The 69,240-nt window shown below is 42.5% G+C and overlaps 2 protein-coding genes across 6 annotated transcripts; both read left to right on the top strand.

The window, feature by feature from the left end:
* The first annotated feature begins 12,998 nt into the window (after nt 1-12,998).
* malt1 (MALT paracaspase 1) lies at nt 12,999-43,555 on the top strand. 3 transcript variants are annotated; one of them, XR_008415572.1, is made up of 18 exons: nt 12,999-13,265; nt 17,256-17,422; nt 17,575-17,696; nt 17,968-18,115; nt 24,968-25,146; nt 25,270-25,366; nt 25,443-25,490; nt 29,966-29,989; nt 30,054-30,098; nt 30,961-31,164; nt 32,177-32,354; nt 32,411-32,482; nt 32,543-32,670; nt 36,107-36,247; nt 36,372-36,529; nt 36,886-37,011; nt 40,493-41,628; nt 42,960-43,555. XR_008415572.1 is itself a non-coding variant. In XM_053871137.1 (17 exons), exons 1-17 carry the CDS (start codon nt 13,117-13,119, stop codon nt 40,955-40,957), a joined length of 2,451 nt encoding a protein of 816 aa, XP_053727112.1. In that variant the 5' UTR covers nt 12,999-13,116; the 3' UTR covers nt 40,958-42,932. The 3 variants fall into 3 exon arrangements, 2 of the variants coding, with proteins under 2 accessions (XP_053727112.1, XP_053727113.1); XM_053871137.1 differs by lacking the exon at nt 42,960-43,555 and having other exon boundaries at nt 40,493-42,932; XM_053871138.1 differs by lacking the exons at nt 30,961-31,164; nt 42,960-43,555 and having other exon boundaries at nt 40,493-42,932.
* A 1,925-nt stretch (nt 43,556-45,480) lies between these two features.
* Nucleotides 45,481-56,208, top strand: LOC128763059 (selenocysteine insertion sequence-binding protein 2-like). 3 transcript variants are annotated; one of them, XM_053871799.1, is made up of 17 exons: nt 45,481-45,670; nt 45,993-46,105; nt 46,183-46,339; nt 46,419-46,494; nt 46,747-47,016; nt 47,098-47,189; nt 49,686-49,820; nt 50,468-50,551; nt 50,610-50,708; nt 50,790-50,919; nt 52,694-52,860; nt 52,936-53,053; nt 53,122-53,284; nt 53,356-53,576; nt 54,006-54,160; nt 55,235-55,430; nt 55,499-56,208. In XM_053871799.1, the coding sequence occupies exons 1-17, from the start codon at nt 45,662-45,664 to the stop codon at nt 55,609-55,611; spliced, it is 2,298 nt and encodes a 765-aa protein (XP_053727774.1). In that variant the 5' UTR covers nt 45,481-45,661; the 3' UTR covers nt 55,612-56,208. The 3 variants fall into 3 exon arrangements, 2 of the variants coding, with proteins under 2 accessions (XP_053727774.1, XP_053727775.1); XM_053871800.1 differs by lacking the exon at nt 46,747-47,016; XR_008415604.1 differs by lacking the exons at nt 55,235-55,430; nt 55,499-56,208 and having other exon boundaries at nt 53,432-53,576; nt 54,006-54,150.
* The last annotated feature ends 13,032 nt before the right edge of the window (nt 56,209-69,240 follow it).

Below are 69,240 nucleotides of genomic sequence, written 5' to 3' on the forward strand. Positions count from 1 at the left end.
ACACGTTTCTAAAACTAGTTGCAACTCCCAAGCGCATTTCAATTTACAGCGCTTTCACTGAACACACAAGCGCTTCTCGGTATGCAAGTGCTTCTCAGTATCAAATAGTCTTTTTTTGTTGGTGTTTTTTGTGTGCACATAGGTTTGGCACTACTTCTGTGCATTTCCATCTCCCCACTGTCTGGTTCTTTCACCGTGAGGTCAGTTCTGCATCCAGCTCTCACCCAGCAGCACATTGAGGAAGAAAACGGTATCTTACCTCAGGGCGCCTTGTGCTGCGGGGATCGAGTCAGACGTTCCTCAATCCTCGGTGCGAACGTTAGGGCGCCAATTATGTAATCCGGCCAGCGGGGTATACACTTCTCAGGGCGTCGAGTCGGGAGCAGAAGAAACCACAGGAGCAGTGGGATACAAGCTTTGTTTTATTCCACATCAGCGTAACATCATCTCATCGCTCAGTATCAAATTGTTCAAAGTACAAACACATTAAGTAGGGGCTGGATCAAGGACGTTCCTTGTACCAGATACATCGTCACAAACTTGCATATCCACCTTTGGCCACCTGACTGAATCACTAAAACAAGAGCTTCTGGCAGCTCCAGACAAAACAGACGTTCCTGTTTTCACTACAAGGGTACCATCTCTGGCGTATTTGGAATACAGAGTGGGTGGATATCTGTTCAACATTCCAATGGTACTGAAAAACAAGTTATCATTGTAACCCTAATGATACAGGTCAAATTATTCGACAGCACGTTCAAAGCCAAAGATATCAGCTGTGTGATGGGGAGAATGCTGGCCGGTGGAAGGCGGGCCTGACCCGAGACTGAGTCCAGCATAACCCCCCGGAAGTTCGTGCTCTGACTGGGACTTTTCAGGTTTACTCTGAACCTCAATAGCACGATGTGCTCCAACACCAAGCTGGTGTGCGCTCATGAGTCCTTTGGACCTGGCTAGAATCAAACAGTAGTCAAAGAATCCAAGAGACCGTCAGAATCCACAGACCCTGTCTCCTTAGTGGTTTGAGCCCCGCCTCCACGCACTTGGCGAAGGTGCGAGGCACTAGAGAGCTGTGTGTACTGATACACCTGACCCTCTAGCCCAAACCGGAGAAACTTCCTGTGACTTGGCCAAACCGTGTTGTGGAAGTAGGCATTGGCAAAATACGGAGGTCATCCACTCTCACACTCTGACGCCCTCCAGGAGTCTAGTGGTAGTCCGGAACCGCTGTCATGAACTGGTTGAGGAGACTGAACAGAACAGGTCTCCACTCTCCTGTCTTCTTGGGTTCCAGAAAGGACCTGGAGTAAAACCCGGTGTAGGAAGATTGCTTTATTATTATTAATTAGTTATTTAACGCCTGTGCTTCTTATTGTGGCGAAGCTGAGGAAAAACAAAACTTCTTGGCTCCAGAAACTTTCCCAGGGACAGTTCTGGTGTCAGGGATAGAGGAGGCAGAGAGACTGTTACTATACTGCTCGGTCCCATGAGACGATGTCAAAGAAAAACAAATTTTGAAACCGGAGAGTTCGCACTGAATGGAACCAGAAGAGAACTTGCCGGGTGATAAACCCTAATTTTGGGCAGAGAAGAAACAGACCAGATACCAAAGTAATGCATGTTATTTTTTATTCAAGTTAGACTTTGGATTAGATGCATAGTTTTAGATACAAAGTTTTCTTCCTACGCTTTTGGAGGGAGCAGAGCTGAGAGCAGCCGACTGGTCTCTCCAAGAGGAGCAGCGATGATCAGAGCGGCTATGATGATGGACGGCTGGGCTCACCCCGCCCCTTCGACCAGCGAAGGTGGTTGTGTGTGGAGGAGGCGCCGCGAGCGGAGTACCACGCCGACGGACTGTTGAATTTCCAACATCTCAGGTGGAGTGAGAGAGGTTCTGCGATGGATGAGCCTGTCAACGGAGCACATAAAGAGCATGATGATGTTCTCAAGCACTATGAGCTGGTTGCCAACGGCGTAGACACCATTCCACTGCACTATGGTGGCTCTGTTAAACCCGGGTGGGATGGTCACTCCTCAAGGGGGAGGTTGACGCTGACTGAGCGGGAACGCCGCGCCGCCAATTCAAACCCTCCACCAGGCAGTAAGCTCTGTACCTGACCAAGTGTGGTGCTAGTGCCAGTGGAGTGTCAGAACCGCGCCGGGAATAGTCCGGATTACTTCCACTTGTGGGCAGACAACATGCGGTTGTGACCTTTGTGTGGTCTCGCCATACAATGCCAGCAGGCCGTTAGTGAAGTGGGATGATTCTTGAGCTGGCGGTGGAGAGAGAGCTCAACTTTGATATGACGGGCGACGGATGACATGAGGCGCGGGAGAAGATCAAGCGGGAACCTGCTTGACTCCACCACCCGGAACTCAGCCAACTCTGGGAACAGAGTCTCCGGATCCACCTCATAGCAGCGCCTGGCTCTCGTCAAACTCATCCCATGGCTTGGAAGCAGGAAATGTGGAATGGTTCAGCTGCTTGAATGCCAGTCGCAGCGCCCTCATGTTTTAAGGCATCCCTCAGCAGTGAGTGAAAAGCACATAAAACACGTTTTCATCCAAAGAAATGGTGGTTTACGTTGTAATGGTGGTTTAGCCTGGGAGTTTTTCCATCGTTCCTCATTTCTATCTCTCCTTGACCGTAGTCCGAGTGTAGCAGAGGTGGGAGGAATATTGAGATCCGGAGGCAAAGCCCTCGCTTCGCCTGCTGGACTGCCGTCAGCCAGCCCGCGTGACCCAGCTAGATGGCTCCATCGCCTCTTCCATCCCTCAGTGACCGAAGTCCGGGTGTCGCAGAGATGGGAGAGCCGAAGGCTCACGTGGAGTTGCGCTAACGTGGGCACCGCCTGGAACTCCAGATTCGCCTCGCAGGTCAATTTGACTAGGTTGAGAGAGACCTCTCCCCACGTAGTGTGACCTGAAAAAACCATGTGATATGAACCATGGCCGCCCTGACGGACGTCGGACGGACTCGCTGCTCGAAAGCTATAGCAGTCGTCCAAAGGAGAGTGCGCGTTTCGCCGCACTTAACCGCTTGCAAACAGGTGATGCAGTACCAGCGGAGTGCGAACAGGACAGCACTGCAACGTCCAGACCTCATGCCTGAAAGATTGCAGCCGGACCTTGTGTGGTGGGCACCACTGCGCACAAGAAGAGAGAAGGGTCACCAAACTAGGTGAAGAATCACCGGTGGCCCGTCTCTGATCACAGAAGGGGCGCGCCCAGAGACCTTCCGCTATCTCCAAACGACAGGTCTCACGCCAGTCCGGCCTACTACACGACTTGCGCCAATGACCTTACCCCTAAGGTCGCGCCATAGGTTGTTAGCCCGAATAAAGTGAAGTGGCATCAACAACCCTCCATACACTGGGTCTGGACGTCCCCCTGGGGCCCTCTTGTCACCAAATCCGGTGCTTTCCTGCAACGGCGACTACACAGGGGAACCTCACGCCATCCTATAGCAACAGCACTAGTTTGAGCCCAATGTGGAGGAATTCAATTGGCACCAATAACCCTCCATACTTGGAGGGAGAACTCGCCTGCGGAGACACGTTTGGCCCATGACAAAGCGCTGCAGAAGAGAAACATTTTATTACACCAAAATACAAAAGTATCAGCGCTCCTGAAGTTCGCTTGGCTCTGGAAGGAGGGCGCCTGATCACCACCTGACCGGGGGAGAGTGTCCCCTCGATCCGCGAGCGATTCACTCATCTATTGGCTAGAGCTGCTGGACGCACCTGCAGACAGGACAACATGAGGCAAAGAAGAAGCAGCTACGGCAGATCCATAGAAATCTGCAAAAGTCGAGACGGATGCCCAGGAGGCTGCTTGCCAGATTTCTGGCAAAGAAACTCCTCTGAAGGCTGCTACAGATGTCGCCAGGCCTATTGTGGTTTGCGCCTTGAGGGTCTCGGGCGCTTATCTGCTGCTTCGTAGGCTCTAGTGATGGCTAACCTGAGCCACCACGATAAGCTCTGAGCTTACAGTGCCTGCCCCCTTTTTCCACCTGCCAGTGCCACCCACAGCTTATCTGTTTTTCTGAAGGTCTGGACTCCATTCAGATAGGCTCTCAATGCCCTAACGGGACAAACCTTGTGTAAGCACTCGTGGTTCTTGTCCAGGTGGGGGGAGGACAAAAAGCCTTTACTGAGAAATTGCTGACCTGAGAAGAGGCAGACAGAAATTTGGGAAAAAAAGGTAGGGTTCAGTCAGAGATCATACTCCATGCGTCAAAAAGTTTCATTTAGCATTATATGCTTTGAGTGTTGCGGGTGCTTTAGCATTTAGAATAGTGAACTGCACCTCGGGGGCAGAGGACTGCCAGTTAGCCTTGAAGTAGCCATGCTTTGAGGGGACGCCCCAGGATTGGCAGGGCCCTCATAATTCTTGCCGCAGGGCTGTTTGGGAGGGAGGCAGGCTCCTGGGATCCGCAACTCGCATCTGCGACATCTCGGGTGCCAGTTCGAGCTTGGACTGTCCGGTGCCACCAGACTCACTCACCTTCTGACTGCGAATCCTCCTCATCGATGGAAGCAGGAGATGAGGTGGAGGGAAGGCGTACAGGAGGCCCTCCGGCCATATTGGATGAGCACACGCATCTACTCCCAAAGGAGGGTTGTCCGATCTGCGGAGAGAAAACCAGAGTGGACACTTGAAGTTCTTTTTGCTGCCAAAGTGATCCGCCTCTGGAAGTCCAAACTTGGTCCAAATCATTGGTCCACCATGTCCTGTGACAGACCTCACTCGTCTGAAAGGGGTTTCCAGGACAGTCTGTCTGCAGCCACAATGACTAGGCCGGGGACATGCAGCGCCGTCAAAGATGCAACATGCTTGTCTGCCCAACACCAGACCTTCCTGGCCAGCTTGTCTAGAGCTGGGGACCGCACTCCCCCTGGCGGTTGATATAAGCTACGACGGTGGCGCTGTCTGAGCTCACCTTTAGTGTGTCTACTTCAAAAGAGGGGAGAGAGCTACTAGCACCTTCAAGATTGCCGCTGGCTCCAGCAAGTTGGTGTGGCGACACTTGGAGCTGCTCCACACTCCGCTGACGCAGGTCTGACCAAGGTGACCTCCCCAGCCCTGTTGGGAGGCATCTGAAAACACCTGAACAAAGTTGCTTGGAAAACCCACCGGCATGGTGTGAAGCAGGTTGGTCTTTGAGCCCCAAAATCTCCCATTTGTCAATGCTTGAGCAGGCCGGTACAAACAGCTGAAGATTTTGGTCTTTTACAAGTTTGAGACGGTTGAACCATCTCTGCAGCTCCCTCATGTTCAGGAGACCCAGACGGACCACAGTGTGGGCTGCCGCCATCAATCCCAAGAGCCTCATTATCCACAGGGCTGGAAGTACACATTGAGAGAGCAACGGAATCTGTGCAGACAAGTGCAGCACCGGATGGATATCTCTGTCCGTTATTCGGGCATGCCCTTCTTTTGAATTTAGAAGCACCCCTAAATAAGGCATCAACTGGGTTGGTGTTAGTGAGCTCTTTTGTAGGTTTACAGCGAACCCGAGCTGACTTACGTGCTCCAACACGAGTCTGTTGTGAGCGAGTGACTCCTCTTGATTTCTGGCTAAAACTAGCCAGTCGTCCAGGTAAAACAATATCCTGAGACACCGGACTCTCAGGGGTTCCAACGTTGCTTCCACAATTTTTGTGAAAGTTCTCAGAGCCAGCGAGTAGCTTAATGGGAGTCTCTGAAACTGAAAAGCTTGAGAAAAGCTAGAGCAAAGCAGAGAAATCTCCTGTGGCTGGGCCAGATTGGCACATGAAAATAAGCATCTGTCAGGTCGATGGGCGTCATCCAGTCTCCTGGGTGCACACACTTCAGAAGATTCCTGATTGTTAACATTCTCAACGGGCGGCGAACGAAGAAGCCGTTCAGAGTGCTGAGATCCAGGATTGGTCTCCATCCACCAGTCTTCGTGGGAACCAGGAAATAGTGGGAATAAAACCCTGACATTTGATCCTGTAGGGCTACAGGTTCAGTCACACCTTTTTGCAGAAGCACTCGGACCTTCTCCTGGAGACAGGTTTTCTTCACCGCACACTCCAGCTGCAGTGTCACAATTCCGGAGAACTGTGGGGGTCGACATTTGAATTGAAGAGCATAACCTACCTTCAGCGTTCGTTTCATCCACTTCAATAAAGCTGGGCATTGCTCCTCCCAAATGTGTGCGAAGGACGTCAGCGGGAGAGCACTGGAAGGAATCTTCGTCATCTACCCCTCCACACGATCCCACTGTGGGAGGTTCGGCTCGAAAGGGCTCCAGCCTCTCCACTTCACTGGCAGTGCCAGGTCACTCTGTAAAATGTGGTTGTGAAATTACAGAGGAGTCACTCACCGATTGCCGAGCATCATGAGGCGTTGGACTGTAATAGCGCAGCATAACTGATGCCGACGTCCTCTTGGTCACGGGAGCCATGCCACTGAGCTTCAGCCAAGCACCGAGGCATGTCGGACTTCATCCGGTAAGCTGCAGGGTCGCCGTCTGCCTGTAAATTCTTACCGGTCACATGCGCCAGCTCTGGTGGCGCATCGATTGCCGCGCGCCCTGATGCGCCGGTCTTTCATGGCGCAGCAGCGCATCGTTAGTGATGCCGACATCCTCCTGGTCACGGGAGCCATGCCGATGAGCTTCAGCCGGGCACCGAGGCATGTCAAACTTGATCCGGTAAACTGCAGGGTTGCCGTCTGCCTGTAAATTGTTACCGGTCACATGCGCCGGAGCCAGTGCATCTGGCACATCAAGCGAAGAAGCTTGAGACCTGAAGACGAGCGGAGCGCCTCGTCTGGACCACGGAAACTTCAGGCAGGGCTCAAGTGTCGTCGCAGTCAGGGGAGAAACTTGTCTCATCCGCGCAGGAGCAGATTTAACCGGAGGAGATTCAGCGCTGGCCATATATATATATATATATATATATATATATATATATATATATATATATATATATATATATATATATATATATATATATATATATATGCCGTTCCCTCTTCGTGTGAGGATGCAGAAGTTGACGGTGATCACGGTGGCCCCCAACAGTCCCGACACCACGTGGTTTCTGGACCTGGTCAGCTTGGCGACGGGTCCACCCTGGACGATTCGAGACTCTCACGGGGCTATGGTGCAGGATCAGGGCTGGCTTCGGTCCCGTCCTGTCCTGGGTCGACCTCTCAAGGTCTGGTTGCTGAAAGGGTGAGACTGCTGGACATGGGGCTGTCGGACGCAGTCATCCAGACGGTGCAGACCGCCCGTGCACCAGCTACTAACAAACTTTACACTTCTAAGTGACGGGTGTTTGCTGGCTGGTGCGCAGCGAGACAGCTTTCGCCGTCTGCTTGCTCTGTGGCAGAGATCTTGTCCTTCATGCAGGAGCTGTTGGACAAGGGCCGGGCGGCGTCTACACTCAATGTGTTTGCGGCCGCCATTTCGGCTGGGCACCAAGGTTTTGGCCGGGTCTCTGTGAGGAGTCACCCGATCATTAAGAGATCTCTGCTTGGCGCTTGGCGCATTAGGCCTTCTGTGAGGAGCCTAATTCCGCCCTGGGGTTTGCAGGTGGTTCTAGAAGGGCTAGAGTGCCATATCTACGTCCACGACGTACTGTAGACATGATCACATTCTCTGTCTCTCCTCCACGCAGTTGAAGCACGCATCCTTAAGGTACGTTCACACCGAACGCGACTTTTTAGTTGCCGTAGGGCCAGTCGTCAGAAAACATGGAAAAAAGAGACGTCTCTTGTTTCATAGCATACGGCAGAGCCGCTCACACTGGTGAATTTAATGACCTCCTCCAGCAGCGTCGCCGGGATATGGCTGCTTCAAGCGGTACTTCAGGCGGAACTGCCGCTAGTTGGACGACCTGTTGGTCCGGATCAGTGGCCGAATACAGGACACCAAGAACCCACGGTCTGTTCTCTGGCGAACGTCTGTCTTTGGTAAGCAACTTGATTTGTAGTTAAGTAGGCCGAATTGTGTACAAGTCTGTCATTATTTATTTTATTAGTATTTGAAACAATATTTATATTTTCTCTTGTCAGTTAGCGCCACTTTGTGGTAAAAATTGAATACAACAGTTAAATGCATTGTGATCGAACTATTTATCCTGTGAGGTAAATATACTGTTGTATGGTTGATATATATTTTGTTAAATAATCACCAACATATATATGTTTACATATCCATCTATGTTTTATATTTTGCAGAAATTATGTAACAGAAGACTCATCACCAAGTGCTTCTGTGTAGGTGTGCACTTCCAGGAGCTGACCAGAGGACCACAGCCACCGACCACATGTTATTTGTGCAGATGAGGCTTCTTCTTGGTGGAGAAACATTTATCAGTGCACCATAACTGCTCGTTCAAGAGTCACCCACCTACTGTAACAGAGCAAAGGTCCTTGTGTATTACAATTCATCTCTGCAATAAAATGTGTGTTCAACTCAATTTGTTGACATTTTGTGTTGTGCTTTTGTTTTTGGTTGTTTTCTGTGAAGCCATTTCCACAATAACAAATGCTCAACGTCAAACCTTGTATTAGCAAAAATAAAATCATTATCTCATTCATTTATACTCATTCAGTACACCCAGAATCATAATCAGACCTGAAGTGAACTACATCGGTATGTTTTGAAGGATCTTCCCTGCCGGAACAAGGGTCAAGGGAGGGGGAAGAAAGGGGGCGACGTCTGTTTCCTTTAATGAGATTGAGGCTACAAAGAAAATAAATTAAGGGTGTAAATGATCCAAATCTCAGTGGTTGGTGTTGGTTGGTTTGCTTGATAAAATAACCTGTAAATGATGTGCTCTTTTATTTGTGTTGACATTTTCTGCATTGAAGTAACCAGGACCTTGAAAACAACTTCTGAGCTGGGTTTGTGGAGGGAGTTCATTAGTAGATGCTTGAACTCAGCATCAGCATCAGCGACCCCTCCCTCCGATGCTCTCTTCCTTCGGTGTCCTGCACATAATGAAAGTTGACTTCAATTACATCCCGTAGTGATTAGTGTGAATACAAAAATCTGTATAGGACAGCAATAGAGTTAACATAAAGCAAGTCATGTCACCATGACAGTGCTTGAATTATGTAGGACAATAACATTCAATAAAAAAAATGGAATAATGCTAGAAAATGGTAATTCCACGTGCATCAGCAGTGGATGAGGAGGCGCCAGTGGCAGGTGGGGGAGATGCAGCAGCACCAGGTGAGGCAATAATGGAACACCTAACACCTTAAAGCTAAAAAAGCTTTAAGGTGTTTCCATTATTTTGTCCAACCCCTGTAGCTCTTCTGTGTTCCTGCATGTATCAACCCCACCTCCCATTTGGCTCGATGTATACGCATATTTTGAACAACCACAGGTGACTTTTTGAGAAATTGGCTCTTAAACATCAGCCAGCTCCAATAGTTCACTTCATATAGCCTTCATATACTTCATATATAACTCTCCTAGTTTGTTCCATTGTGTATGTAGCGGTGATCTTAAGCATTAGAATTTCTGTATTACATGTGCGCGTGTGCAACATGCTTCCACAACCAGTCTTGTTACTGCTGTACCGAGTTGTGGAAAGCACACGGTCGAACAGCACAATGAGCACAAAACTTTATTGGTCTGATGTGACGAGGCTTAATATCTTGACAGCAATAAGGCTTCTAAAAATCCATATATCAGCCACACCGTTGTTTGACCCACGAGCTTCAGCTCATGAGAGAAAGGGAAGTGGCTTTTAGTCCGCCAATTTCGGTATTTTATTTTTAAAGATGGAATTTTTTTGTGCACAGCAGAGATTTTTTTGTGCACGGAGAACACATCAAAGGTGCACAATTGCACAGACATGTAGTTTAGGGTGGTTTCACCCTAAACTACATTACTCAGAAGTCTGAGATGTGAACGCCAGTGAGTTGGGTTTTGGCCACTGACTTGATCCCAGCTGGAGAGCAGCACCTTGTCTTGGGAAACTTTCCATGGGAGGTGGGCTTCTCACTCCAAGCGACTCTGCGCTAGATGTCAGATACTACGTGTACAGCGCAACTGCACAAAAACATGATAAATGCCGGGCTGTAAAGGGTCTGCTCGTTGTCTGGGTGGCATTATATTTCAAAAACAACTTCCCTGAACACTGAGGAGTGCAGCTGGGAGCTGCAGAAAACTGGTGCTGATAGATTTGCTTAAATGAATAATGCTGTGCTCTACAGTAACTGTTTTCACTACCACTGTGATGGCTGCAGCGCAGCTGTCTGCATGAGGACAGCTAAGAGGAAAGACGTTGTTTTTTTCTCCACGTTACTGAAGATTACCAGACTCTGGATCTGAACTACAGATCCGGATGTCATAAATTATCAATGAATAGTCTGATTAAATGATTAAAATCTTTTTGATCGTCAGTAATTTCTATCACTTTGTTCAACGGGTTGTGAGAGCGCAGATCAATCAAGATACTCCGTATTCCGCAGCTTGTTTCCACTATTTCCTTGTAAAATAACACGCTTTCATGTTTAGTTTTGGCTGTGAAATGCCACATTCATTATAGCCGTGGTGGAGGTCACTTAATATCTTAATATAATCACTTAATATCTAAGGTGACGACGACTCGTGCAAAGAATAGACATAGAAATAAGGTTGTGAAGCCAATGGTGGTAAATATGTTGATTGCTTTGCCGTGCGTAACAAAAAAAGCTGAGGAGACATAAACGGACGTTGCCAGAGGCGCAGAGGAGTGAATCAGACTCAGGCCACCCGAAACAGAACCTGCAGTGTGAAATTGCCCTTAGAGGGAACAGTGGTACAGATGAAGCAGCTCATAAGTTCCCAGCTTTCCATGGTGCCTCCATGGAAGGTCCGTGACTGGTTCATGACCGCTCCTTTCATGGAGGCCCCCCTGAATCACCAGGCAACCATTTGCAACATTCATTCATTAATATCTGAGAATTATTGATGGTCACCAGACGTTAGTTTCTCAAAGTGCAGAGATACCAAACGATCTGAGCACATATGAGGCTATTCTATTGATCTGGAGTCACTGTCCAGAACTTGAGCACGCTGTGGTCAGATCACTGTGACAATCTAAGCCAGGGGTGGCCAACCAGTCAGAGGCTAAGAGTGGCTCTTACTGTGTTGCTGAAAAGAGCCACATCCTATAAATATGTAAGGCTATAAGGCTTACTTGAATAGGTGGTCACGTGACTTAGCGGCACTATAGCTGTTAAAAATTCATGCATTTTACCGTGATCTCCTCCAAATATTAAGTAGCGTAGATAGAAATGTGTGCGTTATATTTTATATATTATATTTTCAGAGCAGACAGATTATCAAACTTTTGGGTGAACTTTCTGGTCTTTCTTGAGGCTCAGGTGTGAAGTGGGGGATGGGGAGGTGTTTTGTTCTGGGCCTTTCACTGCTGTTTGTCCCAACAAGCCCACTATTCACATGCTGATTGTTGGATGATGTTGATGAGATTTCAGGATTCTGACTAACAGTTTTTCTGTGCAGGGTGAATGGAGAAATATTTATTTTGTAATTGTAACTTACTACTTTTTACTTACTACTAAGATGACCAACACTGGTTGGTTCTTGGTATGGGTGAACCAGGCAAACACCAATGTCAGCATGCTAAACTGCGGCAAATGGCCATCTTTGTGCAGTGTAAGTAAATGCCCATCCAGGTCAGTTGACTTGATGGACAGGTGTGTTCATGCGCTAATTTGTCTGGATGGGTGTGTGTATTGCGTGATATTAGCCTCAGACTCGTTAGCCACCCCTGCTGTATATCCTGAAGACATTTTGGATCAGACCATCCCATTGTTCTGGATAATGATCCAAAACACACTTCTGCTGGAGCGGGGATGGCATCCGAAGGGATCAACTGTGTCAAAACTCCACCAGAGTCACCGAACTTGAATGAGTGGATTTATTAAAGTAAAATAAAATAAAAATAACGGCGCATTGAGCTTTTGTATTAAAATTTACAAGCTTCTGATACAATGACACGCCACCATTTACAAAATTTAAGAATGGACTTAGCATGAAGAAGTCGTCTCATGAACCCAAGCCACAGACGGGCTCCTCAAGTAACCTATTCCTGAGACATGGAACTCTTTTCATGATCTTGATGCTACTGAGCTAAGATTAAATGTAAATTATTCATGATAAATATGAAAAATGAGATTTGAGTAACTGTGTGAGATATGCCTTCTGTCTCTTTTAATTTCTAAATCGTCTGTATTATTAATGAATTCCATGTATATATGATGCGCCAAGAGCTTGTGACCTATTGATCCCATTGACTCCATATCAATGTGGGATTCTAGCACTTGATTAACTGCACTGCGTGAGATATGTTTCCCGTTTTTACTTCTTCTTTTTTGTAATAATATTTAAGTCGTTATTTGAAGAAATTAATCTGCTTTCAAGGTCGCGCGTTTTATTCTGATAATCTGCCGCTGACTTTGTCTTCCACATGTGTCGCCCTTAAAATCAACATTATGGGCGCGCTCGAAATGTCGACAGGTAGTGGACTTCCCCCGCAGGGAAGCAGACGCTTTCCCGTGGCGATCCGGGTTGGAATATCTACTACGTAAAAGCAACTTCACCGTAGTCAAACATGTCTAAAAGTCTTCCTGGATCGGCCATATGTGTATTTGAACTCAGTAACTGGAAAGTTTCAGGATGCTTGGAATCTCAATACTGCCGGACTCACCTCGTTAGTTTTATATCGTTACCACTTCCGATTTTCCCTTCAAAATAAAATATAAAACATACCTTGTGACAGGAACGCGATCAAATAACGTGTCATACACTAGGACGTACACCCGAAAGAAAACTGGAAATGATCTGACCTACAAATATTTTTGTTAAAATAACATGTTTCGCGCGTGGTGTGTCACCACATCCGTCATTTGATGCTTAACTTTGTCAGCTATTTTTTTTCGTAACTGCAGGATGTGACGGCAGCAGCCCGGACACGTTCCACAGGCGGATGCATCTGGTCATACCAGACCAAACACGCACGTTTACAGATTTTCATTCAGGAAGTGCCGAGTCTCTCATGAGGTTGACGTCTGTTAAGAGTGAAACGCATTCATAAGTAACATTTGTTTTGGACTGTCATGTCGGATTTTGTGTTGCGGACTACAAAAGTACACCTGCTCAAGGAGCCAGTAGTGAAAAGGTTGTCCGAAATATTGGACGCGTCCTGCGGAAGAGGATGGCGAACACTCGGAGAGATAGTTGGCAGTGATGGACGGTTTAAAGTCAGGTAAACAAAAACGTATTTTCTGGTGCGTTAGTTATGTGACGCCAGAGTGGGCGGAAGAGTGTGACTACACTGGAGTCAAGTTATCCGACTCTTCAGTCAAGCTATCCAAGAGGCGAAGACTTGAAACACTGAACAAAGCGAATGAGTCTTGCCACACAAAGTTTTCCACGTTATTTCTCATTTTGCGCCGAATTTACATTAGAACGAGAGAAACATCTATATAATTTTGGTCAAGCATGATTATTTTACGTATGAAGCATCCGTGATGACATTATTAATTTGATCAGTGTAGTCGTGCTGACAATAGGTAATGATACATTTGATTACAATGGATCTCCTTCATTATGTATGCAAAGGTCTGTTCTTAAATATGCATTTATATTGCAGTATTATGTACTTAATGCGTTATGACCAAATACTACGCCGAAATGTAACAATAGAACGCCCATGACATGTGATCAAAATCAGTGTGCTGATAGCTGCTACTCTCCACTATGACGATGAAAATTGCAGTCAATAGTGACAGAACGTTATTCTCAATTCACTTGAATTACAGAATGAATCCTGAATTATTCCAAAATACTGCCATGACATGACCAAAATCAGTCTGGTGATAGCTACTACTCTCTACTATGAGGTTCTGATGTCGTTATTGACAGACCTTTGCACATTTCTGTGTAAGGCTGCAATATAAATGTATATTTAATCACAGGCCTTTGCATAAATAATGAAAAATGTCCAATGTAATCAAATGTATTATTATATATTGTTAGCTAGACGACATTGATCAAATGAATGATGTCATTATGAATGTTTCATACTTCAAATACTCATGCTTGACCAAAATTATATTGATTTTTCTCTTGTTCAAATGTTAATTTTGCTCAAAATAAGGACAAGTTTCTGTGGCAAGAATCATTTGCTTTGTTTGTTTCAACTCGCAGTCTTCGGCTCTGTTTCATTGCTACCGTAATATGATGTCTCTGCACGCACTCAAAATCTGACTGGATAGCTTGACTGCGACCAAGGAAGAGTCGGATAGCTTGACTCCAGTAGGACTACGGGCCGTCATGTAACATACAACACTAAACATTAAAGACATCCTGAAAGCAACTGCACACAAAGCAGCCACTAAGATTTGTAAGCCACAACTGGTTGTTTTATGACTTCAAAATCGAACCCCCCACCTTCTCTTTCTGGCCTGTGAGCTGTCAACCACAAAAAAGGAAAAAAAAAAAACAGATGAAATCGGGTTTTGAGTCGTTTACAGTTTACACAGCGCTGCTCAATTATGACAACTTTTGATAATGGTGAATTATTTTCTTAGCTTGTCAAAATTTCTCAGGCTGGGGCTGCCATCCACCATGACGTCTGTTTATTTATGTCTTCCATTTACACTGCGTTCCAAATTATTATGCAAATGATGTTTTTGTTTGATTTTCCAAAATACTTGATGCAAATAATGATCAACATAATTTTCAAGTCATTAGCTGTCGAAATTTATTTCAAATGTTATTGAACAAAACTCCTAATGAAAACAGTATTTAAAAAAAAAATAAAAAACTTAAAACGCACTGTTCCAAATTATTATGCACAACGTAGTTTCAAGACATTTTCTAGTTTGTAAAGAACTGAAAATAGTAATTTGTTGAATTTACAGCAATATAAGGTCATGTTCACTGAAATAAAAAGCTATTACAATCCAAAACATCTTAACAGGTGAAGTTGTACAGTTGAACAGTACTGTTTCCCTCTTAATGATGGTTCTTGTTACAATATACTTACAACATTGAACTTACTGAACTTACAACATTGCAATATTTCACAGTTAGGGCTGCACGATTTCAAGTTGTGTTGGTGAACTGCTGCGCTATTGTTGAAGAAATATCCTTTCTTTCAAACAAAAATAGTGATTTTGGGAACACAATCTCTGAAGTTGCCAAAAACAGTCAAGAAAAGAGTTGAGACAGTCGAAACTCTTACCAAAATATGTATATTTATTTCATAATATCCCCATGACACCATACCCGGATTTGTTCTCTAAAATTTTTGGAATTCATCTGGAACAAAAGGAAGGCAAGATTCTGCTTATCTCAGCTATATCTACCTTTTGACAGTTTTTGACAATCTGGTAATATTGGGATACACAACTCTGATCCTTAATGTTTGATTTTTCATCCAATGATGTTCCTCATTGTGTTGAAATGGAATCATATGGCTTGACATTACCTCTACCTTTACATATGTATTCACCAACTAAAAACATTTAACCCAATCACAAAAAAATATGATAAAAATATGGTGTGATGTTCACAGCTATCTGAAAGACATAATGTAGTCCAATCTGAGGCAGATGTTACGGTGTGAAGAGCTAAAACTTCTTTTTGACCTTGACAGAACACATTTCTTTAAATTCTTACACCTCAAAAGCTTTATACAGTTTAAACAAAATAGTTATGTTGCCAACAAACACAGCAAACACCAACAAAAAAATAATGGTGAAAAGATAGCTTGAAAAAAGCCATTATGTCTGGTTTATATAAGATATTTATTCAAATATTTGTTGAAAATTCACAATCCAGAATGGTATTTTGCCACACCGACAGCATTAATACCAGGCTCAGACTCAGAATGATTAATTAGGACATATGTGACCCCGGTCAACATAAATGGATATAACAAAAATATTCAATATCTGCACAAAATGAACTGAAAAAGTAACGCTCTTTCATTTAACCTAAGTTTTTGGTTGGAAATAAAAGCACAAATGAAAGATTCTTGGGGAAAATATACCTCAAAACCCCAAATAATTTTATTAGGATTGTTCCTGGACAATAATAGATATGATAGAGATGAATGCATATTTATTGATATTTGCCTACTTGTTGCTAGGAAATGCAGAGCAATGATGTGGAAGAGCAGTATTTGACAATGGACCCGAATGATGCTTTCATGAGTTTCTTTGGAGATAATTTGTTTGTATATTTCTTTATACATAAAGTGTGTTTTTGTTCATAGGTAAAAAAGAAGTATAAGTTACCTATTAGACTACCTTTGTATGAATAAAAAAAATTGCAGGGAATGTTTTTTGCATGTGTGTTTTGTCTTAATTCACATGTACATAATGTTTATCAAAATAATTTGAAAATGTACATATGGATTTGGATGACCTGTTCAGGAAGTGTGTGAAATGGAACTCTGAAAAGATGTTTTAGTTTTCAGAGTGACACGGATAATTTTTAGCCATCAATTCTGGCGTTCACTGTACTGCATGATACTACTAGGGCTGGTCAATTAAAGTTTTTATCAGGATTCTGATTATGTCTTCCTATGGTTATTAAAACTACATGTTACATGGTGTGGGGGACACTAATATTAGCCACTGTTCGGCCGTCAACATAGTCACAACGGTTAGCTGCTTGATGGAGATGTTTCGTTGTCAGTCATCACAATGCAGACACAGGAAAACTGCACAAATATGGACGTTTTATCGTCCAAGGAGACTAAAAAAGCTTGGAATGTGAAATCGCAGCTTATGTGGTTATCAGAACCACATAAAAATCATGCATTCCAGTGTCTGCCCAGCTAGAAATACTGTCTCCTGTCTCCACTGCTCTCTAAAGCCATACCATACAGATAGGTGTTTTCAAAGAGAAACTTTAACTTACCTGATGAAGGTTAAATATAACTTAAATTATTTTTTATATGTTACACATTGTTTTAATTGTTGTATTGTAGTTCATTGTTCAATAAAGTTTGAAAGTGCTTGAATCAACACTCTTCAGAGGAGACACACACAGAGGTTTGTCTCTTAAAAACAACATGATCAAAAGGATGACACTTCTCAAGACGTTTCAAATTTGTTGTTTTTTTCCCAACTATTTTTGTTGTACATGACCTACAGTAGAACCGGTCTTGTGGTACTTGGACAATGGTCAGAGAGTAAAGCTTGTAAATGTCAATAGAGATGCAACTTACATTTCTCTGCAGCTCAGATGACATGGAAATGTGCTCCCTGAGGGTGCTTGAGGTGGAGGGATCCCCGAGTCGTATGTTGCTGAGGCTGATAGGAGAGCGAGGCTGCACAACAGCTCATCTGATCGACTTCCTGCAAACACTGGGCAACATGGATGCACTTCTATGCCTGAAACCCACAGGTACAGTCATTCATAGCCTGATATAAGAAAAGACAATGTAAATTTGTGTGCTTGAGGTTGAAAATAGTATGAATGATTAAACTTTTATTTAACATGTGAACATAATCTGAACTATATTCCCACTCTCTGGTAAAATTCCTTCAAATGTTCAGCTCTTCAGATCCTCACTCAGCCACAACCTGTGTCACTTTTGTCGGGTCACAATCTGCATCTCAGCTGCTACGGTTTGGGAACATCACTGGTGCATTATCAGTGGTTCAAATCCAAGGAGGAGGTGAGAATGCAAGGACATTGTAATGGGGTAATGATGTCTAGTTGTCCTCCATGATGAGTGAATATCTCTGGAGTGACTGAGCTTTTGTCTGTCAATCTCTCATTCCTCCCTGCCGTCACTCGTGAACAAGACCCACTCATGAACAGATCACAAAACATTTGTTCATGTGTGTGAGAGAGAACCATCAAGCATTTATTTTAATTGAAACTTATTCAATAAGATTTGTGATTTACATTATGTTTCCTCCTTAACAAAATTTCCCTTTTTTCAGATTCCAAACAGTTTCTCTCCTGACCTAGTGATCAGCCCGGTGACCATAGAGGATGCAGGATTTTACATTTGCAGGGTCAACTGTGGTCAATCTGTTCTATTCAGCAACTGGGCTCAAGTGGATGTCCTCAATGATGGTGTCTCATCTGGTAAGCTGAAGATTGTTTTAAGCTGTCGTGTGCAGATCCTACTCCCTTGGAAATGTGATGGAGCTTAGTGATGGGGTAGAAAGTAGGGTTGTCACAATACTAACTATTGCAAACTCAACATTGATACTCATTGGAAGTAATGATAGTTTAGATAACAATGGAATTAAAAATGACAAATACTTGAAAAGACTGACACAGTTTCATTTATGTGAAAAGCAGAAGCACCGATGAACTGAAAGAAATTATGAAAAACAAGAGAAAATTAACTTCACTGCGAGCCAGTTTCACCTAATTTGTCCGAGGATAGAGGTGGATCATATGATGACATTAAATCATGAACAGTTAAGACATGTTGATTATCTACCAACGTGAGGAGATTACATGGATTCTGTCACATTCTTTCGATACTCAATACATCAATACTGACGCGTTGAGACACGTCAATCACATGCAGTAGAACTGCCAGGGTCCGTGCTGCTCCTCTTCCATACACAGCGAGGAAGCTGGTCAAGTGCGCAACTTTTTTGTTTTGTAAACCTGATGTGCCTCTAGCTTGACCACACGCCTTAACGACAGAATGATGGAGTGTTCCCTGTCGGTCCTGTGACGCCAAAGGCTGTCTGCACCACAGAGCTAACTGCTAACGTGACTGCTAACTTCAAAACTTAATTGACACTCGTAGACTGTCAAAGTTTGCTTCGCCCAAATTGTAAAAAGAACATCATTGTTGTAATGAAGCTGAGATAAAGTCTGGGGAATTTACCCCAGACTGGAGGGAGATTGTGATGAAATCAAAACGTTTCTTTACATTTTTGAACAAATACGTTTTCTGCAATTTGTGAAGCAAATATCATGCCAAAATAGCCAGTGTCAGTAGCTCCAATTTTTCACAAATTTAAAGGGACTTTCGCCTACCTGTAAGCACAATTGTGCTTTGCTACCTTTGGCGGTATGCCTTTTTTCAGGGAACACAGTGTGTCGTGGCTTAAAAAATGTTGGAAAACACTGTTCTAAACCATACTAATTGATATATCACCAAAGTTTTGTTCTGGATGCCCTCCTATATATTCTTCCATGCAGATTTACACTGTTCAATTTTGATTTGTGATGTCATGTTCGAGTTTTCTCTTTCCTTGCATCTCTTTGCTTCCAACATGGGCTAAGAGTGTTGTGCGGTTTGATTTACACACAATTATTACTTTAAAACATTTTGGCAAATTATATAGCTGAGGAGTTACTCAAACAGGTTTTCCTTCAACAGAACAGACATTCTGAGTTCCTACTTTTCTTCTCATTTAGTAATCTAAAATGTAGTGCTCTATAAACCCATGTCTTTTTACGAAATACTGTCCAATTTACTTCGGGAAACACCAGTTAAGATAAATATGCTGTAATTGGTCCGATGGAACCAAACTCTCACGTGTTTGGATATCTGGCTGAATATTCTGTTTCCAATGGAAAGAATATTATCCTTGAACTGACCACTACACATCTCAAATGAGACCTATCAAATTATTCTCCAACAGAAGTTTAAGGTGGGAAAGGTGGACTCATCAAAGAAGACAAAAGGTTCAGCCATTGTTGGTTGATTGTCATCTCTCTTCAAATATTTTAGTTGCTGGTCAACTGTTCTAAAATTACTACTTCAGACATTTATTGTGATCTCTTCACTTTCATCACAGCTCCTGTAAGGAATGAGAACATTGGCTATGAAATGCATTCTATCCCATGAACACTGATCAGGTCTGGCTAAAAAACACCACAGTTGCTTGTAGGAATGGCCGATATATTGATATATTGTATACCGCCCAAAACAATCTCCACAATGAGAATTTTTCATATCACAATAAATTATATAGACACACGGCACATTCGCTTGCATACAGACAGCCCACACCAGCGTGTGGCAGTTATGGAGAGTTTTGTGGACGATCGTAGTTTAACTTATTTTTAATACAGGTAACCTTTGATACTGACATTGTTCGACTGGATCTGTGTTTTATTCGATGGAGTGGTCCTAATAGGTTTTCTGATGCCGTTGTCTGCCTTGTTCCACATCAACACAAGCAGGAAACAAACAGCTGCGTCTCGGTGAAACACTGTCGTGAAAATAGTTGGATATTCAATGGGCATCTTCTTCTTTTTCTCTTTGGCTTCTCTCTTCAGGCGTCGACACAATGGATCATGTTCCTCCATCTCACCCTGTCCTCTTCTTCCTCTTCTCTCAAACCTACAAACTTCATGTCCTTCTTCACCACGTGCATAAATCTCCTCTTTGGTCTTCCTCCCCCACCTTCTGCCTGGTGTAGTTCGGCCAGCAAGTTATACACTTCTCGGGCGTTGAGTCGGGGGCTGAAGGAAACACAGAACCAGTGTGATGTAAGCTTCAGTTTATTCCACATCAGCATAACATCGTCTCATCACTTGGCATCACTTAACATCGAATTGTTCAAAGTACGAACACATTAAACAGAGACTGGATCAAGGCCGTCCCTCGTACCAGATACACATTGTCACAGACGTACATGCCTACATTTGGCCCCCAGACTGAGTCGCAGAGACAAGACCTCCAGGGAGTTCCAAACAAAATAGACATTCCTGTCTTCACCCCAAGGTAGCCATCTCTGGTGTATTTGGAATAGTGAGTGGGTGAATATCTGTTCAACATTCCATTGGTACTGAGAAACAAGTAATCATTTAACAAACCGCTGCACGTGTCCCTAATGGCACATGTCAAATTATCCTCCAACACTGGCAGTTCCAGCCTCAACATCTTCCAACTAATGTACTAGGCTATCTCTTCTCTGTACATGTCCAAACCATCTCAATCTAGCCTCTCTGACTCTATCTCCTAAACACCCAGCATGTGCTGTCCCTCTGAAATTTTTGTTCCTGATCCTATCCATCATGGACATCTGCAGTATTGGCGGAGGCGTCCTCTTCTGCGTCCCCATTAGGGTTTACTGATCGCAAACGCACACTCTCACAAGCAGCGCTAATGCTACAACCCGGCATGAGTTTGGTATCATCTACAAATTCTCATATGGTCAAGAATTAGTGAAATTATCAAACATGACAATGAAAGACAACCTCTTTTGGATGGAGATATTATATCAAAATATACACAAAACACGATGTTGGAGACAACCTCCACTAATAATTGTCATCATCATCATCTTCATCATATGTGGTAGAATGAAAATGTATTTATTGTGATTATTATCGTCATCGCCAAAATGATTTATCATGATAATTTTTGTCCATATTGTCCATCCCTACTTGCTTGCAATTAAATCATACCTTACAATATATTCCGGTAATGTAACATTACGTAACATCTTGTCATTATTTTTGATGCATTTCTTTTTTCACACACATTGACATCAGGGATGTGAAGGTTTTTGGTATAATGGTACATCTCAGTAAAACTAACGCTCTAGGCCAGTGAAGAGATATAATCTTTCAATATGAAGAAGCAGCATCCAATAATACGGATATAACGCCCCTCCTGGGGGACAGAGATTGAACAGCCCTCAGTAGTGAGCCTCTCACTCCATACTCCCACAGCACCTCGGGAAATACACGGTAAATTGATCGGTAAATACACTTACACACAAGAGTGGAATAGAGCGACTGCAATACTGCCCCTGCTGCGCCAATTCATCGACCAATCTCCAACTCCTTCATCCCCCACTTGAGAACAAGACCCCAAGATACTTAAACTTCTCCACTTGAGGAAGGCACTTATTCCTTACCCGGACAGAGTTGCACCGTGATGAAGCCATGAGATCCAAATCATTTTCAAATAGCAGTGAGTGGATCCTCAGGTCACCAAACCACAAACCCTCCCCACCAGAGCTGCTCCTCGAAATCCTGTTGATGTAAACCAAAAACTGGATTGTGACAAAGCACAGCCCTGGTGGAGACCAACCCCCACTGGAAACACATTTGTACCCAAGGATCCGGGCACAACTCCCACTCCTTGAATACAGAGATTGAACTACCATGAATTGGCAGCTTCATACCCCATACTCCCGAAGCACCTCCCTTGAGAACTGTTGAGAGAGTGAAGAGTTAGTCTGTAGTTCCACAGCCAGGATGGAAACCGCATTGCTCCTCTTCAATCTGAGGTTCAATAATTGATTGGACCCTCCTCTCCAGCACCTTAGAGTAGACCTTACCAGTGAGACTGAGAAATGTAATTCCTCTGTAGTTGGAGCACAACTCTGGTCCCCCTTTTTAAATAGGGGAACCACCACCCCAATCTGCCACTTGTCCGGTACTGACCCAGACATCCACGCAATGTTGAAGAGGCGTGTCAGCCAAGACAACCCCTCAACACCGAGCGCCTTCAGCATTTCTGGACGAATCTCATCAACTCCCGGAGCCGTGCCTTTGTGGAGCTTTTTGACTACCACAGAGACTTCAGCCCAAGAAATTGACGAAGACTGCCCATCATCCTCCACCTCTATCTCCCTCACAGAGGGTAGAATGTCCGTGTTAAGGAGTTCCTCAAAGTGCTCTTTCCAGTGGCCAATTACATCCTCAATTGAAGTCAACAATGTTCCATCCTTACTGTAAACAGCTTGGATATTCTGCTGTCTCCGCCTTCTGAGATGCTTGACTGTTTTCCAGAAGCGTCTTGGTGCCAACTGAACCACTGAAGCTTCAGCCATGGCGGCCTTGAACACTGACCACTCGAGCTCAATGTGCCCAACTTCCACAGGAATACAGGAGAAAGCTTCCGAGAGGTGTGAGTTGAAAAACCCCTCTGGCAGTTACGTGCTCCCGACGTTTGCAGTCCACCCTCACTCCTCCTTTGGTTTACCTGGTCGGTCTCCAGCAGTGGTGGGCAAACTGTGCAGGTTTTTGTTCCAACCAATCAGAGGACATGTTTTCGCCAATCAGGTGTCTTAGGGGTATAATCAGTTGATTGTCAGTCAGGTGCTGTTTTCCTAGCTATGGTTAGAACAAAAACCTGCACCACCCCGCCCCTTTGAGGACCGGATTGCCCACCACTGGTCTACAAGCTTCCCCTGCCATTGGAGCCAATTCACCACCAGATAGTGATCAGTTGACAGTTCTGCCCCTCTATTCACCCGAGGGTCCAGAACATACGGCCGCAAGTCAGATGATACAATTACAAAATCGATCATTGACCTACGACCTAGGGACCTCTGGTACCAAGTGCACTTATGAGCTTCCCGATGTTCAAACATGGTGTTGGTGATGGACGAAAACCATGACTAGCAGTCCGACAACAAACAGCCATTCGGGTTCAGATCAGGCAGACCGTTCTTCCCAATCACGCCTCTCCAAATTTCTCTGTCATTGCCCACATGTGCGTTGAAGTCTCCCAGGAGGACAATGGACCCCACCAAGGTCCTCCAAGAAGGTTGAATACTCCGAGCTGCATACTTACAAACAGTCAGCAGAGTTTTGCCTCCCTTAAGCCCAAACCGCAGAGAGGTGACTCTCCGGTCCACTGGAAAGAACTCCAACACACAAGCGCTCAGTCGGGGGCTTGTGAGTAAAGATGGAAAAAGTACAGTCCCTCTCAACGTCTCACCAGATCCACCTGGTAACGCTGCACCTTTCGCACCAGCTCAGGCTCCTTACCCCACTGTGAGGTGACGTTCCACGTCCCCAGAACTAGCTAATACAGCCCAGGCCCTGTACGCAGACGCAGCCCTCTTCCAATGCCACCCAGATGACGGCGCACCTGACTCATGAGATGTTTGCCACAGGTGGTGGACCCATTGGGGAGAGGATGGAATGGATGGAGCATCCACGCAAATTTTATGGGCTGTGCCAGGTCGGGTAACTTGGGTCACCCATGACATACAAGCTTATAACTGGTCAAACTTTTAGCATTTTAGTCATGTGTACTTGATGTTTACTTCTCTGAAAAAACCCAAGGAAATCTTTGTCAAACTAATGATGACTGTAATTATTTTCATTCCATGCTATGCTGCAACCATAGGAATAACATCTGCTGCAGAGACTGGGTGGCTAGTCTCTGTAGTTAGCGGCTAGAAAGGCAAGAAGATTAGATTGGCTGTCAAGAGACGCTGTTGTGACAAAACTGTTGCTTGAGCTCGCCATTTGTGCCACATGCAGACAGGACTTGGTTTTGCGCAAAACAATTCTTTCACAAAAGGCTCCGTAAGGTTGATTGTGATATCCATTAAGGTGTTTTCAAATGACCTTATTGACAGAACAGTGGACAGTCAGTTCTCTCAGCTACACCCCATTCATACATCCTGCAGTTAAGGCCCCTGGAGGGACCATTGACAGCTTACAGCTGAAGCTTCAGCTGCAGCAGCTTTGAACACTAACCCCTCGTGTTTGTCTCCGATCTCCACAGGGATGTAATGTGTAACTGTGTGTGCTTGATCGGTTGGAACAAAAACCTGCACCACAATCCTTTTTTGAGGGCCGTATTGCCCACCCCTGATCTAGAGGTTTCACTACCAGATGGTGGTCAAGTGGTCATTTGGCAGTTCTGCCCCTCTCTTCTCCTGAGTGTCCAGAACATATAGCCACAAGTCAAATGACGTATTGAGATTATACTTCCCACTGCCATAAAACGCCCAAGCTAATAATAAAATAATATAAACTGAATAAAATGAGTCAATTGGAACCCACAACACTTTTTTCACAGATCTCTGTGCTTCACTGAAGTCCCATGCAGATCCATCTCTCCTGGAGGAGTGTTGTGCAGATTGCCATTCACATCTCCTTTTCAAAGTCAACACACTGGACACACTGTTTCCTGAAATTTTTCTTGCTCTGCTGTGCGCCTTACACATCACACTTTTGTGTTACATTGTTCTCTGGTGGACTCATCAGTGTCAAGACATCAGTCTGTGGATGGTCGACTGGAACTGGTAATTCAGCCCAAACCTTCGCAATTGTGCATTGGCGAAAGCTTGGAAATGGAATGTGGAGCCATTGGACGTCCAATACCCTGCTATCAGTGGCACAGAAATGGACAACCAATCCCCTACTGTACAAAGAGAAAACTCAAGGTGAGAGAACTGTAAAGTATAATGCCTGTTAAAGGCTCTGATCTTTCACTGGTTCATTTTCCGTGCCTCATAATCTGCCATTGCTTTCTTTTTTAAACTATGACACTTTTTGTATCACCCCAGATCCAGCACGTCAGTCTGGAGCATCAGGGTCAGTATCACTGTGAAATCAGCTGCAGCCAAGACAGAGTTTGGACTGATGAAGTAGACGTGGTGATCAGTACGTTTCCTCCCGTCTGTTCAAGCTTTTACGTAATTTTATCTCTGACTGTTCTTGAATTCTCCTTTTTTTGCAGCGCCAAGAGTAGCTATCCAGGTTTGTGGAGCGACCGAATGTGCAGAAGGTAGTGTCTCCTGCACAGCTTCATGATTTCTGTCACAATAATGTTTTTTTTAAATGGGCTTGATTTACTAGAGATTGACACATGAGAAGTAATTTGACTAGTGAAATTGATTTGCTTAATATTGATGTTGAATATTCAAGTGTTGAATATGACACATCAAAATTCAAGACATGTTTCGATATTTCTCCAGGTTGACATTTTCAGATAACAGAGAATGAACATCAGGTCATCACCCGCCAGCCGTTATTGTAGTTTTATCAGGTCAAAACTAATCTGAGGTGCAAAGTTCAAAGTGTAGAAAAAAATTCAACAACAGATTAACAGCAATAATCAAGTATTCATTCACCGTCGTAAAAAGAGAACCCGAAATGCAAGCACGTCAAATGTCTCACTGATTTAATATTGTACTCCAAAACATATTGGGACATTACAGGACTAGCACAAAGATAACCTGGAGGATGAAAGAGACAAGTGGCAGTTAAAAACATATGCACTATGAAAGTCCCACGCCAAAGGACACAAGGGAAAAATGAAACACAGTGTCAGTAGAACAGGCTAGAGTGATGAACTGGCATGTTGCTGGGAATGGAATCCATTTGTGTAATTAGCACCGATCAACGAGAAATTCTGAGTTTCAAATGTTGAATTTCTGAGTTTTAAACCTCAGAAGTTGAAGTTACCATGTTTCTTGGTAGTCGTGTTAGCTGTCCTTGACAGTCCACAATCAAAGATGCTGTTTAAAGTCTCAGATGTCCTGGTGGTGGGCGAACCTTGTCATCCTTGCAGACGGAATTTGATTATAACCTCCATCTTGGTGGGTCAACATGGTAAATCTGGTGACATGGCAAATTACGTGATCCAAGGAGAGGGGAACGTGATTGGGCAGCGACACGCCTGGATACAGCCCCCTGCTCTCATGGCTCTCTCGAGATTTAGATGGCAGCATGCCAATCAGTTCTGCCCCTGCTTTTCTTCGCGACGCACCTAATGTGAGCTGCTAATAGTGATGGGCTAGTGAGGCTTCACAAAGCAGGTCCTTCTTCTTAGACTACAGTTCATGGTGCTCTCAGTTAAAAATTGATGTCACGCTTTATTGAAACAGTTGTTAAAATCTTAAGTTGAAAAAGCTTTGTTGTCTGTTCTGGTAAAAACTGAAATTTGTCTTTTGTCACGGCTGTTGATAAGTTTAAAACCACACTTGCACATTAAGAGCAACACTAACATGGTAAAACACTAACATGGTAAAACACTGGATGACACATGAACCAAGTAAAATGACTAAAATCTAAAAAGCACATTGTGGTCTATCTTGTTTTGTCAGCTATTGGGGATGAAGGCTGTTTTGTATGTGTTTTTACGGGCCAGTGGGGTTCTGTGGCGTCTGCATGATGGCAGCAGCATGAATGAGTGGTGGAGTCGATGGGAGGGGTCTTCAGTCATCAGGGTGGCTTTCCTCATCACTGAGCGGCCATGCAGTTAAGTCAGAGGGGGTTGGATAGTTTGAGTGATTTTGCTGACCTGATTTATTATTTGGGAGAGTTCTGTTTCGTGGTTGATGGTGAGGAAGTTATAGGTAAGGATGGATTCTATCAGTGACCTGTGATCAAATGTTAAAATGTCCTTGCTGATGGTAAATGACCACAGCTTTCAGAGCAGGTGGAGTCCCTGCTGGGCCTTTTTATGGACAGAGTCCACATGCAATTCAAAGCGTCGATCACTTGAAGCTCTGCTCCACCTCCAGCCGCTGAGTTTGTATGGGTTGGAAGAGGCCTGGGTTCTTCGCTGCGGGTCCACAGCAAAGCTCCTTGGTGTTAGTGATGTTCAGCTATAATGACCTTGTTGCAAATGTTTGTTCCAAGGTGTGGACCGCCTGCTGGTACACCGTCAGGGCCTGGGTGTCATAATGTATGCCACCAGGGCCATATAATTAATATAATTTTAAATGGCTGAATCTGTCTCTGCAACTGGAGATGGTGTAGACCTAGAACAGGACCATGGAAATGAATTTAAAACTTTTTAAATGCACATGTTGTGGTTTGTCCTTTAAAAGGTTCTGTATCCATAAAACCATTGTGGGACGAACCTGGAGGTCAGAGAGGCAGTGCAGCATGGTATTGTTGTTTACAGTATTAAAAGCTGATGAAAAATCCAGAAATAAAATCATTGTGTGTGGATTTGTTGTGGAGTGCATCCAGTTTACCTTCTAAATGGTTGAGCAACTGTGTTTGAGTACAGAAGGTGCTGAAATAGCCTGGTGATCACTCCTCCAAGGCCTGGAATGTTGTCGGGTCCAGCAGCTTTCCGTGCGTATCAGCTGCAAAGCGGGCAAAGAAGTCGTTCAGATTGTAGTCTGTGATAGTCTGAATCCCCCACCACAGATTCCTGGTGTCTCTGCTGTCAGAGAATATGTCAGCAATTCTCTTGGAGTGCTGTCTCTTGGCCAATCTGATGCCACGTGACAGATTGGCCGTGGCTTTCCTAAGACCCTTGTCATGTCTAGCTCTGAAAGCAGTGTTACGGGCCCACAGGTGCCTGTACACCTCCCCCGGATGCAGATGGATCTGGTGACTGTGACATCGTCCATGTACTTTCTCGTGTACGCAGTAACAGACTGTGTAGTCCTGGAGGTCTGTAGTGTTGTCGTAGGTGGCTGTCTGTCTGAATGCATTCCAGTTGGTGGTGGCAAAACAGACTTGGAGTGTTTCAGAGGACCCCTCAGGCCACACTCGTACTTGCTTTTCGGCTGGTTTGGTGGCTTTCACCTGAGGTCTGTATGCTGGCAGTAGCATAACAGTAGGGCTTTGTAAGTACCACTATGCAGTGTGTAAACATTGTCCAGAGTGTTGGTAACTCTTGTGGGGAAGTTGACCTGTCCATGAATTTTTTGGAAACAAACTCTTGGGATTTGTGTGTTTGAAGTTCCCAGCCAGGATGAGGAAAGCATCTGGGTGGGCTGCTCACTGAGGTTCTGGTAGGGTTCATTTAGTGCTTCACTCCTGACGTTGTTAGAGCCAGGTGGGATGTATGATGCAACAAGCATTATGGAAGTAAATTCCCGGGGCAGATAAAATGGCAGGCACATAATAATCATAAATTCCACCAGTGGTGAGCAGTGTCTACGTACCACAGCCACATCACTACACCAGGTGTCGCTTACGCGACACACTGCCCGCCACCGGGAGTCTTCCCACTCACTACCCACTCTTTGGTCCGGAATGCTATCGTTGAGCCATATATCCACAAAAATAAAAACACAACATTCCCTCACAGACTTGGTCGATGTCCAGAGAAGGCGGATGTAATCCAGTTTATTATCCAGCGAGCGAACATTGGCCAGTATGATGGTAGGGATCGCTGGTCGATGAGGGTCAGCTGCTGGTCTAGCCCGGATACCTCCACGCTTTCCCCGCATCTGCTTCCGCATATTCCGCCCGTGGCGCTTCCACTGTTGGCTGGTTGCAATAACTAGGGCCGGTGTTGGAACAGGCCTAAATGCAATTTTTGATTGTACACTCTGTCTTTAATTTTGATCTGTGTTTTGGTTCAAGCTTTTTTAGCTTCCATTTTGTCTAACCCCTTTATATGCCCCAGGTATATTGCCAAACCATAAGTCCAGAATATTCTGTTCTCGTGTTGCGGTATTATTCGAGGCTGGGAAGATGTGAGGAAATATTGTTATGGTTAAAGATTGTCATGTTAAAGTCACCTATTAACTGCTCTCCAGTCTGAGCTACAGCTCTGCTGTAACTGTCTGTGGTTTGCTCAGCAGCAAGGTTAAAATCAGGTTCTGGGACATACACTAAAATGACTATGATCTGTGCAAATTCCCGAGGTAGACAATGAGGTCTAAAAGATAGTCAAGAGTTCATAGTGTTGACAGCGCTTCGTCTCTCTCACCGTGCAGTTGGTTACCTGTATTTGGATTGTGTCTCTGTTTCCTATGTACAATAAACACACACAAACAAAATAAAATTCACTAAAAACATGCTATAAAGCGTTAAAATCCAGTCACTGACGAGCCCTGACGGGAGTCACCTTCACAGAACACCTCCCCCCAGTTTACAGGGAAAGTAAGAATAGGCCTTTAACACTCTATGCAAAGCAAAAATATCAAGACCAGTGAGATTCGATGTAAGCTGCCCCTCTACATTCCCATTAAAGTAGTTCAACTGGCAATGCAAACTCATTAATATGAATTAACAGCACATTAACTGGCTGGTCATTTCGGTGAAGTGGTAAAACCACATGCAAGACTGCAATGTAACTTGGACTCTAACACACCTCACATCACCATTACAATCCGGTCTTTAATTGTCAACTGCTGGTCGCTCCCAAGGCAACTCAGTCATGTCTTCATTGAGTACATTAAGTACATCACTGATTGAAACAAATGTATAAGTGGTTACTAATAAGATGACGATCTGTATTGTACGTAACATTCTGTTTTTGTGTATGTTTTCCTTTTTTATTTCTAGAGGACATACTAGTCATTGGGCAAGGTAAGTGAGAAAATTTGTTGATTGTATTTAGTTATGCTGTGTTGATTGCTTGCTTAAATCTTAGTTTCCACGGAGTTGATCCTAGACAGCATTCCTGAGCAGCTGTATGGTGAGTTTCTTAACTTACACCTGTCTATGTATGCAAATATGTATGCTTTATTTTGGTTAATAAATTATGTCCCGCAAATTTAACAATGAAGATCAGAGATTGAGGAGCAAAATATCGTCAGAATTTACCACAGTTTCTCTGACTTCTTTCAAATTAAACTCTCCTGTTTGGCCACCTTAATAAATTGAGTCGCATATGAGGTGCCGTCACCCTCAACAGCAAACTCAGTAACCATGGCTTCCCATGATGCTCTGCAGCCCAGTCCACCAGTCACAGTCGTTGATCATTTAATGATGGAATTTTACAAGCTGCCAAGATTCCGCCTTGTCACATCAGACCAATGAAGGTACAGGCATTTTATTGACATTATCACGCTAAAATGCGCTGTTTTCGTCCATTTGTATTTCTACTTCTTCTTCCCACTTCTCTTCCTGGAGTACTGCGCTACTCAGCTGACTAGCTGTAGAAGCAGAACCATGCTGTAGCAATCAACCAGTGTGCTTGGTTGAGTGGACTGCAAAGCATCATGGGAACTGTTTTAGTCACTTTAAATAAACACTGTCTGTGTCACATTGCTGACGGTAGTATTGGCTGGATATTCTGTACTGTAGTCTCAGAAGACATGCAGTTTGTCGTCACCATTTCACAAAACCATTTAGTATCACTATATACCAATAGACATCAACTGGTGCAATCGACCTTCCGCAAAGGGAATTTAGCTTCATTCCATTCATTGTCCACTGAGTGGAGCAAATCCAAACCGCCAATCCACATCTTACTGATGTGAACGACCTACAACCTCCTACCACTTTTCTTAAACATTTGGTTTAAGAGTGTTCTATTTTTCGTTACTTTATTCTAGCAACTGAGAAAGTGGCACTTTTGATTGGCAACTTGTCATACCAGAACCACCCACAACTCAAAGCTCCCATGGTGGATGTCTACGACCTCACCAACGTCCTGCAGCAGATGAACTTCAAGGTGGTTTCACTGCTAGACTTGACTGAGTCTGAGATGAGGAATGCTGTTGATGAGTTCCTGCTGCTGCTTCACAAAGGGGTCTATGGTAGGTTCACATTTGGGCCTTTGTACTGTTCTCTGAAACGTTTCTGGTTCTGCTAGTTTCTGAATAAAATTAGAAAACCTGGAGATTGTGTTGTGCTGTGTCTGGTAACACATGGTTTTGCATGCTACAGTCTCGCTTGAAAACCCAACTGTTTCATGATTGCACTTAGTTTGTCTAGAACGTCGAATTAGTTGATGTTTGAATGTTCTGCCACTTTGGGGTTAAAATGAGCTGTCTGACAGATGTCCCCAATGCATCTTGTGTCTCTTGACAGTGCACTTTAACTGTGGACACATTTTCTGGACGCCTTTGAAGAAATATTAGAAATAATGTGAAAAAATGATCGATATTTTCACAATTATAGTCACAATTCTCTCTCCTAAAATGTTTTTTCGTTGGCATGATTGTAGATTTCACTAATACTTTGATCCTATCTGAATTTGTTGATGATCCCTAACTGATGCCGGTTGTAGCTGTTCTCACGCTGCCAGTGAGAATTTGTCCATGGCATTATGGTGAGCTCAGTCACAGGTGTACACAGACATGCTGCGTCTGTGGACGACAGAAGTCTGTAGCTTTGCTCGGCTCCAGCCAGTCGCACTCTGGATCTCTGCTGAACTAACGCAAGAATTCAGTTTTCTTAGCCGTCATGTAACCACAGTCGCTGTCCCATGGATTACGAGTTTGTGTTAGTCTCTCTGTGGCACTGAGCCAACTCAGTTTCTGTTCAAGCCAAATGTAAAGTTTTAATGGTGCGCCATCCAGTCTGATCTTCTGCAGCCATTGAGTGGTGTTTTACCTTCATATAGACTTTCACATTGCGTTTAACAACAGGGCTCACTTTTTCACCAGTTTTGGTCTTGAGTTGCAAAGATGTCGTCGGAATATCTGCATATAGCTTGTATAGCTTGAGCCACGAGTTCCCAACCCCTGCTGTTACGCAAGAATTCTTCTAGTAAGAGTCCACTTGTCCACTTAAGAAGAGTCATTAGATTTCCAGTTTCCTTTCCAGGGCTGTTGTACTACGCTGGACATGGCTATGAGAACTATGGCAACAGTTTCATGGTTCCTGTTGATGCACCAAACCCATACCGGTCAGCCAACTGTCTGTGCGTCCAAAGCATCCTGAAGCTGATGCAGGAGAAGGAGACGGGTCTCAATGTGTTTCTGCTGGACATGTGCAGGAAGAGGTAAAATCACCTTACTTTTGAAAGGTTGGATTTACTATCAGAGGTTTTTTCTCCAGGAACGTTCATGACAATACCATGCCCAACATTGTGCTGCGAGTCACCGCCAACATCGTTTTTGGATATGCAACGTGAGTCGTGAAAAATAATTTTGAGTACCAGACCAGTCATGAGCAGTGTGCTTGTTTTAGGTGCCAGGATGCCGAAGCATTTGAGCTTAACTCCAGTGGCTTCACCAATGGAGTGTTTGTTAAATTCCTGAAAAAGCGACTGCTTGATGACGAGAAGATCACTGTGGTGCTGGACAAAGTTGCTGAAGGTAGAGAAAAACCATTCACAATAAGATTTCTTCTGTGTCATGTTACACTGTTGCAGAATGTAGAAATATTTGTGGCTCAACAGGGAACAGTAAGCACTCGTTATATCAACTGATGTTTCTGGGTTAAGACAAACATAGACCGAGGGAGGAAGTGAACACATACATATTGACCCCACTCCCACCCCACTCAGATTAGTGTCTCAGTCAGGAGTTGGTGCGATGTTGCATGTTTCATCATTACACTAAAGTTGCGTGTTAATGAGGCAGCAACTAGCACCTTGCTAAGATTACATGGGATTCACTTTCATTTTTATGCACAAATAGGTTTGTTTAAGCTGCTTTAAATGGTGCAGTGATTGAATGTTTTTTCAGTTGATACCGAAACTGAGTCACAAGCGTTTTTGTAGCGCTTGTCACTCTTTCAATGTAAATAGAGCATTTTGAGCAACGTGGCCATTATGTAAAGTCCAACTAGATATAACTGAAAATAAAAACATTTTGGATACCCGGGGGTTACAGAGTAGATGGCAGCATAGGTCCATCATCTCCTGACTGAATTTAAATAAAACCCTATACACGTTGGATTTAAGGTTGTCAGCCACCGCACAAGAGTTTTAAAGGGTTGAGAATAATGCGAAAACCAAATAATAAGAGGACCATGACGGCGAGCGACGGAGAAACAGAGAAAGATGGAGCTGGCTTGCATGTGGCTAGCAAAGTGTCGACTAGCGTGGCTGGCGAAGATGAGTCTGTGAATCTCACTATGATTTTGAAAGAAATTAGAAACTTCAGACGAGGCAGTGAAAAACAGATGGATGAGAATAAGGCAGAAATTCCCAGAATCAACTGACAAATGGAAGAAGCAGAAAAGCAAATTGGGGACAATGAGGGAAGCTGCAAAAAAAGACAAAGTGCTATGGGAATTGCTAAACACGAATGGGCAGCTACGTGCTAAACAGAACAGGACAGCAGCTCCAGATGGGAACATAAAAGAATTTATAGTCCCAGAAGGAATGGAAGACAATGCCAGGTCTATGGAGTTTTTATGGAAAACATTCTGGCATAAAGTATTTAAAAATCGAAAGAGCGCATCGAGCCCCTCATACATGACAAAGTTTTGTGATTTCATTTAAAATATAAAATGTGTTAATCAGTCAGAATGAAGAAAGGATTTGGGAGTTGGAGATGGGAAGTGAGGACCCCCTTTTTCGGTGTGGAAATGGGGGTTATCCCTTAATTTTAAGTGTGATTGGTGATTTATCACTGAAGGAAGACTGGGAATTAATTGGTTATATTTCAGTTTTCAAATTGTCATGGGTTCTGCTATGTTTTGGGGATTTGTGTTTGTTAGTGATTTAAAAACCCAAACCTGGTTGACAACGATGGCTGACAACGAAAGGGAGTGGATTCGCTGTTTGATAAAGGGGAAATGCAAAGTGAATTGATAAAAATAGTGACTTTTAAAGTCAATGGTGTGTTGAACCCAATTAAGAGGAATAACATTTTGTCAAAACTAAGAAAGGAGAAAGCACATGTGGCCTTACTGCAAGAAAGTCAAATCACGAGAGAGGTGTGGCTATCTTAATTTGAAATGCAATCAAATATGAACACATCTGTGATTCAAAAGATGAAGAAGGGAGATTTATAAAGATCACAGGCATCGTTGAAGGAACGGCAATGTCCGTAATCAACGTGTATGCCCCGTCAGGTAGTGACTGGATATTTTACAGACAAATATTAGATTTAATGGTGACCACTGATTTTCTGAATTTCATAAAACAAAGATTCTATAAGTAATCTGTAAAATACCTGTCTTACAAGTTACGCCATCAACAAAGAAATACAATATGTAGTATAAGAAGCTCTAAGATTAAGGTTATTGTAAGGAATTCAGCACCAGACAGGGCTGCCCCATATCTCTGCTACTTTTTGCATTATTTATTGAACCTCTAGCCCAAATGCAGAGCGAGGAGGTGAAGGGTATTTCAATTGGAAAGGTGGAACATCGAGTAGCTCTTTTTGCAGATGATGTTTTGGTTTATTTGGACGATCCTGAGAAGTCATTTAAAGGCTTGATGGCATTAATTAAACGATTTTGAAGGTTTTCTTCCAGTACCTTCAGTTTAGACATTATTTTAACCAAGAATGCAATGAATTCCTTCTCAACAACTCAAGAAACTGCTTTTTATCAGATAATAGAATTAGCTTTCAAGTAGGTACCAAGTTATACAATCTCAAGATTGTACAAAGCATTATTTTTTATGGAGGACACAAATACTCTCCACATCAGAATTTGAAGACAGGATGGATTTGTCAAATGAAGCCTGGCTGCAAACTTGTCTTTTTCAATGGTCATCATCTAATTCTACAGAGTGGCGGGAACATTGTTGGAAAAACGTTATCAGATACTGCAGTGTAGCAGTGTAGAGTAAATATAATAATGGAGACTGTAGTTGTTGGAGGCGTTGTGGAGCAGAGGACGCCAACCACTAACATATTTTCTGGAATTGTTCGCAATTGAAAATTTCTCTGAGTAAGGTGCGAGATACACTCAATATATATAATATTTGGAGTTAATTTTCCATTAAATTTTAAGATTTTATGTTTGGGAGAAGTTACATTGTTGAAGTCCATGAAAGACATTAAACTTCTACAAATACTCCTTCTGGCAAATAAAAAGGCTATAACAAGATATTGGCGGAAGCCTGAACCACCAACAGTGGAAAATTGGCACTCAATAGTACAAGAAATACATAAGTTGGAAACAAACAACGTATGCTTTGAGAATCCAACACAGATAATTCGAAAAAATTTCGAAAAAGTGGAACGTTTACTTCATCAGATTGGGAACGTATGTTCAAATGTAAAATAGTAGACATTATCCCTTAATCAACAGAAAATGTGTTTAAGAATGTTTCAGGTACCCCATTGGTTGTCATTAGTTTTTGTTATTGTTTTTCATTATTATGTCATGTATTGCTTTTTGTTTGATTAATTATTATCTTCATTTTTCTTCTGTGTCCTTTTTCTTTGGGGGAGCATGGTGGGAGGGAAAATGTGTAGATGTTTTTATTTATTTTATTTTGATTTTTTAAATTTTTTTTCCAAAATAAGTTCATGAAAAAGTAGTTTGTCATGAGGTTTATGTATTCTAGAGTGAGGAAAACTGTTTCAATTGTTTAATGCACAGCTTCTAAATAAAAGAAAAAAAGAAAAGAAAAACATTTTATTTATTTTCAAAGCTACTCTTTTAATATGTGAGATTTGATTACTGTCATTAATATACTATGTAAAACTTCAGTAGAAGAATCCGTGCTCCAATATCGAACCTACTTGTGGATGGAAGCGCAGGGCAATAAATAAAGAGGGCTATTTTTCTAGGTCTACAATTTAATCCACATTTTATTGAAAAACAAAATTAATATTTGTTGCGCAGACATGGGCCAATTTGATGCCACGAAAGGGAAGCAGGCTCTGGAGATTCGCAGCAGTCTGTCAGAGAGGAGAGCGCTGACCGATCCCATTCAGCCTGGCAGTGCTGATCAAATTCTCAGCTGCCAGTGGGCCAAAACTCACGGTGAGTTAAATGTTCTTGATCTGAGTTAATCTTTTTAGCGGATTTGACAATTGTTTTCACAAACAAATTGAATCAAAACATCAGCTTGCGCATCACGTGGTGACCTGTCTTCTCGTAATCACAGAACTGCCTGAGAGCATGAATCTGGACTTTGACTGTGGGGCTCAGATCAAATTGGGTTTTGCAGCCGAGTTCTCCAATGTGTTGGTCATCTACACTCATATCGTCAAGAAACCAGCAGACATGACTTTTTGTCAGGCTCATGTCACAGACTTCTCGCAGGTAATTGTGTTCATGTTCAAATAATTCTTCTCGTCCTTTACTGTCAGCAATTGTGTTGTAAACTTTGATCAGGTGTGTACTTATTCTTCCAAACAGGCATATTCTGTGACACATTTGTTGCTGCATTTCAGCACGTTAATGTAAAAGCTCTGTGCAAAATTAGAACTCATTAAATAGGTCTGAAATAACACAAAAGTATTCTCTTTGATGGCTGAAGACGAGGCCACACACAGTTCAGCACTGGTAGAGAGAGAACTGATGATGATGATGGTGATGGTGATGGTGATGGTGATGGTGATGGTGATGGTGGTGATGATGATGATGATGATGATGATGATGATGATGATGATCTGCAGGACCTGGATGTGGATCCTAAAGATATGAACAGGGAGACTCCAGAGGAGACGGGGATCTACCTTTTGTCCAGAAATCTGCCACAGCACTGTCTCTACACTAGACTGAGCTCACTGCAGAAGCTCCAGGTATGCTGATAACATTGTGGTTTATATTAACACTGATCAGTGTTATGGAACACTACAGTATATATGACTTTGTTTTGTTTTTTATGTATTATTATTTTCTATTTGTCTATCCTGATAATGCTGCATTAACTAAAGATATCGTCAACAAAAATAAAACCTAAGGAAACAGCATTTTGATTTCCAAAGTCAAATGCCTCCATTTCAAACTTACCAGAAACCACAGCATCAATGGCTGCCTATTTCAGCAGCTCCTGTCTTCTTTTGTTAGTATTTGTCTTTTTTAAATTATTATTATTATTATTATAACATATTTGACTTAATCAGGGAAAATAACACCTTTGAGTCTGGAAACCCTGTTCGCTGCTATTGTCCCGTTGTGGACACTCGGGGGCTTTTCACACTATGGGTTCTGTCTCAGGTGGGTCTGAGTCCGATTCGCCCCCTGCTGTGCAGCCTCGCACATCTGCGCCTCAGGCATGGCTTTTTTTTTCTTCTCAGTTGGCGGCGCTCTGCGCAACATAGCTGGTTTGTGACCCACAACGAAGCACGTCTAAAGGAAGTTGTCATCAGCCGCGCGACAACCTACCTACCAACCAACCTTGATTGATCCATGCTGCTCTCACAACACGTTGAACACAGTGAGGGAGATTACTGACCATCGAGACGGTTGATCAATGAATAGTCTGGTGATTTTCTCCTCATGCAGACAGCTGCGCTGCAGCGAGACCAGAGTAGCATTATTCATTGAAACAAATCTGTCTGTCAATAAAATCAGATGTCTATCAGCCTAATAAAGGTGAAAACATGTGAGTTATCAAACATTCGAAGACATCGCGAGTCCTGGAGCGCAATTTTCCTGCAGCTCCCAGCTGCACACCTCAGTGTTCTGGGAGTTTGAGAAGTTGTTTTTGAACGATGTTGTGCACCCAGACAACGATCAGACCCGTTACTGCCCGGCATTTATCATTATGTGTGGAGTCACGATGCGTAGTTTCTGGTGTCTAGTGCCGTGTCGCCTTAGGTGAGAAGCTCACCACCCACTGACCAACCTGCTAAGAGTTTCCCGAGACGAGGTACAGCTCCCCAGCGGGGATCAGTTCCGTGACAAACCCCGACTCGCTTGTGTTCACATCTCTGACTTCTGAGCCAAAAGAGCTTTGTCTTGAGACAGAACCTGTAGTGTGAAAGTGCCCTCAGTATGTGCTGTTAGCATTCTGTGCTAACTCAGTGGCGGTGAACCGACTTGATGTTCCGCCAGAACTGAGGGGAGACGGTATGTCGCAGCGGAGTTCAACGCCATGTATGAAGGAAAAGTGACAGACTCGCTGTACAACAAGGTGGATAAGCTAGCACTGCTAACCCTACATCATGGTGGTGGTAAACGGTGTAACTCTGGGCATATCACTGTCATAGAACAGCTTTGCACTAAGGACACTGACCTATTAGCTGTTCACAAGGCCACATTACATCCCAAGAGAATTTTGTCATGTGGTCATGGTGGTTGTTTACATCCCTCCATCAGCTAATGGTGAAGCAGGTCATGTGGTTCTGCTGTGAACTGTGAGCAGCCTCCAGACACAGCACCCTAATTCCCTTCTTCTTATCTCTGGAGATTTCAACCATGCTACACCCTCATCGATTTTACCCAGTACGTCAACTGCAAACACAGAGCCATAAAACCCTGGACCTGCTGTATGCCAACAATAAGGAGGCATATGTATCATCTCCTCTCCCTCTCCTGTGAAGAGGCAGACAGCTGTGGCCCACACAATAAAGAGATGATCTGTAGAGGCTGAAGAAGCTCTTTACCTGTACTGTGTGAGAAGAAGGGAGTCTTTGTTTCCGGAGACCGAGAGGAGCTGAATGAGGTGCAGAGATGGCTGAGGAGGAAGATTTGTGAGGGGAAGAAAGTGTGCAGGAAGAAGAAGGAGCAGCAGCTGCATCAAAACGACACCAGAGGACTCTGGAGGAGCCTGAAGACCATCTCAGACCTTAATGAGATCAAGACTAGGGGGGATGTGTGGTGCGCAAATGACTTCAACCACTTCTTTAACCGGTTTGACCAGATGCTTGCCTCCAACCCCACTCAATCATTCATGCTGCAGCCTCCACTCTGTACAGAGTACAGAGAGCTAACGCAGGACTTTGTGGACTGCTGTCCCCCTTGAGATCAATGTGGGTAATACCGAGGAGTTGATGGACCTCTGCACCTGCACCAGTGAACATCCTGGGCACTGATATCGAGAGTGTGGCATTATACAAGTACCTGGGTGTTCATACTGGACTCGACTAAAAACCTGTTCCTGCTCAGGAAGCTGAGGTCCTTTGGGGGTCAGGAAACGCTCCTCAGGACATTTTATGACTCTGTGGTGGCATTAGCCATTTTCTATGGAGTGATCTGCTGGGCGGGGTGCATTACGGACAGGGACAGAGAGAGGCTGGACAGACTGGTGAAGAGGAGGTTGGAGACAGGACACCCTGACGGCATTGGGCAGCACCTTAAGAGGCTGGCTGATCCATCCTTGCCACATGATGGAGCGATTTTGACGCTCCTTTCTGCCCAATGCTGTCAGGTTGTACAACAGTAAAATGTGATGGACTGATTGGTGACCATTGTTGATTATCATTCATTTGTTTATATATTATCAATCTATTTATACACTTTATTATTTATATAATTTATCATTTTTGCTGATGCTTCTTGTTGTTTGTTGTGTATCTTTAATGTTCTGTCCTTGGATTAAGGCAGAGGAGGGCAATTCAATTTTCTAAGGGACCAGGTCAGATATTGTGACCGTTGAGTGGGCCGTCAAACCCAATGAAAGGAGGATAAGAGAAAATTGAACAGAAAAATCAAGCGAGGACATTATGTGTGATTATAAAATTACACTTTCAAAATGCACAAAATGTTGGCTTGTTGTGTTTTATTTAATTTAAATCACATTCCATTGAAAGATTCTCGATGTGTCTCATACATTTCAAAATCTGCTTTGAATTCTGATGTATTTTAAGGGACTCCTAAAGTAGCCAATGGAAAAGACGAACAATTAAGAAAGATAATCAAACGAGAAAATTATGTTTCAGTTGATCATAATGAACAAACAAAAACAATGCACAAGACAAAAATGTCAGGGACAACAACGTCAGTTTTACAGTCATTGATTTTACAGAACAACAACGAGATATGTGTCATTTGTTCCACCTGAATGTTTAATAATTGTATGCCCATGTAACTACTTCATTAAGTGAAGCTTGTGATCATATCACGCAACACAGATGATTGACTTGTGTGTCACTGTTGGACACTCAGCAGAGTTCAATTTACTACTTGTTTTAACCCAACCGTGAGAGTGGGTTCAATGATCAAAATTCCTGATGTCTTGAGGATGAAGTCTTAATGTTTTAACTGGCCTGATTTTTTTTACTATGTCTGTTTTCATTACTTCTTCATCTTTTCATATTTTTATTTTCATTTATTTAGGAGGATCTGGTCTTCACCGTTTGTCTCCAAGGCACTTTTGCCTCTATGGATCATGATGAAAAGGTCCACTGGAACAAAAGCATCAACATCGGGAAGCCGCTGATCGCTCGACTGGACCTGCACCGACCCATGCGGAGGAACAGCTGCTTGCAGACTTGTCTGATGCCCCACAGCCCTTCTCAAAGTCCCACTCACAGCCCTGGTGCAGAACACCACCTCCACTACCATCACGCTCAAGATGCCCACCATCTCTCCCCCCATCTTCACCTCCTTGAGTCTTACGAGCACCCTCAAGGAGCGGTGGGTGGCGGTTGGGGGTCTCTCTATGAGGACATGGGTCACTGTAAGGACATGGATGGACTTTCAAGCTCACTGGGGGGGTTCAGTGTACCAATAGAGGCGGGGGACGACATCAATGAGGTGCAGACCATTTTCATCAAAAGTCTGCAGTTTCAACGTCCGTGATGTATTTTTACATGACCATGAACCATCTAAATGTTTTTATAATACTTCATAATTAATTGTTTAACTTCAACAAAATTCATTATATAGTGGAGATCTTTGTTTTAAACATTTATAGATTCAGAAAAGCAACATGTATACTGAATTCTTGTTAATGTGCTAAAGTTCATTGTCATGTCCCCTCCTTGTGTTGTCACATCAGTACACATCATCGACTCAGGCTAATTTTTTTCTCTCTCCACTTTCTTATGGCGCTTGTCATTTGTACAGTTGCACTGCAGTGGCTGTGCTCTGGCCAAAAATCTCTGACGCACAATTTGGTTTTGTACAATTCTTAATAACATTTGATTTGTACTAGACTTGAGTACAATCATTTACTTGAAAAAGGTGGCTTTATTTTACTCTCAAAGCATTCACTTCAGTTGAAGACAAATTTCACGATCACATTTGACTTCATTCATTCATCAAAATTCATTAATGTGATGAAATTAATTAGTGAGGATACAAATAGTTCCCTCACACTACCATAAGGCACAAAGCATTGAGCAAGCATGCCTTGTCCCCCTTTACTTTTCATTGCAGCTGCAGAAATGCTGTCAATTCATACAAAAAGGCAATCTCTAACTTTGGAAAGGTGTACAGTCTTGAGGAGAGAATTGGTGATCAGCCAACAGGTAGGTTCCACCATCTTTATGAGAAATGGTGATCGAATCCCCAAAATGATGGTAGCAATTCAATGTTTTCCCCTGTTTTTTTTGGCCATTATTTAAACCGTGTTATGAAGAAAAATGATTCACGAGGAACTCTCAAGTCATGGGACAGCTTAAATTAGTGTACTGCTCAGTTGGTGCAAGATGGGTTGGCATTTCCGAACCAAAAAATTTAATGTCTGTCAGGATTCATTTGCAGAGTCTGTTCTCCTGTTTTCAACCACCCCTGGAAAGAGCTATCAGACAGAGTAAGAGGGTGCTTGGGTTTTAAGAAAAAAAAACAAAAAAAAAGATTTTTGATAATTTCATGAATACATTCTGCATCAATGGCTTTAAGACCTCCTTCTTCAACAACCAAATAACCTTTCTAAAGATTCTCTTTGTTTTGCTTTTTTGTTTCAATTGTACTAAAAGTTAGTCTGGTTTCTTTGAATATCTGTAAAACGTGCCATGCCATATTGTTCTGAAGACCTTTAAAAGAAAAAAAGCTACTGAGTCACAATTGAGCGATTGAGTTGCGCACTTTGTGACGTCACTGCATTTCCTTTTTTTTTTTTTTTTTTTTTGTATTATTCAATAAATTGAACTAGTGTATAAATGATATTTACAAAACTACTAAAAATGAAACAAATCAAACGAAAGTATATTCGTGCAAGTGGGCATAGTGTGTATTTAAGTGAATATCATAAATCGTGTGCCTCCATTAATGGTCTTCTCAGGTGTTCTTTTTAGTTGAATGAAAAATTGAGGAGGTTTTTTTTAACTACACTTAGATTAATGGATATGCACTTTGGCTAGAATTTTTATAAGGTTCATAATCAAACTTCTTGCAACTAAGTGGTCTTCATGTAAGCCAAACAAAACACCTTTTCCAAAATTACTCAAAACAGTAATTATTTAGTCATTTAGGAACTCACAAATCTCCTGCCAAAAAGGTGATATAGATGCCTGTCTCAAATCTTTGCAGGGATAGGTTCAGTGATGAGGTGTAAAAGAGACTTCTCTCTGTTGTTTATCATTTAGCGATGAGAGAGGAGCCGGAACATAATTGCAAACGATGAAGAAATGTAAATCTCCAAAACCTAAAAATAACTTAAAATAACATTGGATGATTAATCTTAAATGACTACAGACCAATGGCACTGACGTTTATGGTCATGAAGTCCTTTGAGCTCCTGGTTCTCTCTCACCTGAAATCCATCACTGCTTCTCACCCGGACTCAATGCAGTATGCCTACAGAGCCAACAGATCAGTGGACGATGCAGTGAACCAGGCCCTTCATTTCATTCTGCAGCATCTGGACTCCCCAGGAATGCCAGGATCCTGTTTGTGTACTCCATCTCAGATGGAGATGAGTCGGCTTACAGGAGGGAGGTGGAGCGGCTGGTGTCCTGCTGCAGCCACTGCAACCTGAAGCTCAACGCCCAGAAGACAGTGGAGATGGTCATAGACTCCAGGAGAGTAACAGTTTCTTTGTATTTCAATTGTAGACTCCTTCTGCTTCCTAGGAACCACCATCACCGAGGATCTGAAATGGGAGCCAACCATCAGGTCCCTCATCAGGAAGCCCCAGCAAAGAATGTTGTTCTTGAGGCAGCTACGAAAACTACAACTGCCAACGAAGTTGCTGGTGGAGTTCTACAGGCCATCATCCAGTCTATCCTCACCTCCGCCACCTCCAGGGACAAGAGCAGACTGCAGCGCATCATGCGTTCGGCTGAGAAGGTGATCGGTTGCAGCCTGCCACCTCTTCAGGACCTGTATGTCTCCAGGACCCAGAGACAGGCAGGTCTGATTAGAGCCGACCCCTCTCACCCTGGTCATGGACTGTTTGTTCCTCTTCCCTCTGGCAGGAGGCTACGGTCGATCCAGACAAGAACCTCCCGTCACAGGAACAGCTTCTTCCCCTCAGCCATCAGACTGTTAAATTTGTGATCAGCTTTTGTTATTTTATTTTATAACAGCACTTTATTTCGAAGCACTTTCCTAGTTGGTGGGACTCTCACTGACCATGGCAATAAATTCTATTCTGATTCTGATTCTGAAATGTGTGATTTCAATTAGCTAAGTCTAAAACATTAAGACCACCATTTTCACAAGAGTTTAGTAGAATATTTTAGATTGCAGGTGTTCAGCAAACTAATGAAGTTCTTATTGGATTTATGAGTATTGTTGTGAGGCCACTTATCCAGTGTCTCATCTAAAACAACATTGAAGCACCCCCAATAGTAAAACAGCATGAGAATTTGTAAATAAATTATCTGTTAATAAGCCTGTAACGGATGAAATGAGTGCATCATTTTCAATTTTTCGTCCTGAGTCCAGCACATAGTGGCTAGCTGAACAGTGACGGAAAGCCTTCCATGCGACAGGTGATGTCGATTATATTGGAGCGCTTGACTCCCTGTCAAACTTTCCAGCATTGTCCAAACCACTCCAAATTGGAAAAGGACTTGCTTCTTCACTGACTACCACCCTTTTCTCAGCGCTGAAAACTTTCATTTATGTCCATGAGTTCACATCTAATGGTGTCCACCATCGTCTCAAGCGAATCACTCATATTATGAGCCCAGAAAGAGTGCTGTTGGCATCTTGTGAGTTATCAAAAGAGCAGGTCACTTTTTTAGCAGCTCGAGGCTGACTTGGAAATTATTAATAGTCATTAATATAGTCAGTTGTGCAGTGGTCTCTCATCCAATTCTTTTTCTCTTCATGGACTGAGACACGCAGTCTGTTTTGAATTTTTTTTCATCCAATCGAATTTTCAGGAACACTCTTACAAGAGATGGGTTGATGTTGCCAGTAATTTAACTTTTTGTGAATATTTCATGTTAAGTAAAACATGTGCAGAGAGCTCACTTTCAAAGAAGATTTGATTCATTCGTATTGTGTGCATACTGATTCAAGAATGTTGTGTCTGGTGGAGATAAACCAGGCGTGGGACAAAAGAAGTGAGTGCACCTTTGGCCAGTATTTTTCCACCAAAGTCTACACCAGAGTCTGACGTTTATATTGCCTTTGCCCATCATTCACATGTGCTGAAGGCCATCAAGATTGGCCAGTCAGATTTTTCAGCATCCACTTTCACAGTTGTGATGTTTGAATGGAAAAGAAAACATAACTTTTGTGCGGAAAGGTAAATACAATAAGATCAGAAGTAATGCCCCTCAATTGGAAATTGGCTTCTCAAGAAGATTGCACAGAATGACACAAGGTTCTGTGCAACAAAATCCTGTGGTTTTATACTGGTGAAGTACAATACTGATGGCAGTACACATAATGTCTACAATGTTTAATACCGGCAATTGTCACTGTTTATACACATCATCCAACGTATAAATTGCTTCATTGTTTATCACAGCCTGTTTAGCACAGACAAATGTCCACTGCAATAATGTGAGTGAAAATGTGGAACTCATTGACAAAGGAAATGAAAAACCTGCACAACATGGGTTTTTAAGAAAATGTATCATAAACTGCTAGTTTACACAGGTATAGATATACAGGTTCATACAGGTTTGTCGCACCATCTTTGTGGGGACCGCTCATTGCCATAATGCCAACCTCTCACCCTTAGCACTCACTCTAAAACAAATACCTTAACCAGGACTGAACCAGGTTGTTCCTCAAATTGAGGCTTAATCTTGGGGGTGTCAAAAGGCTAAAGCTAGTGTCAAAGCTGGACGATTTTAGCAGAGATGCATTTATTTTATTATATTTTATTTTATTTTCACTGATGATTATTAGATTCGCGATCCACACTCCATTCCGTGTGGTGGCGGTAATGCACCAAAACGTTGTTTGCCAACCGCCAATACAAGGAAGAAGATCTCGCTAACAAGCTAGCTGCTGGTGTACAACAGGTTGCCAATGGTTGGCCGACTCGTCACTGCTGCCGATCGTGACAGATGAATACTTATCTCTTTCATGAGGAAGAATGACAACCCATGGAAGATCAACAAATCACGTGAAGATGTGACTTCATTTTGACAACAAATGGAGACGGTAACGGACAAAGATCACATGACATTGTTTAGCGGCTACTTTGTTAGCTCGCACTATTTAATCTTCTTTACTAACCTGTCAACGATCGTGAAAGGTACTGAAGCAGAAATTGTCACGTTATTGCTTTGCTTTTACTTTTCCTCGCATATTGTGTCCGTCTCTCAAAAGACGCTTGATCGAGACTTTACAGAACTTGGCCATCAATATTCGTATCGTCGGGTAATTGATTAATTCATCTGGAAACATGAAAGCAATGTGGTTTATCCAATTTTGTGACGGGCGATCCCGTGAGCTCTGTTTGTGACTGTTTGACTTTCTGCAGGGAGGAGAACTATCAAATACTGGGAGGCCTTACAAACACAAGATGAAGTCTCCTGAAGAACAGACAACCTCATCTTTCCTTCATTCTTCAAAAGAATCCAACAACTCGAGGAGGTGAACACAATAGAATCACAACGAGAATACAAAAATCACTATTTTGCTAATGTGTGTTTGTGTCTCTTTTGTCAAAGGAGTCATTTTGGTCAAAAATCGAAGCGTTTTTCCAGTACAAAAGGAGAAAAATCTGGTGCAGCAAGGAATTCTAGCAGCTTCGGTTATGGTGCTGAAAAAGAGACCAGCCATGATCGCCGTCGCATAGAGAAACCACTTTTCAATCCCAGTGCAAAGGTTTGTTCTGCATATAACCAATAACATTGAAAATTAACAACATTCTTAAAAGGATTGTCATTTGTTTTGATCTGTGTAGGCATCAACACTCAGCAGTAAGGATACGGCACAATCAAGAATCAACAGCACAGAGTCCGCTGATGGACAGCTGAAAGGTAAACATTGGGGGTATGCAATGATTGGAACATGCTTATGATCTCCCAAAGTGCATTTCTGTACTTGCACACTGACTGTCACTTGCAGATAGCCCTGAATTATTTTTGTTATTCAAATCAACATCGTGTTGTAATGGAATTGCAAAGGCTGTAATTTTGAAAGCGAAAGTACTACACTACTTGATCAGTTTTCTGATCAAGTATTGTGTTCAGTAAAACATTTTCCTTCATGAATTTTTTATTGATCCTCAGATAATCGTGATCCAAGATTGACACCAAGCTCTGCTCAAATGCCCATTCCGGAACACACGTACGGCACACGCTTTAATGTAAAGATGGCAGATTTCACGGAGTTAAGTCGCATGGCATCAAACAGACCAGACATTAAACTTGTTGAAAAAGACACTTGGAGTCAGAATGCTTCATCCATGAGACCTTGGTCTCCGTGTTTGAAGGGTGAGTTACCAGCCACTGACCCTCGAGTCGCAGTTACTTCGGAAAACTCTTTTGACATCTCTTCAGGTCAGAGTCTAATCACAAAATTTTGCATTCTGAAATTGTAACTCACTTTATTTTTTATTTATGAACATTTATTTGTTACAGGACATCAGACAGTTATCTCCTGGGCCGTTGTGGCCTCTCAGCTGCCGAAAAAAGCTTCTCCAAAAGAAATGACTATCAGGGACATTGAACAGGTCAGACAGTCCATGTCTCCGAATTGTGGCTTCATTTTCATCAGTCATCTGTACCTCGTCAAACATTTTACTTTTATTTTAGGGAGAGTTTTTTTAGCAGTTTTTTTTGCAGTCTTGTGTGTAATATTTATTAGTTTTGTCTCACTTTATGTGTTACAATTTCCATTTGAAGCTTTATTTGGAACCTTCTTAAGAGCCAATAATGCAAAAATGAAAATACTTGCAATTTCTCAACACATCTTGAGAAATTGATCAGAAGTGTGTCATTAATTGATCTCCATATTCTCACAGCAATGAACATGCATTCGAGCATATTGTCCTCTAAAACCCACAGTGCCAAATAAAATCACACATCCAAAAAACCCTGTTAATTCTTGTCATGCCACTCCTGAATGCCATTTTACTTTTGTCATTGTTGATGATGTTTTGACAGGGTTAGTGGTTGGTTGCTTGACATTTACTTGATGGTTACATTATGGCTATGTTTCCCAGAGTACAGTAAACTGGGAATTTTGAAATATACAAATAGGTGCCCCTGAAAAAAAGTGACTGTGAAGAGGAAGACTCAGATTTGTATGTTGAGGGAGTGGACTTGAATGCTGATGATGTGCAGGAAGAAACCATTGACTGAGCAAAAATGCAGAGAATTGCTTGATTGAATATTTACATGTCAAAATTGGAAGATTTTGGAGGAAGTTGGACTTTTTTCATTTGAATGGGAGTTTGTGGAGATTTTGATGAATGAATGTTTATTTCTATCTTCTCTTATAGATTTTAAATATGTTATATGACAAATTATGACATTTTACGTGTCTTCTTAATTGCTACAATGCTTACAAATAAGTCAGTATTTCTTCTTACATGATGCAGAGATTGAAAAGGAACAAAGTGAAGAATAGTTCTGTCTGTTGTTGACATGACATGTTGTGTTGTTACTGTCAATCAGTTTTGTGTTACTGCTTATCAGTTGTGTGTTCCTATCATTCTTTTTTCTTGTGTGTCTATTCTTTTTTTAATTCTTTTTGTCCTCTCTGTGATGATAACCTTCAGTTCCCTCTGATCTTGGAAGTCTCTTCTCCTGAGTTTGTGTCAGAACCATTTTCTTGAAAGCCATCATGCTGTTTTGGTTTTTCATTGTCTTTGTCAGTCCCCCATTTTTACTCCTATTATTACAGTGTACATTTGTCTCTCTGTGATTCTAGCATTTGGTTGGCAGATGTTTTCTCTTCTCTGCTCCTCCTCAATAGGTGTTAGTTTAACCAGTATTTGTAGATGATCTGTGTGATGATCTGTCTGCCAACAATGTGCCATTTAAAACAGCAGTCCATTTTTGGCACTAAACCCGACCAGCAGTGTTTGTCTCTTTAGTAGCTCAGGTAGCTTCAGTACTCTTGCGTCAGCAAACAGCTCATTGTGTGTGCTCTGTAATATGCCTCGTACATTATTATATAAATAGCCTTCTTCTGTAGCAGAAGCAGTAGTCTTGTCTTACTTTGGCAGGTGTTCTCCCATACCTCGACTCAAAAGAGTAGTAGTTGTGGGAGTATCAGTACAGTACAGTATTCTCAACACTTCCTCATTGAAGTAGTGTTTGAACTTGTTCATTATATACAGCTTTCTCGACATTTTCTTTCTGCTATGTGCTTGTCGTCTATACTGAAACTCAGAAATTTCACCTCTGATACTCAATCTGATCTCTTTCCATTGAGCCATTTTATTAGTTTTCTTCATTTCCATTTCTGTGTTTTCAATTAATGGTTTTAGATCCTCTCCACTGTTGATTGTCATCTGCAAACAATACTATATTCCTTTGTTCTGACACCACACAGACATCATTAATATATAGTATGAACAATTTGGGACCCGGAACTGAGCGTTCAGGCACTCCACGTTTCTGGATGTAGGGTTTCATTTTTTTAAGTTGGGTTGGGACATGGGTAACATTGAGCCCAGTCCTCGTGTTTTTCTTCTTTCATTAAGCAAGCAATTACAACATGTTGTTTTCCATTTACTATTAAATATATGTTGAAAACATTTTGTATGCATGTTTTCTTATGACTTTTGTTTACGTTTATGCTCGGCTATATTATACTTCCCAGTTAGTTACCTAAATTCCCATCAATACCCATAATTTCCTTTATTCCCATTCAAAGTTTCTAAAATTCCTGAGGTTAATTTACCATGGAAATTTATCAGAAACTGTGCACCCCTTTGCAGCCCTACTCACCAGCTAAACTCAAGCACACCACTCCCAACTGGGTTATTTTGAATGAGTGCAGCATGGCACACTTCAACTCCCACTGACTGTAAAATCCAGGATTTTAGGCACAAATGTGCTTAAGCATGGAATGTTTGCCCAAATGCGTGTACACCCTTGGTCGCTGTTTTGCTTTGAAAATCCTCCCATAACCAGTAACCTTTCTTCTGAGTTTGATTCAATATTTCAATGTGTCTAAAAACAGATGAATCATATTAACTCTTTATATTCTGTTGTAGGGTGAAATCATGGCCCACCAGGAAGAAATCCTCATGGGCAAGAAGAAACGGAGGAAGAAAAAAAAGAAACCGAAAGATACACTTGATAATGAGGATGGAAAGTGTTCGGCTAGTCAACAACCTCCCAAATTTGAGGTACTTATTGGGGAAAACTACATTTCTTTTCATTTTCTCATAAAAACTGTGCATTTTAGTCATGTGCATTTTTACATTGAGAGACAGAACAAGCACCACTGCTGAAAGATAGCAATATTTTCTCTGTTGGTCAGTGTTTGTCAAAAACAAAGATTCCCATGGCACATATGCGAACTGTAGTCATAGTAGACAAGCAGAGAGACGAGTCAGTTTTTCTGCAGTCTGTGATTCTCCGTCTCATGTGTTTTCTGCATCCGTCTCTGGAGCTTTATTTCTTTATCCTAATAATGATCTTTATAATCTGTTATCAATTACATATACAGTTGATCCAGTAATTTCAGCTTTACACATATTACATACCGCTATTCGTCGGTCTTTCGCTGAAACACGTCCACATCACAGACCAGTTGGCAGTATCCAGAGAATCATCCACTGATAGTGGTTTTGTCTGCGTCATCCAACCATCCGGTTTTGTCTGTTTTTTTGGTGGTAAAGGTCTTGGCAAAGTTTTTGTCAGAAGATTTTCAGTGACAGACTTTTTGGTGCATCCCTAGTTTTTATTTCAGTGTAGACAATCTTTTGAAGTAGTATTGAGTATTGAAAATGTACTTGGTGGGTGATCATTTTGCTTCATTTGTCATTTCTAGGATGTGGATGAGTTCCCTGAATTAAATACAACTGGATTTTGTGAAGTAACACACAGTGGCTATTCACCCAAACTACGCAACCAGGTAGGGAACTGTGACCCATTTTTTAAAGAGGCTAGAGTTAATATGGAACATCTTTTAGAAGGATATTTCTGAAGATGGACCCCATCTCTTTGCTGAAAAGTTCAAGGAAAAGTTGTCTCTGAAGTCGCAACCAGCAGAGATAAATAAGAAAGCACAGGTTTCAATTATTGTATTTCTTACGTTGGTCAGAAGAGAAGATGCATCATGTGCAATTATACCTATTACCCATTATTTCCAGAAAAGTGAGAAGACCTCTGGAAAGAAGAGTAACGCTCCAGTTCAGCTCGACATCGGGAACATGCTGGCTGTCCTCGAGGAAACGCATAAATCTAACAAATCCAAGTCGGACGTCAAGTCAGTCATCTCAGGTCAGCCACATTCAAAAAAAGCACCTTGTGAATGTAGAAAAATGAATTGAGGTTGAAGGGGGTAAGGCAGTCTTCACTACTTGGCTGGCAAGAACAACAGAGAAGTTTACTATGCTGTTCCTCTTTGCTGTGATATTCAGTCACAGATTAATAAGGGTGCTTTCACACTAGGGGTTCTGTCTCGAGACATAGCTCTTTTGTCTCAGAAGTCCGAGATGAGAACACAAGCGAGTCGGATTTTGGCCGCCGAACTGATCCCCGCTGGAGACCTGCACTTTGTCTTGTGAAACTCTCAGCAGATTGCTCAGCGGGTGGTGATCTTCACACCTCTGGCGACTCAGTGCTAGATGCCGGAAACTACATGTACAGCGCAACTCCACACAAACCTGATAAATGCTGGGAAGTAAAGGGTCAGATCCCTGTCTGGGCGGACAACATCATTCAAAAACAACTTCTCAAACTCCCAGAACACTGAGGTGTGCAGCCGGGAATGCACACCTCAAAGTGCACTTCGCAGCACAGCGCAGGGAAGCGGTTTGGGACTCGATCGCGATGTGTGCAGATGTTTGATAACTCACGTGTTTTCGACTTCATTAGGCTGATAAACATCTGATTTTATTAACAGACAGATTTGCTTAAATGAATAATGCCGCGCTCTTCAGAAACTATTTTCAGCGCAGTGGTCTGCATGAGGACATCAAAGAGGCAAGACACTGATTTTCTCCAAGTTACTGAAGATCACCAGACTATTCATTGATCATTTCTGACGTCGGCATCTGAACTTCACTTATTAAAACCTTCTTGATCGTCAATAATCTCTCTTGCTGTGTTCAATGTGTTGCGAGAGCAGCGTGGATCAATCCCCGTCCCCGAGCGTAATTTTCCTCAGTGTTCTGGGAGTTTGAGAAGTTGTTTTTTAACGATATTGTCCGCCCAGACAGCGATCAGACCCTTTACTGGCCGGTGACGGAAGTTTGACAAGTACAGAAGCTGGTCATGTTGATGACTTCTTAGTAGAAAGATGTACATAAAGAGGTGCAGATCTCGGACGTCCATCACTCACGACAACATGCTGTGTTTTGATCATGAACTGTGCCGTCGTATTGCTGATGACGCATTCACATGAACAAAGCCTCTTCCGGTATTTGCTGACCCCGTCTGGGTGGAGTTAGAAGTGAAAACGCGGAGCGAGGCTCGCCTCGGAGTGAGGCAGAGGTGTGAAGAATCTCAACGGTGGGCAACTCGGATTCAAGCTCCCGAGACAGAACACTGCTGTGTGAAAGCGCCCTAAGTGACGGACAGTCTGTCGACTCTAAGCCACTGTAAAACACTGAACTGTGTTCTTTGACGTCATGATTAAATCTCATTTACCCCAAGCAGTGCTTTCAAGTATACCTTGGGGTACATGAACTCCAATATAACTCTGTTTTAAGGTGTGATCAAAGCCTTGCTTAATCACAAATGGCCTTGTATGAAATTTTTCTGTTATTCGATAATAACATCAGTGAAGTGTCAACTTAATTATCCCATCTAAAATGACTCTTCCAAAGAAGTAATTCAAGTCAACATCATGTTATCGCAGTATTTGGTTAGTAACAGGGTTGGTAATTTTTTTCACAATATACTTTTTGTCCCAGTGTCCTGTTCTAGTTGCATGTGTTGGAACAGTCTGATGTATCACTTTACATCTAACAGCACCATTCTGTTGCTAGGTGTATCTCAGTACATCTTTCATGTAAAAGAAAATGCTTCTTTTTTGCTTATTTTTTTGTAGTAGGTGGGGGTCTTCATTTTATCCCAAAACAGCCACATGTGCAGAAGAAACAACCATGGCAGCAGGAGAAAATTGCCCACAACCCTTTGGACTCCACAAGTCCTCTAGTCAAGAAAGGCAAGCAGAGGGAAAAGCCTAAAGCCAAGAAACCCACTCCTCTTAAGAAGGTTACTGCTCATGTTATGAACAGCACTGAAGTCTGTCTACACAGCTAGGCTGATAACATTTCTGTTGTCCAATAGATCATCCTGAAAGAAAGGGAGGAGCGGAAGCAGAGGCGTTTACTGGACGAGCAAGGTCTTTCTCCTGTGCAAGTCACTGACACAGTGGAAGAAGAGCAACACACCACTAACTCAGCAGGTCAGATAATTGTGGTGTTTCTACACAACAGAACAAGCAACTGAAACAAATTAGTACTATCATTCTAGATGAAGAAGATGGCACCGTAGTCCAAGAGGGGGGTGAGACTTACTTGAACGACACAAATGACAACAACGTAGAGCCTCCCATAGATGAAGGTTTGGAGCGACAATCCCCAACTATCACAGACTTCACTCTAAAGCCCAAGATCCACAGCAGAAAGTTCAGAGAGTAAGTGGTTTAGTATAACCGTGCACCGTTCTATATCATCACCCAAATATTGATTTTATACATTGCCTCAGTTACTGCAGTCAGATGTTGAGCAAAGAGGTGGACGAGTGTGTAACAACTCTGCTGAAGGAGTTGGTTCGATTCCAGGACCGTCTCCACCAGAAAGACCCAATGAAGGCTCGCATGAAGCGGCGCATTGTGATGGGTCTCCGTGAGGTGCTGAAGCATCTCAAACTCAGGAAGGTCAAGTGTGTTATCATCTCACCCAACTGCGAACGTGTCCAGTCCAAAGGTGTGTTTTCTTCACACAGCTCATGGATACCATACCACCTCTTCCATCTCTGTCTTGAGTGAAACTAGAAATTTGTATTTTAATCCCACATCAAACAAGCAACAACTCTTTCATTTCAACATTGTCTGAAGGATCGAAAAGGAGCAGAGAAAAACTATTAATAGTTTTCGGTCCATGATTGTTAGATCCAATTGAAGCACAAAAGCTCAGCCTTTAAGAATATTCTGTATGTAGTCTGTAAGAAAATAAAAGATGAGTTAAATCAGGCTTTGAAATCGATGTTAAACCACTACCCTTATACATGAATCAATAGATTTGCAGAATTCTATGACCCGTTAGAGTAGTGGTGTACTACTTCCTTCTATAGTTGAGGTGCTGGTACATTCAAATGGTATGGTCAAGAATTTTCAGTAATGGTGTTGATTTTAGGAGGCCTGGATGAAGCGCTGCACACCATCATCAACACTTGTCGTGAGCAGGAAGTGCCGTTCATATTTGCACTCTCCAGAAAAGCTTTGGGTCGCTGCCTGAATAAAGTGGTGCCAGTCAGCCTGGTGGGGATCTTCAACTATGATGGCGCACAGGTGAGCTCCTGATGTTCTCCTGAAGTTACCATAATATTTCACTTCATGCAATCATTTATCGATGTGATCCTGTTACTATATCAATGGCGCCCTCTGGTGGCAACCAGTGTCACAATGTATGTACCGAAAACTTGTGTATTATTGAGAAAGGCTGTAGTTGTCCTTTTGTTGTAACACTTAAAAGCCGTAACTTTGACATACGTCAGTGTTCGTTCCTGCCTGACATTTTTTTGGCCTGTCTAGCGTAATCACAGCATAATTGTGATACACATGTTTGAACATAAGTGTACAAGTAACATCCGACTTACGACGTGCTCAACTTACGTCCACCTGTTACGTCTTAACCTTTTTGATCTTGGCTCCCACTTTTCGCCGAACAAATGGGCCGGGGGCCCATTACATTAATGGAACTGATTCATTACTCTTGATTTCATTTGTGATCAATAACCATATTTAATTTACTTACACGTAAGCAAAACAAAACCTTGTGAAATGACATGAAACCGTGTGATTATTGCAAAGATATTTGTCATAGAAAAGTCCAACCAGCAGCAGAACCAGGTGCAAGTCATATTCATCAAATTTACAAAAGAAAAAAACGAAAAAATACCCTTGATGCAAACTGTTGAGAAAATTGGGAAAACTGAATAAAATTCGGAATAAAATAAGTGTAAAAAACCATGTCTAAATAAAATAAAAATAATATATTTTATTTAAACTCCAAAGAAGATATAAGTAAAGTGTAAATAAAAGTTTCGCCATTTCAAAACTGATCAACTGGTGCTTTCATGAGCAGTTTTTACTGTTGGTGGTTGCATTACTTTTTATCAGATTATCTGATCTTTATCAGATTTGCAGCTGTCAAGTCTATTCATTGACACACTACTGCCACAATATGTGGCTTATGTAATAAAACGGAGTGTCGCGCGGCCCTCACAGCCCAAAAGTGTAAAACAAAAAAACTTCTAACTGCCTTCTAGAAGGTGCTCGCTGCCCAACCGTGGTCCCCAGCCCTATGGTTAAGAATCATTTCTTTAGAGCACAAAACTTCACAGTTGTTACCTCCACTAACAGGACCACTACCACAAGATGATTGAGCTGTCATCTGAGGCAAGGAAAGCATATGAGGTGATGGTCTGCAGTCTGGAACATGCTGAACATGAAGACGCAGAAGACTGGCAGGCAGCAAACGTGGAGCTGAAAATCAACAGACAGAGCTTCACTCGGGAGTCTGATCCTTTCCCCGTACTACCAGAGGAACCAGAATACAGTGAGTCAGATTTGTTCAGCGTCATTGGAGGAAACTCTGATCAATGAATCTCCTCTTTCTGCTATCAGTCAAAATTTGGAAGACTCTTTTGAAGGACTGCAATCATGAAGTTCTGGACTTCCAGTCAAGGCTGGTGGACTTGGGAGCTGTGTGTCATGTGGAGGATGATGAGCCAAGTTGACGAGAGGTCACGGACGCGTCACTTCAACCCCTATCTTAATTTCGAATAGTCAAACTCTGAAATCACACCTTTGATTTATAGGTAGAGCTATTTTCATGTACATTCATTGTTGAAGGACCAGCCTGCATTTAACTCTATAATGTGAACTTACCAGTTAGCCGCCTCATTGTGTCCACCGATGATCTCAAAAGATTAGCTGTAGTTATTTAGTTGTTAGTGAAATTAGAACCTTTGAGTTTTGTCTGCCCAAAATCTCAGTGAAGTTTTACAGCTCTGATAGTTTCAAACTTCCTTATGTCTCATAAAGCAGATGGCCATAATATTGTTAGTCATTAGTGACTACATGATTATTTTACTGTTTGCAACTCTGGATTATGTATTACAATGACATAAAAAACATATCATGAATTATCTATTACAAAAAAGCCTATTAAGTTGTTACTTCAAATGCATCCACAAAATATATTGTTCTCTGTTGAAGTTTGGGAATGTTGCATTTGTTTAGAAACCTCTGGGTGGCATCTTAATCATAATAAGCTTCTCTTTGGCTAAGAATTGAGATTATGAATGTAAATAATTAAAACTACAGGATTTGAAGTTGCTTGTGTGCTCCAGTATTTATTTATGACCTTTTGCAGTGTGAACATAGTGTTTTCAAATCAAGATCTGTTTTTATTTTGGTCAATCTGTAGTGCTCATAAAGTCAGTACTACTGGTAAGTACAATATCAACAGATTGTTTTTAGAGAATCAAGAATAAAAAAAAGACAAATGTTGAAGACATGCATGCAAATTCACATGCCTGAACTGAAATAGATAGAACAAAATAATTGACAAAATTATTACACACACATCCATAAAAACAAATACATAACTTTTCACATAATTAAGAGAATGAACACAATAAAAAGAAGATACTCGTTATCAGGTGTTCTTAACCCTTTTGATTTCAGGACCCACCTTTTTCCAGAACAAAAAACCTTGTGAAATGACATGAAACCATGAAATCATCGCAAAAATATTTATTTTTCATCTAAAAGTCCAACCGGCAGCTGAACCAGATGCAAATCATATTCATCAAATTTACATAAAATAAATAAATAAATAAATACACTTAATGCAAACTTGAAAAAACTATATACCATTAATCAAATTCTCAATAAAATACATATAATAAAACTATGTCTAAAGATCATGAATTATTATTTTTATTTTCAATATAATATAATTTTCCCACTGTGGGACAAATGAAGGCCGTCTAATCTAATCTAAAGAAGATATAAGTGAAGTGTATATGAAAGTATGGCCATAAAATTTTCTAATAAATTTTTATCTCCATATTCAGTACTTTTGGCTTATGTGTTAAAAACTTCCATCCAATATTTGTTTTGCTAGTTCATGGCCAGGACATAAGAGCCAGTGAACCTTCTCAATTTTGACAATGGCCTGATAGCTGCTCATGACATGACGAGTTGCTGTCATAAATATCTTAACAAGGCAATCCCTGTCCTTTGCCATTCAATAAATCTGAATCCTCGACAGAAGGTTTGAAAAGGTGATTTGGAGAGATTGGGCCGAGCAAAGACAATGATTGAAATAAAAAAAAAACAATTCCGAATTAAATCCGTCTTCTGAATGAGCGTTTGATTATTGTGTTATTTATTACGTGGCTTGGAGGTAATGGATTGTATTGCTAACTGCCTGAAGTTCTATCTCTGTCCAGGCTGGTCAGTCATTCCGATTGTGGTAGAAGGACCAGAAGTTTTCGACAGTGTCAATTGGCAGCCCAGAAGCAGAGTAGGAAGCAGGGCAATGCCAGATCGTCGGCAGTTTTTGTTTTCTGAAGGTGGGCTTTCTTGATTCGTGGACGTTTAGCATTCCATATGTGTGAAGAAATTCTTGAATCTAATTGATGGTAGAATGAAGCCCAAAAGGAACATATACAATAAAACAGAAACATTTAGGTAAGATTACCTCATCCGACCACTAGCACAGGGAGTGGTGATCATGTGGTTTCTAGCTCTTTTATGTCACGAGCCAGTTCTCCAAATGTTCAAGGCAAGGCTGGAGGAAGTGAGGTTTTAGGGTTGAAATGAATAGGAAAACATTGTCAGCATATGGTGATACCTTTACAACCCAGTGTGACATGAAGTCATGGTTTGATAGTAGTATTCATAGATGAGAGCAGTTTCACATTCTTTTGAGTCTGGTGATTTAGTTCTGGTTTTATTACCAGTGACATGTTCCACGGACGCCTGGTTTTCAGGTCAATACTGCATTGACAGGAAGTTGAATGGCACTGATTATATGAATAAAACACCTGACCGGAGACGGAAAACTCACGTTAACATGCTTAAAACGTTTTTATTCTCAAAGTGAGGTACCTGAGTGCATCTGTGGTAGTTGCTTCCCCTGTTGTGGTCAGTGGTAGTACAAGAGAGGGATGAGGATGGTCCGAGTACTCGTAATAGACTTCTCGGTTAAGTAACTCAACTATGTTGTTAAATCTACCATCTTTTGATGCCTCATCTAAGTAAAGAGCTACTGACAGATGTATGTCACCTGATTTCAGAGTTTCCTTGTTTGTTCGGTGACAGTCCCACCTGCATGACAGTTTTGCAACATGGAATCGATTTTGTACAGATTACCAAAAGGTTAACAATGTCACTATTCCTGATTCGTACCATGTGCCTCGTGTTGATGATTGCATAGACACAATTGGGTCAGCAAAATGTGTGACAAAATTGGACCTGTTAAACGGTTACTGACAGGTTCCCTTTACATCTCGAACCTCTAAGATAAGTGCCTTTGTTGCAGTGCACTGTCATGGCTTTCCAGATGGAAAATGCACCAGCCACTTTTCAAAGGTGGTTAAAGGTAGTTCTTTCTGGTGTCTGGAATTGCAAAACCTATTTGGATGATTTAATGGTTTACTCATCTCATTGGTCTGCTCGAGAGCTGTTTTTCTGAGACTTTCGGATGCCCCATTGTCCTTAAATTTGTTAAAATGTCAATTTGGTGGCTTTGTAGATGGTTGACTGAATTCTTTCTCCTCAACTATCCTACAAACTCTTATTATTAACTGACTTGAAAAGAAAGATAAACCTATCTAAATCCCGTAAAGCGAGTAAAGAGTGTGCAATCGAAGATATCGGAGTTAGGTGCAAACATGGAAGGTAACGCAAATGAACAGGAGCTTGGAGGAGAAGGAGAGACCTGGACTGCGCTATTGTCAATGCCATGCACAAACTGAAGTTTTCTAACAAGTTTGACACAGTTATCAAACACTATTGAGAGTGTTAAGACGAAAATGAGAGAATCCATGGAGTCAAACGCTAAGGTCCGTTTCGAACACCGAAGACGATGTTGCTATAATGAAAGCTAAAGTCACATTTCTTGAACGGCGGGATGAAGAACTGGAGGAAAAGATGACAGACCTTGAGACCAGGTCCAGGCACAACAACCTGAGACTGGTTAATCTTCCTGAAGAAGCGAAGGGGGATGACAGTTACTGCTTTTTGGAGAAATGGATTCCAGAAACACTTGATTTAAGCAAACCCATAACCATTGAGCGTGCCCTCAGGATTGGATACGAACCCTGATGATGCGGTTTTTAGATGAAAAGGAAAAGTGGATGTAATGAGAGCAATGCGGAGAAGGAGGTAAAATACAAGGATAAGCAAGGGAGGAAGAATAATAAGCTTGACAACAAATTTAAGCAAGTGAAGTGAAAGTGAATTGTTTTTTGGTCCTTTGTATTTTCATTCCACACAATGGAATTGGTTTCAGCCACATCTCTAAGTTCGATTAAAGGGAGGGAAGCTCCTTTTTGGAACAGGGGATAGAGAAGAGGGGAGGGAGAAAGAGATCCAGATTATTGTTTAATTCTATGTTGTGGTTTTGCTTTCTTTATTGTCCATTTTTTTTATTGTGCACTTGTTTCTTGCTACGCATTATTACAAGCAAGGGGCACCTCATGTCTGATTTAAAACAATCATTAATAATGAGTAACACAGAAGTTAAATTAACATCCTGGAACTGCAGGGGGATGCAAAAAACGAAGATGATTAAACAGCCAATGGGATTGATAAAATCAAATCATGCTCAAATGTTTTTTTACAAGTACATATGACAAAAAATGACATAAAAATCAGATGTTGATGGCAGGGCAATGTTATTTTTTTCTGCACCGTTCAATACACAAGCCTGGGTTGTCATGACACGTCCCCAACAATGTTATAACAGTGATTCCAGATAAGGCTGGCAGATATTTACGGACACAGGGAACACTACTTGGGGAACTTCTCAACTTTTTTTTTTTTCCACATATATATATATATATATATATATATATATATATATATATATATATATATATATATATATATATATATATATATATATTAGTTTTTTCACAATTACAAGTGACAAACAAAGACAAAAAAATAAACAACCAATACATATTTACCCACTCACCCCCCACACCAACTTACTCTCAGTGTACAAAATCTACTTTCAGTGTACAAAATCCAGTCATATACAGTCACGATCACAGCAAAGAAAACAACGGTTTCGCTTGCAGAAAAAGCATAAAAGGCGTCCAGATATCATAGAATCATGCACTTTCGTTTTTGATAAATAGGTCAGTTTTTCGAGAGCCACATTGCTGGACATTTCCCTGATCCATTGACCAACTGGAGGAGCTGAAACATTTTTCCAATTCAGTACAGCAACATGTTTGGCCTGTAGCAAACAGTAAACTATCAACTTTTTCTTATGTGCATTGATAGAAAGATTTATAGGAAACTTAGCCAATAGCCAATTGAGGATCCAAAGGAATCTTTATTTTTGTTATTTTTGAGATCAAGTCCATTATGTCCTTCCAGAATTTTAGTATTTCTTCACATTCCCACATACAGTGGAACAAGGTTCCCTTCTCCTTGTTACATTTAACACAGACATCTGGTATATTTGGATTAAAATGGTGCAACTTTGCCGGTGTAATATAAATTCTATGAAGCCATTTGTATTGCAGTAGTCTGAATCTGGTGTTGATTGTTTGGGTTTGACATTTAAAACAGATTTCCGCCCATTCTTCAACCGATATATCAGTTTGCAGATCATTTCTCCAGGCATGATCCCCTTAGTAGTGAATGGTAAAACTTCGACAAACGACCAGTTTTACACAGATTCTGGACAGTGAGGTTTTCAATTGAAGAAAGTGCAGGTTCCAAACATGAGCCACTGGTGGTCACAACATAATTTCTCAACTGCAGATATTTGTAAAAATGTTTTCTAGGAATGTGATATTCCTCCAATAATTGTTCAAATGACATCAAAATACCCTCATGGTATAAATTTCCAACCATACTTAAACCATTAATTGCCCACCTTCTAAATCCCATATCAGATTTGCCTGGTTTGAAATCATCATTACTGCAGAGCGGTGTTAAGTGTGATATCTTTAATTCTTCATTTAAGAAGACATGTGACTGGTGCCATACTAAAATAGTATTTCTAAGAAAAGGATTGGAAGTGTTTTTAATAAGCGCGCGAAAATGTGCAGAATAGAGATATGATTTTAGAGGGAGCTTTACTGAATGCTTTTCGATATTTACCCAAGTTGGGGCATCAGAATCCATGAAATAATTGGTAGCAGCATTATGTTGAGCTGCCCAGTAATAAAGCTTCAAATAGGGAAGACCAAGTCCACCTCGATCATATGGTAAATACAGAAGATTTAGATGGATCCGTGGTCGTTTGGTGTTCCAAAGGAAATTATTGAATTGTTTCCTTAGCAAAGAAAAAAATATCTGGAGGAGGGAGAGGAATAGACTGGAAAATGTACAAAAACTTTGGCAGAATTGACATTTTTATAATGTTTACACGACCAATCATTGAGATAGGCATGCTATTCCATCTTTCAAATGAGTTCAATATTCCTTGTGTTACAGGATCATAATTCAGAGAGACAATATCATCTATGTTTGGAGAATTTTTAATACCCAAATAGGTAAAACCATCAGGACTAAGATTAAATTGCGTATGTATTGGAGGGGACGTTCTCTCTTCGTCATTTAAGAGTGGGAGAGAGCTCTTCTATTTATTTATTTTGTATCCTGAAAACTCACCAAATGCCTTTAAAAGGTTTGTTAGCGATTGTAGTGAGTTGTGTATGTTTCTTAAGAATACAATAACATCATCTGCAAAAAGAGACAATTTGTGTTCAATTTGACCTATCTTTATTCCAGCTATTTCAGGCTTCTGATGTATTGCTATGGCTAGTGGCTCTATTGCAAACAAAAATAATAATGGTGATAATGGGCACCCCTGTCTTGTTGACCTGGAGAGAGTGAAGGGGCCTGATCTTTGATAATTAGTAGATATTATTGCAGTTGGATCTGTGTATAGCAATCTCAGCCATTTGAGATACTTGTCTCCAAAACCAAATCTCATGAGAACCTCAAAAAGATAACGCCATTCTATCCTATCAAACGCTTTTTCAGCATCTAAGAACAGGACAGCATGGTCAGCAGCATTCTTTCTGGCGTGTAGTATATTTAACAGTCTACGTATATTATGATATGCTTGTCTGCCCTGTGCGAACCCATTCTGATCTGGCATAATTATTTTGGGAATGTGAGATTCGATTCTTCTGGCCAATACTTTACACAATATCTTGGTGTCACAAGACATAAGAGAAATGGGCCGATGGGAGGCCATTTCTGTAGGAGTTTTGCCTGGTTTTAACAACATTGAGATTATAGCTGATCTCATTGAGGGTGGGAGAATTCCCACATCATAAGATTCATTAAACACTTCAAGAAGATGCGGTAACAGTTTTCCGGAAAATTTCTTGTAAAATTCTATTGGCAGGCCGGATCCCGGCGTCTTACCAGTACTCATGAGGTTAAGTGCTGCTGTAAATTCTTCCAGTGTTAGTTTTTTCTCCAGACTTATTTTAACCTCAGTATCTAGTTTTGGAATAGCAAGATTATCTAAAAAATGTGTTTGGTTTTCTGTATCTACAGAATATTCTGATTTATAGATATTCTTGTAGTATGTTTTAAATGACTGATTAATCTCAACTGGATCTACTAGAGTGTCACCATTATTTTGTATTATTTTATTAATAGACCGATCAAATTGTGCCTCCAGGCCAAAAGTTTGCCAGCCCGTTCCCCCTGATCATAGTATGATTGTTTCAATCATAAAAGGCTAGTTGCAATTTTATTTGTAGTTAACTCATTGTATTGTCCTTTCAAGATAAGTAATTGTTGTACTTTTTGATTATTAGTATTGTGGTAGAGTTCCGTTTCTAGCTTTTTAATTTGATTTTCGAGATCACTCAGCTGGTTATAGTATATTTTCGATTTATGTTTTGTAAAGCTTATAATTTCACCCCTAATATAAGCCTTAAATGCTTCCCATCCCACTGAAGCACTTGTTTGATTTGTATTTATGGAAAAATATTGAAGCCAATTAGTCTGGAATCGAAAGTGGGGTGTAGGTGAAGGTATTGGAAGTAAATTAATTGTAAGTGATATCGGGGCATGATCTGAAAGTAATATACTGTCATACCAGCACTTTTTAGCTTGGGACACCAAATTATAAGAATGTATATATCTCCAGGCCTCCAATAGATTTAAATCACTCATATATTTTTTAATGACTTGTCTTGTTTTTTGATGTGTGTTATCATTGCCTGTTGAACGATCCATCACTGGGTCTAACGCACAGTTAAAGTCACCTCCTATAATAATATATCCATTACAAGATGATAATGTGAGGAATAGATTTTGGTAAAAAGAAGGGTCATCTGCATTTGGTGCATACGCAGATGCAAAGTTTATTGGAATATGAGTTATTTTTCCGCTAATTATAATGAATCTGCCCGATGATTCAGCATGTCTGTTGCTAACTTCAAATGGAATTGATCTATGAATTAGTACCATCACACCCCTTGACTGAGACGTGAAATTAGCTGAAAATAATTGCCCGGGCCACCTATTTTCAATTCTACTCATGTTGCTCCTCACCAAATGGGTCTCTTGAAGAAACACGACATTGGATTTCATTTGTTGGATGCGTCCCAATACTTGTTTTAGCTTTACCATATTGTTCAGACCCCTGACATTCCAACTAGATACTTTCATATCTAACAAGTTAGACATGTGAGCTCACTATAATATATTTTCAAGCAATATGAAACTTTTGAAACGTTTTCTTTCCCATCTTTTGTTGAACCTAGAATGAAAGATTTGATTTGAATGAAAGAAAACAAGTCAACAAACAAAACAAAAAAAACTAAAAACCCACTGAGAGTAAAACAAATCCCCCCAAAACATCTCTCGATGACCAGCGGGGCAGTAATGGCGTCTCCAAAAGTCTGTGCGAACCAGTTGTCCAGAAATCTGCGGAGATCATTACCTTCTATCTTTTCGGGCAGGCCAACCAGTCTCAAATTAGAACGTCTTTCCCGATTTTCCAGGTCCGTTGTTTTTCCGCTCAGATTCGTCACCGTCTTCTCAAGTTTGTCGACTGTTGCCAGTAGAGCGATGGTGTCATCTTTGGTCCGCACGATTCGCTCTTCCGCCTCTCCAATGCTTTTTGACAGTGACACTAGTTCTGATTTAATACCCTTTATTACGTCGAGCAGCGGCCAGTATGTCAGCATTAGAAGCGTCCTGGTCAGTTGCTGCACCGCTTGTCGGAGGGTCTTCAGCTCGTGAGCTAGTCATATTGGTTTGTGAAGTCGTCTTCAGGGATTGTTGAACTAATTTCTGGTTCTTCGGTGGCATTGCCATATGTTGAACGTCTCCACTAGCTCAGGAAACCGTTGTGCCAAACGAGGAAGCTTCCTTTTCAGTATTTTAAAGGTAATTGTACAGAGCCACAACCACGCGTCCTTCCACTACGGCGCCATAACCGGAAGTCCGGGAACTTCTCAACTTAGTCAAAAGTAGCACAGCTGATGCGATCTCGGCACATGGAAACTTAATCATGAATTGAATATATATTACCGCAATTTCTGGACTACAGGACTTCTTCAAGACATGAAGCCGGTGCGTCCCACCTTGTGCGTTCGAGTCGCCGGGAAACGCCGGAGCTCAGTAGCAGCTGTGGGCACTGGCGATCGAGAGGAGCTGCTCTTCGTGAAAGACTCACGATCAGAGAGACGGTTCTTGGTGGACTCTGGGTCTCAGAAAAGCCTCATTCCCCCAACGGACTTGGATTTGTTGGCGCGGGGATGCGGTCCGTCGTTGAGCGCTGCTAATGGATCCTCCATAGAAACTTTTGGCACCAGGTCGGTTACTGTTTGTTTTAATGGGCGCAGTTTTAATTTTGACTTTGTGGTAGCTTCCATCACTGTTCCCATTATCGGTGCAGATTTTCTCTGTGCCAATAGTTTACTGGTGGATGTGGCTAATCGCGTTTGATTGACGCGTTGTCCTTTTCCACTTTGCCGTGTCAGACTGGGGGACCCGGGCCATTGACTCACGCTAGCTGTTCAGCGTCGACTGACATTTTTCAGAGTTTATTAGCAGATTTTCCATCCCTGACAACGCCAGCATTTTCAACCGCTGTTACCAAGCACGGTGTGGAGCACTTTATTCCCACAGTGGGACCGCCGGTTTTTGCGCGTGCACGCCGCCTTGACGTAGCGAAATTAGCTACAGCTAAGCAGGAGTTTGCTGCTATGGAGCGTTTGGGTATTGTGAGGCGTTCGAACAGCCCCTGGGCTTCACCGCTCCATATGGTGCCAAAGGCAGATGGGTCTTGGCGTCCCTGTGGGGATTTTCGCCGCTTAAATAACGTAACTGCGCATGACCGTTACCCCATCCCGCACATTCAAGATTTCTCAGTTCGTTTGGCAGGCATGACAGTGTTCTCGAAAGTGGATCTGGTGCGTGGCTATCATCAAGTTCCGGTGCGTTCCGAGGACATTCCGAAAACTGCAGTGATTACGCCTTTCGGGTTGTTTGAATTTTTGCGGATGCCTTTCGGCCTGAAGGGGGCGGCACAAACCTTTCAGAGTTTAATGGACTCTGTACTACGTGAACTGACATTTGTGTTTGTCTACCTAGATGACATTTTGGTGGCCAGTCCATCAGTAAAGGAACACTTGTTGCACCTTAGGCAGGTCTTCCAGCGCCTCCAGGAGCATAGCTTGATCGTTAACACCGCAAAGTGTCAGTTTGGTCTGCCAGTGATCGATTTCCTGGGGCATCGTATTTCGTCGCTAGGTGCGGTTCCGTTGCCTTCTAAGGTACAAGCCGTGACTGATTTTCCTCGGCCAGTCTCGGTTAAGTCTCTGCAGGAGTTTCTGGGCATGGTGAATTTTTACAATCGGTTTCTGCCCCAAGCTGCTCACCTTTTGCAGCCATTAATATGAGGCCCTGAGGCTGAAAAGAGCCAATGATGAAATTGACTGGACACCGGAAAGGCAACAGGCGTTTGACGGTGCTAAGGCTGCCCTGGCCAACGCAGCGCTTTTAGCACACCCTGTGTCTCACGTGCCCATAGCCCTCACAACTGACGCGTCAGACATAGCCGTGGGTGCCGTTGTCGAGCAGCGGGTGGCAGGTGTGTGGCAGCCGCTGGCATTTTTTAGTCGAAAACTGAGGGACAGTGAGCGCAAATACAGTGTATTTGATAGGGAATTGCTAGCACTTTATCTGGCGACACGTCATTTCCGTTTTTTGTTGGAGGGCCGTGCGTTCACGGCATATGTGGACCACAAACCATTGACGTTTGCAATGGCCAAGCTGAGCCCTGGTCCGCTCGCCAGCAGCGCCATCTTGCCGCTATTTCTGAGTTTACCACAGACATTCAGCATGTGGCGGGTAAGGCAAACCCTGTGGCAGATTGCCTATCTCGGGTGTTGGTGTGTCCGGTGTTCCTCGGCATTGATTTTTGTCAAATGGCTGCTGATCAGATCGGGGATCTGGATATTGTTGCACTTAGGTCAAGTGATACCAGTCTCAAGCTAGAGGAGGCAGTAGTGCAAAAGGGAGGTCCCACCCTGCTGTGTGACGTATCCACAGGCCGCCCCCGCCCCGTGGTTCCGATAGCTTGGCGGCGTCGGGTTTTTGAATTGGTGCATTCACTCTCTCATCCAGGTGTCCAGGCTTCGGTTAAGTTGGTGGGGGCCAAGTTTGTTTGGCCTGGCCTCCGTAAAGATGTGAAGAGTTGGGCGGCTGCGTGTGTGGCGTGTCAACGAGGTAAAGTACACCAACACACAAAGGCCCCCCTTGAACTTGGTCCCAGCCAAGCGTTTTGACCACGTACATGTTGATTTGGTGGGACCACTACCTCCTTCGCAAGGTTTTACGCACTTACTCACAATGGTAGATTGTACTACTAGGTGGCCGGAGGCAGTTCCTCTTTCCTCCACGGCATCTGCTGATGCGTGCATTTCTCTCCACCTGGGTTGCCCGTTTTGGTTCCCCATTAGACATCACCTCGGATAGAGGTTCTCAGTTTATTTCAGAGCTTTGGTCAGCACTGGCTAGGTCCCTGGGTACTGAGGTCCATCGCACTACTGCGTATCATCCACAAGCTAACGGCATGTGCGAGCGGTTTCACAGATCACTCAAGGCGTCACTGCGTGCAGCACTTTCAGATGCTAACTGGGTGGATCGCTTGCCTTGGGTGATGTTGGGGTTGCGCTCAGCTTCTAAGGAAGATCTCGATGCCTCTCCTGCGGAGTTGGTGTTCGGCCAACCACTCCGCCGGCCAGGGGAGTTTTTGCCGGAAAGCCCAGTGGCCCAGTTTTCGAGTGAGTCTCCAGTGGCTCCAGTGCCAGTGCACCATTTTTTCCCGGGTTCGTTCATGCCTGCGGAGCTGGCCACAGCTCGCTTTGTTTTCATGCGTCATGATGCGCATCGGTCGCCCCTTCAACCTCCCTACGATGGCCCATTTAGGGTGCTGGAGACGGGTGCAAAGACTTTTGTATTAGATGTGGGCGGACGCAGAGAACGCGTGTCGGTGGACAGACTCAAGCCAGCTCATTTTGTGACAGGTGAAGAAGTCATGCCAGCCCAGGTTCCACGGCGAGGGCGCCCCCCCACCAAAACCACGTTGGTGCCATCTTCTAGTGGGAAGCCGGCAGCAGTTCCTTCTACGAGTCACTCTCCCGCGGGTTCAAATGTGGGAAAACGTAGTAGGTTTGGGAGATTGATTAAAGCTTGTACTCGGTTCACTGAATGTTAAGGGGGTTGAGTGTTGTGTTAAAAAAAAAAAAAAAAAAAAAAAATTCATGTTAAGAGTCCTGGGGCCCTCAGGTTTCCCTCTGGGTGTTCGGAGGGGAGCTGTGTAGCGGGTGCTTAGGGGTGTGGTCTCTCACCCAGTGGGTTGATGGGTAGGGACACACAGGTGTTACAAAGGGAATGGAGACTGTATGGGACGCACGGTTGCTTTTTGGATGGTGAATAAACACACTCAGACCTGACCTGTGCCTCCTACTCCTTTGTCCTACCACAATATTAAAATATTTCTGGGGTATTTTATTTCTGGTGTCCCCAAAAATATTATGCTCAAAATTATTCATACCCATGACAGTCTTTCAACAAAAATGTGCCAAATGTGGTAATTTTGGTCTAGTACTGACTTCAAGATGGCGTTGAAGATTGTTGGCCAAATATTATAGTGAAAAAAGACATCTTTCCAGAACAGTATAAATAGGGGGAATTTCTGGTCATCATGGCCAAGAAGAAGGAGCTCAGCTAGGACCTGCGTCAGCGTCTTGTTCATAGCCACAGTGAAGGAAAAGGTTAAAAACTTGTGAGGAAAATCTGCTGAGAGGTCAACACCAACCCACAGATGACAACCAAGGCCTTAATGGAAACCAGGCAGGGACAAAGGTGTCACGGTCCACCATCGAGCGAGTCATGCACAGGGGAGGTCTCCATGGATGTAAACCTTGGAAGACACCGCTGCTCAGTAAGAAACATCTGTCAGCTCGCCTGGCCTTTTGTAAACATCATCTGAAGCAAGATCCCAGCTTTTGGACAACTATCTATGTGGTCTGATGAGACAAAGTTGGACTTCAGCCATATGGATGCTCAGTATGTCTGAAGGAAGAGAAAAGAAGCCTGTAGGCCAAAGAACACTGCCTACATTCAAGTATGGTGGTGGAAGCATGATGTTATGGGGATGTTTCTCCTCCAGTGGCACAGGGAAATCTCGTCAAGGTCCAAGGAACCATGAAAATGGAGGATTACATCAGGATACTTGATGAAAATGTGAAGGCATCCGCTGTGAAACTCCAGTTTGGCCACAACTGGACGTACCAGCAAGACAACAATCCTAAACACACTGCCAAGGTAGTGAAGAAATGGTTCACGGAAGGTGACAATGATGTCAATGTCCTGGCATGGCCAAGTCAAAGTCCTGACCTCAATCCCATTGAGAACTTGTGGCATCACTTGAAGACCAGTAATGGCCTCATGGCGAGGAGACCAACAAACCTGACCCAGATTGAGCCATTCGCCAAGGAGGAGTGGTCCAACATCCCACAGGAGACATGCAGGAAGCTTGTGGACACGTACAGGAATCGTCTAGAAGCGGTCATAAAGAATAAAGAATTTTTGGGACTCCATTAATAAAATACCCCAGAAATATATAT

This window comes from Synchiropus splendidus, chromosome 7 (assembly GCF_027744825.2).
Source record: "Synchiropus splendidus isolate RoL2022-P1 chromosome 7, RoL_Sspl_1.0, whole genome shotgun sequence".
In the NCBI taxonomy this organism is placed as follows: domain Eukaryota; kingdom Metazoa; phylum Chordata; class Actinopteri; order Syngnathiformes; family Callionymidae; genus Synchiropus; species Synchiropus splendidus.

What these genes read in the sequence shown, in the direction of transcription:
- malt1 (XM_053871137.1), top strand. Translation starts at nt 13,117, where the DNA reads ATGTCGGATTTTGTGTTGCGGACTACAAAAGTACACCTGCTCAAGGAG. An exon ending in CTGGACATGTGCAGGAAGAG is followed by an intron (nt 32,355 to 32,410) that starts GTAAAATCACCT and finishes TTTTTTCTCCAG; the next exon opens with GAACGTTCATGACAATACCA. An exon ending in GCTGGACAAAGTTGCTGAAG is followed by an intron (nt 32,671 to 36,106) that starts GTAGAGAAAAAC and finishes TTTGTTGCGCAG; the next exon opens with ACATGGGCCAATTTGATGCC.
- LOC128763059 (XM_053871799.1), top strand. An exon ending in AACAACCTCCCAAATTTGAG is followed by an intron (nt 49,821 to 50,467) that starts GTACTTATTGGG and finishes TGTCATTTCTAG; the next exon opens with GATGTGGATGAGTTCCCTGA. An exon ending in CGTCAAGTCAGTCATCTCAG is followed by an intron (nt 50,920 to 52,693) that starts GTCAGCCACATT and finishes ATTTTTTTGTAG; the next exon opens with TAGGTGGGGGTCTTCATTTT.